This window comes from Phragmites australis, chromosome 5 (assembly GCF_958298935.1).
Source record: "Phragmites australis chromosome 5, lpPhrAust1.1, whole genome shotgun sequence".
Classification (NCBI taxonomy): domain Eukaryota; kingdom Viridiplantae; phylum Streptophyta; class Magnoliopsida; order Poales; family Poaceae; genus Phragmites; species Phragmites australis.
The window spans coordinates 12,336,313-12,391,591 of NC_084925.1; the positions used below are offsets into that span (position 1 = coordinate 12,336,313).

General features: G+C 45.9%; 2 protein-coding genes and 1 non-coding gene across 6 annotated transcripts; 1 reads left to right on the top strand and 2 right to left on the bottom strand.

The window, feature by feature from the left end:
* Positions 1-14,392: 14,392 nt before the first annotated feature.
* On the bottom strand, positions 14,393-14,531 carry LOC133920200 (small nucleolar RNA Z247). Its single transcript, XR_009910017.1, has one exon. It is a non-coding gene; the product is annotated as a small nucleolar RNA Z247 (small nucleolar RNA).
* Positions 14,532-17,403: 2,872 nt separating this feature from the next.
* On the top strand, positions 17,404-26,250 carry LOC133918784 (probable plastidic glucose transporter 2). Of its 3 annotated transcripts, XM_062362851.1 has the most exons (16): positions 17,404-17,634; positions 17,834-17,920; positions 18,020-18,119; positions 18,230-18,297; positions 18,384-18,516; positions 20,198-20,297; positions 20,393-20,505; positions 20,598-20,691; positions 22,996-23,149; positions 23,258-23,401; positions 23,487-23,560; positions 23,635-23,723; positions 24,340-24,454; positions 25,347-25,531; positions 25,614-25,649; positions 25,777-26,250. In XM_062362851.1, the coding sequence occupies exons 2-14, from the start codon at positions 17,839-17,841 to the stop codon at positions 25,527-25,529; spliced, it is 1,449 nt and encodes a 482-aa protein (XP_062218835.1). In that variant the 5' UTR covers positions 17,404-17,634; positions 17,834-17,838; the 3' UTR covers positions 25,530-25,531; positions 25,614-25,649; positions 25,777-26,250. The 3 variants fall into 3 exon arrangements, with proteins under 3 accessions (XP_062218835.1, XP_062218832.1, XP_062218834.1); XM_062362848.1 differs by lacking the exon at positions 25,614-25,649 and having other exon boundaries at positions 17,405-17,634; XM_062362850.1 differs by lacking the exons at positions 17,404-17,634; positions 25,614-25,649 and having other exon boundaries at positions 17,644-17,920.
* A 13,993-nt stretch (positions 26,251-40,243) lies between these two features.
* LOC133918785 (galactoside 2-alpha-L-fucosyltransferase-like) lies at positions 40,244-43,182 on the bottom strand. Of its 2 annotated transcripts, none has more exons than XM_062362853.1 (2): positions 42,728-43,182; positions 40,244-41,900 (listed from the first exon to the last, which is right to left on the bottom strand). In XM_062362853.1, exons 1-2 carry the CDS (start codon positions 42,876-42,878, stop codon positions 40,432-40,434), a joined length of 1,620 nt encoding a protein of 539 aa, XP_062218837.1. In that variant the 5' UTR covers positions 42,879-43,182; the 3' UTR covers positions 40,244-40,431. The 2 variants fall into 2 exon arrangements, with proteins under 2 accessions (XP_062218837.1, XP_062218836.1); XM_062362852.1 differs by having other exon boundaries at positions 40,244-41,909; positions 42,728-43,177.
* Positions 43,183-55,279: the final 12,097 nt, after the last annotated feature.

The window sequence follows — 55,279 nt, forward strand, 5'->3', positions numbered from 1 at the left end:
ATCCACAGTCTTCCCATCTTCATTAAGGTCGAGATGTCCATTTGCTTGCATTGGAGTCTTGATAGGCTTAGCATTCTCCATATCAAACTTCTTGAGCATATCTTTGATGTACTTTGTTTGACATATAAATGTGTCTTCCTTGAGTTGTTTGATTTGAAATCCTAGAAAGAACTTCAACTCTCCCATCATTGACATTTCAAATCTTTTGGTCATGATCCTACTAAATTCTTCATAAAACATGTTATTAGTATAACCAAATATAATGTCATCGATATATATTTGGCAAACAAATAAATCATTAGTGAAAAGAGTAGAAATGGCTTTGCCTATTTCAAATCCTTTCTTGATAAGAAAATCCTTAAGGCATTCATACCATGCTCTAAGTGCTTTCTTAAGCTCATATAGCGCCTTATGAAATTTGTAGACATGATGATGATACTTAGGGTCTTCATGCACCAATTCAAAAATTAGTCCATTTAGAAAAACGCTATTTACGTCTATTTGATATAGCATGAAATCATAGTGAGTAGCATAGATAAGTAATATATGAATTGACTCAAGCCTAGCTATGGGAGTATAAGTCTCACCAAAATTCAAACCTTCTATTTGCGTGAAGCCTTGAGCAACCAACCTTGTCTTCTTTCTCATCACGATCTTGTTCCCATCTTATTTGTTGCGGAAAACCCATTTGATTCCAATCATATTTTGATTGGGTCATTCCACTAAGGACCAGACTTCATTCCTCGTGAAGTTGTTCAATTCCTCTTGTATGGTCATTACCCAATCCGGATCTTTGAATGTGTCTTGTACCTTCAAAGGTTCCAAAGAAGAAATAAAAGAGTAATATTCAAAAAAATTTGCAACTCTTGAATGAGTAGTTACCCCCTTTTGTATGTCACCAAGGATATTGTCAACCGAGTGATCTCTTTGGATACTTTGGTGGACTCTTGGGTATGGCACTTGAGACTTAGCTTGAATGTCTCCTTCTTCATCATCAAAGAGATTATTTGAATGATTATGAGCTTGATCTTGACCGTGACCTTGTACATCTGCATTTTTCTTCCTGCTATTCAGGCAATGTGTGGACTCTCCGCATATTTCTGCGGAGTCTCTGCATATTTGTGCGGAGTCTTCGCACTTTGCCGCAGCTATGGATGTTTTACCTTTTTCTTCATCCTCCTTTTGATCTTGAGCTTCATTGGGCCTTACTTCACCAATAGCTAGCTTCTTGCTTCACATGGAGGTTCTTTGTTTCCTACAATATATAGATCAACTTGCTTCACTTGAGAGCTGTTAGATTCATCAAATGTTATGTCACGCGTGATTTCAACACAACCAGTGGTTATGTTGAAAACATAGTATGCGTAGGCATTTGATCCATAACCAAGCATAAAGCCTTCATCAACCTTAGTAGCAAATTTAGAACTTTTGGCCTTTTATTTAGAATAAAGTATTTACTACCAAAACTCTAAAGTAACACACGGTTAGCTTGTTACCGGTTAGAAGCTCATAGACGGCCTTCTTCAAGATCTTGTGGAGATATAATCGATTCGTGGCGTGGCATGCGGTATTGATAGCCTTCGCCCAAAATTGATCCGAGACCTTGTAGTCATCAAGCATGGTCCTTGCCGACTCTATGAGAGTCCTATTCTTTCTCTTAACCCCATTTTGTTGAGAAGAGTAGGGTGCCAAGAACTCATGCTTGATCCCTTCTTTATCAAGAAACTCTTCAACTTGTGTATTCTTGAATTTGCTTTCTTTATCACTTCTCACCCTTTTAATCTTCACAACAAATTCATTTTGAGCTCTTCTCATAAATTTCTTAACTATGGCTTGTGTTTCACATTTATCATGCAAAAAGAACACCCAAGTAAAATGAGAAAAATCATCAACAATAACCAAGCCATATTTGTTACCCTCAATGTTTATGTAGGTGATTGGTCCGAATAAATCCATGTGAAGAAGCTCCAAAAGGCCTTGTTGTAGTCATCACATTCTTGACGGGGTGAGGGGCTCCAACTTACTTGCCCGCTTGACATGCACTATAAATTCTATCTTTCTCAAAAGAAATATTTATTAATCCTATGATGTGCTCTCCCTTTAGAAGTTTAGATAACTTCTTTAGGCTAACATGGGCTAGTCGGCGATGCTATAGCCAACCCATGCTAGGCTTAGTAATCAAGCAAGTGTTAGGCCTTACTTCATTCGTTGAAAAATCAATAAGATAGATGTTGCACCTCAACCTACCGATGAAAGCTATTGAGGAGTCTTCCCTTCTAGAGACGATCATATCCTCATTAGTAAAAAGGCAATTGTAGCCTATTTCACAAAGTTGTGATGTGGACAATAAATTATAGCTAAGAGATTTTACCACAGAACATTTGAGATAGAATGATCATTAGATATAGCAATTTCACCTAAACCAATTACATCTACTTTCTCATCATCACCAAAAATAATATTATCATAAGATCTTCCATTTTCTTCAAATGGTGAGAACATACTCTTTTCTCCGGTCATATGATTTGTGCATCCGCTATCGATCACCTAACTTGATCCACCGGAGGAGTATGCCTACAAAACAAATTAAATTTTTGTTTTAGGTACCTAAATTTATTTGGGTCCTTTCATGTTAGTCACAAGCACTTTGGTACCCATACACTCCTTTTGACAACTTGATCCTTTGTGCGGGCACCAACATATAGAGTAACCACTGTAGCACAGTGGTTTCTCTTTAGCATATAAAAGGCATAAAAGATTGATTGAGGTGCATGACCTTTGAGTTGCATGGCTTGTGTTGTGTGAGCATGTGGTTTTCTACTCTCCTTGACAAATTTTAAGCACTCCTTGCCATTTACCACAACACGCTTACTCGGCTTGCTTGTATATATATCAAATCCAAGCCCTCTCTTTTACCTATTGTCCTTAGCCTCAACGATCTTGTATATTGCATCTTTGAATTTGTATATCTTAATGCATCCATACTTAACAATGGTGTTTAGCCTCTCATTTTCTTTTTGCAATGCTTGCAAAGACTGAATATTAGTAGCACAAGCATTTGTATCAATATTGTAACAACAAGAGCAACCATTACTAGTGGAAGCACTAGAGAGCAAGGTTGCATTATTAGAGATGGGAGTACTATTCTTAAGAGCATCAAATTACACTTCAAGAGTTTTATGAGATTCATCCATACATTTGAAATTCTCTTGAAGTGTAATATTTCTACTCTCAAGACTAGCAATCGATTCATTGGCTAAGCATAATTGCTTAGTCAACCCCTCAACCTTCTCCCTCTCTTTAGTAAGGAGCTTCTCAAGTTCAAAGTTTCTCTCATTTTCAAGGATGAGCAAGTCTTCTTACTTCTCAAAAATCTCCTCTTAACTCTCTATTATTTCCATTAGCTCTTGCATTTTAGACATGGCATTTTCACTAAGATTTTTAAGCATGCTTTTACAACCACTATCACTATCTAGGAGCTTAGGTTGTGATTTTACCTTGCATCTTTTTACCATAAGACACTTGTGAGTGTTGTCGTCGCTCAAGTCACCAAAAGTGACTTTGTTGGTGGAGAGGAGCAAATGCCGATGGTGGCAACCCCTTCATCATCGGAGTCAGAGTCGGAGTTAGAGTCCCACTCCTTGCCTATGTGAGCTTGACCCAAATATTTCTTCTTGTGGGTCTTGTACTTGTCATTCTTGAAAGGCTTGTTCTTCTTTTCTTCCTTATCCTTGCTCTTCTTGTTAGGATATTTGGCAATGAAGTGGCCAATTTTGTCACATTCATAGCAAGTTCTCTTGGATGTTCTTCATTTGGGTATGTCTCTCTTGTACTTGCTGTAGTTACCATTCTTCATGAATTTCTTGAACTTTCTTACAAAGAAAGCAATATCTTCATCATCATAGCTCTCATCTTCACTTGAGCTCAATTCTTCAACTTGTTTTCTCTTACTTGCCTTGAATGCTACTTCTTTATTCTTGGAGATAGAGCTTTGCTTGACAAGATTCTTGACTTCATTTTCTTCCTCCTCCATGAGCTTATGAGCAAGAATTCTTTCGAGCACATCACTTGGTGTGAGCCTCTTGTAGTCTCTTCTTTCTCGAGTGAGGGTGACCAAGGTGGGATTTCTTGGTGAAAATCTCTAAACAACCTTCATGTGCGACTTGTTGAACTCTTCATGTGCGACTTGGAGTGTGTATTGTCTTGGCCTCCTCAAGCCCGTCCACCTTGTTGAACTCTTCGGGGCTCAAGGCACCAACCAATACGCTTGCGGCTTGTGCATTGCGGTGGAGATTTTGCTCTTGTCCGGGAGTGAGCTCTTTGTCTTCATCCGGCAAATCACAACATGTGCAAATAATCTTCCAAATACTTGGATGAAGAGAAATTAAATGCAATTTTATTTTGTGTCTTTAAGCGGCATAATGTGTACCATCAAAATAAGGTGCATGCCCGGATGGCACAGATATATAAGAATTAGATGCATTTAATTTATCATAATTGAAGTCAAATACAGCTCCCTTGCCTTTACCGTTACACGATGTCGAAAGATCATCTTTCAGACTCTTTGGGCTTTTCTCTCCGGATGCCAACATCTTTAAATCCTCCAAACGGTGAAGCCTTGTAGAAGGTTAGGCTCTGATACCAATTGAAAAGAATCAGATGTCTCCTAGAGGGGGTGAATAGGCAGAACCTAAAAATTTTACAAACTAAAATGCAACGGATCAGCAAAATACAGAGTCTCCGCGAATTTTTGCCGACTCTCCACTAATGTGCGAAGTCTCCACAGTTTTTTGCGGACTCTCCGCAAATGTGCGGAGGTTCCACAGAAATATGCGGATACTCCGAATATTTCTAGGAAATTTGAAAATGCGCCTATGTAACAATAACTTGAATCAAGTACACGAGTTACCAAGCACCAAAGAATGTGTTCTAACATTTTTCTTTAGATACCTGCAACTCAAACCTTACAAAGAGAAATATCGGGTCAAAACTTTAGGGATCAATGGATACAAGATTATGAAGCGAATCAAAATAGAATGACAAATAAGACACAATAATTTGTTCACCGAAGTTCGGCCACTGCATAAAGAAGTGCCTACATCTCCGTTGAGGAGCTCACAAAGAGACGAGTCTTTTTCAACTCTTTCCTCACCCAAGTGATCACAAAGATCAAACTAGGGTTACTTACTCAATTTGTAGGACTAAAACAAACGTCTTGGGCTTACCATAAGATTGGAAGCTCGACGGGCAACACCTAGCCATCTAGGTTGATAAACCACAAATAGTAATATACACTAAACCACCGGCTTGACGAAGAAAACTAGTGCTCAAAGATTGGAGTTGTTCTCTCTAGCACTAACTCTCTCTTCCAAACCAACTCTCAAAACTTTGCAAATCCCAAGCTAAAGCAAGGTGGGAGAGAGTTATTTTGGCTCTAAAGTTGATCAGCTTTTCAAGTGAAGCAGTAGTAGCAAAAGGGGAAAGTGATGAGATATTTATACTCATTTTCCAAAAACTAGCCGTTATAACTGTCAGAATGTGGACTATTCGCAAAAATGCGGACCTTCCTGTAACATCCAAAATTCAAATTTTTGCAATAATTTAAAATTTTGCTAGAAATTTAATTAAGTGTTGCAAGTTAGTTCAATAGGAAATTAGTTTCTAAATTTAACCTGGCCTAAGAGAAATTGTTTGGTTGCATTCATGCCGTTATACATGCAATAAGGTTTTATTAGGTGGAAAAAGTTTGCAAAATTTCGCTAGGATTCACCGCTTTAAAACCTCTTTTGAAATTTGATAAAAATTCTAATGGAAAAAGTTTTGGAAATTAAGAAAATGCTCTCGGGCCGAAATCTCCTTTTCCCTCGGCCCAAACCCCCTCCTCCTCCCTTCCCCTCTCAGCTATTTAAGCCCTCCTTCGGCACCGTTGCTTCATTCCCCACCCGAACCGTCCTTTTTCCCTCGATTTGCGCTCGCGTTTAAGCCTTCCGCCGAGACCGAAGCACCGCCGGCCTCCCTCGCCGTCGCCAGCCGTCTCCGGTGCTCCTCTGCCGCTGTCGAACCCGTGGTGAGATTCCCTTTCTCCCCCTTTCTCTTTTGCGCCGCTCGCCGTTGAGCACCGTGGCCGGATGCGCCGTTTGGCGCATCGCCGGTGAGCTCACCGCTGCCGACCATCGCCCCCTCCATTGAAAGCTGTCAGCACCGCTCTTTTAAATCTCAGACATCGGATCTCCAACCAACGGCTTGGATTAGATCGGCCGGTAGCATACCCCTTTGGTCCACCATGGACCGGTGGACCGGTGTGTCCTCCGTGGTCCGCAAGCCCCGTGAACCTTTTCCACGCCTTTTCTTTTAAGAAATAAATCTGTTTCACTTTATAACATCATAAATCCAATTTTCCAATATAAAAACAATTCGGATTTTCTCTGATAATAAGGAAATTTTGCAGAAACACCCCTGGAACTTCAAACGCTCAGAACTTTTTGCTCGTAGCTCCGATTTAGGCGATCTTTACGCTCATATTATCGTAGCGACGTGTAGATTCTGTTTATAGGGTTTTTCCTAGTTTTAGTTTGTTTGGTATACTATTCTTATGTTAGATTATGTGCTCGTGTAGATAATTCAGTCCAGGAGTTCGGCAACTTTCAGGAGGAAGATTTTGAAGAACCTGTGCATCACTTCGACGAAGGCAAGTGTCTTGACCATGTTGCAAACCCAGTTTTTACATAAAGATGGTCTTTATCAAATATGCATGCTATTTTATAAAATGGGTAGCATAGCAGATTCTAGTATTAGATGTAGATGTTTCATCCTTACAATATCATCAAGTTTATGCTTAGCTATGCTTTAGATGAACATGTAGCGCGTAGGTGATGAATCATGAGTTATGAACTAAAAGTTGATATAGGAAGAATATCATAGAAAACTGATGTTGTTAAGGGAGTTAACAACAAAGATAATTGGGGTTTTGGGCAAGAAATGGCTACTTTTCTCAGCATGGTTGGTTGTTTGAAAATGTTTGGTAATATACCCTTATGGGGTTATTGGCGGTCTTGCCCAGACCATTTTAAGGATCGGTTCGTGGAGCGACCATCCATGACAAACAAAACAACCACGAGACCAATATGGTACGGCTTGGCCTATTAATTAGATGTTCTCCCAGTGTTGTATGAACCAATCGGATGTGTAGATAAGGAAGGGTTACTTCCCGATTCTACCCAGCACAAGAGGGGGCTTCTGGGTGGAGGGTTACTCCACTTATGTACGGCGGTGAAACCTCAGTGGGCAAGTGCATACTGGGAGACTCTTTCGCAAAGCCTCGTAGTGATCTCTTGGCGCACACCCCGGAAGTGTGTAAGGTACCATCAGGTGCCGGCAATAGAGAAGATCACGACTCGTGGGTAAAGTGTACAAACTCTGCAGAGTGTCAAACTGAATATTCAGCCATGCTCACGATTATGAGCAGTATGGACCCTCACATGATTAGTCGGGTGGTTGTTTTTCTTGGATTGGGAATTGGATTGAGTTCTCGGAGGTTAAAGAAAATCTTTGGTACATCTTTTCCCGTTTAAAATAAAATTTGTTTTCCATAGTTCAAGGCTAAAATCAGCTTTTATGCAAATGAAACCCTAGAGAATAGGAAGCCTTGATTCAAGCCACTATATCAAATTAAATTTTTCCCCACTTGTTGAGTATTGGAAATACTCACGCTTGATGTTTCAGAAGGTGAAACTTTTGAAGAATTTCTTGAGGACGACTTCCCTGAAGATGATGCCGAATTCTAGGCTTGTGGAACTCCCGGTCGGCTGCCTATTGGCTTGGAGCTGTGCCGTCCTTTGTCCGCTGTGGTGTTTCTTTTCTTTAGATCCGTGTGTGGTCATTTTGTAATAATTAGCGTTGTAATAAGGAGCACTGTGTCTGTTACACTAATGAAGTCGTCATATGTATGAATAAACTGATCCTAGCATACATATAGTTTACATCTGGTTTTGGTCTTAAAATCGGGTGTGACACTTCCGCATACCCCCCCCCCCAACTCCGCAAAAGTGCGACTGTCCACAAAAATGCGGACACTCCACATTTGCACATTTTTACAACATAATGACTAACATAGATGCAAAAACAATAGTGTTTGAGGTGTCTCTCATGGGTTGTTATATCTTTTAAGCACTGTTTCTACACAAAGTAGATTTTGTATCCTCCTTTATAGTATGGCATTATAAACTCAATTTCAAAAGATAAATGAGTTTAAAATTATACAATCCATGTACCGCTTTCCTTTTTTCCTTTTGGGGGGTCACCATTCATCAAATTCTCACTGAATTGAATTACACCTGTCCATACTTCATTTAAACTCATTAGTCCTTTAATTGTCTTGTCATTATCACCAAAACCCATTTAGGGGCCTAGATACACTTTCACATATGGACACAAAGCTTCGGTTTGTACAAACTTGTCCAACGCCAGACTATCCAGTGAGGTCATTTTCATTAGGTCTTCTCCAATTCAATCAAACTTTGTCCCGGGTACGGTGGCTTCTTCATGTATTGCATCCATGAAACCTACTAACATATATTCTTAACAAACATGTTTGTCCTAATGACTATATTGTCATTAATCACAACAATCACAATCATGGCCTAATAGGGTCATTTTCTCTACAATCTCCCCCTTTTTGGTGATTGATAGCAACACAACCAAAGCAAGCGACAAATAATACGAATTAAGAAAATACATGATTTCAAAAGTTCACAAGATCATATCTTTTTTGCTTGGATGCATGGTAAGAATAAATTATGATACTAATTATAAGGACAACCATGTTCTTACCAATATCATATCTCCTTTTTTGTTACAATTTCACCCAACACTATGTCTCCCTTTTAGTTACGGCTATCATGTATATAGTTCTTCCGTTTTCTCTATTGTTATTATCTCCCTTGATCGACCAATGCAAGAGTTTATTTACATTTGTGAACCCAAGATGCATCCCCCTTTGTCAACAATCTACTCGAGATAGTTCTTGCATCTCACTTGCTTCTCTTGTATCTTGCTTTAGTCTCAAAATTCTCCCCCTTTATCAATAATCTCAAAAAGACTACAAATACATATTGAACTCAAGGAAAAATATTAGAAAATTTAGGAGAGAGCTTCATAAAACATGATCCGTATGAATGATACCACTTATAAAGAATTATGAGGAATTGGTATCAATTGAAAAGATATATCAATTGTAAGAATATGAGGCATTGATGTCAATTAAAAAAGACAAACAAATATCATAATTCATTAAACTCATATGATATAATCTAAACTCCTCCTATATGTATGCATACATATAATGAGACTCACTTGTGAAGACTACTTGTAGGAATGTAGAATATATGCACAACTAGACAATAGAGGTATAAAGTTTAAACCATATCATGTATGAAGGTAGCTTAAATGAATAAATTGATTGACAACGATATCAATTGAAGACTTTAACCATTGCATACCTCTGGGGACTTGTTGATTACTCCATGAGACTACAAAAGATATTACTTAAAATGTATATTAGTCTCAAAATCACAACATATAAGATATACTCCCTCTAAATATGTGCATACAAGTGTAGAATACTTGTGAGAAATATGCTTTTGTTATTGATAACAATGAAGAGGGTATCCTATAGATTGGTTCATGGCATATAAAGAATACCAATTGTAAAACTAGTGTCATGTAAGGAACTTACAACTAATAAACCATATAGGTTGCTCATAAGAAAGAGAGAAACACAAACAACCTAGCATATGAAAAATCTACACTATAAATTGAATTGAGAGCATGCAATCCTAGACAAGGCAAAGGTACAAATTGAAAGGATTATGCATTTAGTACCTTTCAACTTTGGATGGGGATTTGAGTATATGATGACCATGATCTTCATTAATACGTCCAATCTTTTACACTTGGTTTTTTTGCTTGAATCTTCACTACATCATGTGAGCCAAGTCTTTAAATTTCCGAGTCCACCCATGGACTTCAAGTCTTTTTTGGAACACAAACCAATTGGGGCTGCTTTATATTGATCATGACTTCCTTAGGCACCAAAATAGGTTGGTTTCATCCCCGGTCTTTTCTCCCAATCATGTGTACAACTATTTTGTCATTGTTCTTCTTTTTGAGCTTGTAGTGGTTACTTTTGGTCTTGTTCTTGTAGTTGAACTTGGTGTAGATGTTGGAGGTCTTGTTGGAGAGGTTCATAATATTCTTCTTCTTCTTCGTCTCCTTCTTGAGTTGCTTGCATTAGAATGATTTGTGGACTTCTTGATGGCATTTGAAGAAGGTCATGGTGGACCCTTCCGCAAGCTTATTCACCATCCTATCACGATTATTTTGAGGAGGTTGAACATGTCATCTGCTCTTTAATCTTGCTAAGTCTTCCTTGAGCTTCTCCACTTCTTACTTGAGCTCATCATTCTCTTATGCAATGAGGTTGTTAGATGGTTCTACAAAAACATTCTCAATACAAATCTCATTACAAAAAGGTGAGCTAGATAAATCAATCAAATCATCACAAGAAGTGGAATCATCTACCTTAGGATAAAAATTAAATAGAGGGGTAGATAGCGTCAAAGGGACCTTAGTTTGAGATTCAATGCACTCAATTTTAACCTTAATCTCTTCATGCTCCTTGTTTAGCAAATTGAATTTGCTCAATAATTATTCATAATTAGAAACAAATGTAGCATGAATGTCATTAAGACAAGATCTCAAGCATGATGAGCCACCAAGACAAGATCTCACTACTAACCTCTCTTCCGGTTAGTTATACGCCGTCTTCACTTCGGAGCTTTAGTCAGAAAGACAAGGGCATCTGCGTCCATGCACAATTTTCTTACCGCCACTCCACACTAAGGCAAGATCTCACCACTAACCTCTCTTCCGGTCACTTGTATGATGTCTTCACTTCAGAGCTTTAGTCACAAAGACAATGGTCTTCGCATCCCCGCATAATCTTCTTGCTGCTACTCCACATCAAGTCAGAGGGTCAACAAATTACCAGCGAGTCACCAAAATTTCAAGGCACTGGTGTATCTCTCAGTACATGGTTGGATCAATTATTGATCCACTCTCTAGGTTGCATCACCTAGCAATACTTCTCTCTAGACCTATAAGCACTAATCACTCTCTAATGGTATGCTTAATCGCCTTGGATGAACACTTTTAGCACTTTAATGTCTTGGATATCTTCTCAAGTGTATATAGGCTTCTCTTGACTCCAACATCTTCAAATGACCGAGTAGTGAGTATTTATAGCCTCAAACCCGTCAACTAGTCGTTGCTCCAATGGCTCACAGAAACTGTGAACACCGGATGATCCGATGTTAACAGAAGTACTAACACTGAATTATCCGGTGAGTACAGCACTAACAACTAGCCGTTGGAACCCCACTCAAACATATTCTGAACACCAGATTGTCCGGTGTATCCTTCACTTCCATCACTGGACTATCCGGTGTGTTGACCTGAGCCTGACTGTGCCACTTCCTCTCTGTGCCAAAAGCTCCAATGTTCACAATCTCCATCACCAAAACTTCCAGTGTGTACAACATCATCTTTTTATGATTTTTTACACACTCTATTAAAAGTTATGGTGTAAGCCTCCGGTACACACATCATATATCACTGGACTATCGGGTGAGTTGTCTTGAGCCAACCGAGCCACTTGAAATCTCTCTGCACAAAATGTTCTAGTGTAAGCCTCCAGTGCACACAGCATTGATCACCGGAACATCTGGTGCCTTGATCTTCATTCTTCAAATCCAAAAATGCCTCTACAGGAAATACTCCGATGTAGGCCTCAGGTGTTCACACTTCTTCATATCGGACTATCTGGCGTATGGCTTCTTCTCTTCCTTCCTTTGGAAATACTCCGGTGTGTACTACACATTGAGCACCCATCCGGTGAGGTCAACTGCATAGGGACATAAAGCTCTGGCGTGTACAAACTTGTCCAACGCTGGACCATCCGGTGAGGCCATTTCCTCCAGGTCTTCTCCAATTCAATCAAATTTTATCCTGACTGTGGTGGATTCTTCATGTATTGTATCAATGAGACATACTAATATATATTCTTAACAAACATGTTAGTTTTAATGACTATATTATTATTAATCACAAAAATTACAATCATAGCCTAATAAAACCATTTTCGCTATAGGTAACTTGGGCGTCTAAAATCTTCATATCCTGGGGGTTATGTCATATATACATCTTCGTCAATTATGCCGTGAAGGAAAGCATTTTGAATATCAATTTGCTTGAGACTCCATCCCCGGGTCACCACCAATGACAACAAGAGTCGGATGGTCACGAGCTTCACAACAGGACTAAAAGTATCATCATAATCAATACCATAATGTTCTTTGAAACCTTTAGCGATTAACCTTGCTTTATAGCGATCAACTGAACCATCAGCTTTCCATTTGAGCTTAAAGACCCACTTTTTGAATCAATGATATTCACACCTTGCCGTGGAGGAATGAGATGCCACGTTCTATTCTTTTGAAGTGCGGCGAACTCCTCATCCATAGCTTGTTTCCATTTGCTGTCTTGCATGGCAATAACATGTGATGCCAATTCTTCTTGAACATGATGCACCGAGTAGGCCACTTTTCCATCGGTTCTCTTCTTAGGACAACGAATATTATCACGTAGATGTGTCCTCATTGCATGTGTTGGTGCAACTTGAACGGAAGGACCATATGTAGAAACATCATTAGGAAGAACCAGTTGCATTTCATGGGTTAGTTGGTCATTATTACTAGAAATAGTAGTACCATTGGAATTTTGTGGTGGTTCATCTTCAGAAACAGTAAGACCTGGTGTTGGAATAGGAAGAAGAATATGCTTGTCATAAGAATACACATTCTTTTGAGTGGAAAGAAAGCTTGCAATTGTTATAAGGTCTAAGGTGTGGCCAACAATCACAACCAAAAGCTTTCAGCATAGAATAATCAGGTTTAACACTAAACAACCATTCAAGAGGACAAGCATTTTCAATGACATGAGCAGGAAGCCTATTGTTCAAATATGTGACTATCAAGAAGGCTTCATCCCAGAATTTTAAAGGCATTCTAGAATGAGGAAGAAGCGAAAGGCCGATTTCAACAATATGCCAATGTTTTCTCTCAGTCGAGCCATTCTGTTGATGGGTATAAGGACAAGAGACTCTATGATCAATGCCAATTTTATTCGAAGAACTTATGAAGCCTTTGATATTCTCTTCCCCAATCGGATTGAACACATTTAATTTTCTTATCAAGAATATGTTCTACATGCTTTTGGAATTGCAGAAACACTGTCTCAACATCAGATTTTGCACGCAGCAAGTAGATCCATATAAATTTACTATAATCATCGATAAAATTGACATAATAATTATAGCCTCTAATAGATTGGATAGCTGGACTCCAAACATCAGAAAAGATAATATCTAAAGGAGCTGAAGACACATGGATCGACGAGGAGTAAGGTAACCGGTGACTCTTTGCTTGTTGACAAGCATTACATGTGGAAGAATGAGAGGAACTTTCAAAAGGCAACCTATTAAGATGTAAAATAGACTAAACTATCTGGGACGAAGGGTGACCAAGACGAGCATGCCATAGCTCTTTATTGACCTTCAGACTAAGCATGGCTGCTTTGATCGACCTTATGATGGCTATCTTGATTGGATAAAGGCCAGACTCACATCTGTCGTGGAGCAGGATTTTCTTCAATGTTTTGTCCTTAACAACAAAAAATTAGGATGAATTCAATGAAGACATCGTTATCTTTAGTAAGCTTATGAACGGATATAAGATGTATGGAAATTGCAGGAACATGAAGAACATCATTCAAGGTTAAAGGTTTGGTTGTAGTATTAATAGTACAATGACCAACATGTGAAATTTGCAAACCTGTTCCATTGCCGAATTGAACATGATCTCCTCCATGATATCTTTCCCGAACAGTGAGTTGATCAAGATCACTAGTTATGTGATCCATTGCTCTAGTATCCGCATACCAATTTGGATCAACTTGATATGAGGGTGTTGTGGCTACAACCTGTTCATGTCTCTCATTAACCTGGTAAGCATGATCAAAACGATGATAGCACCTTCCAATAGTGTGGTGTTTCTCCTGCAGATTTGACAGGCCAATTAATCATTGTTACCACCACCACGACTAGAAGAATTGTTGCTACCACTTCCATGGTTTTGGTTACCACTGCGACCACGGCCACACCCTCTTCCTCTTCCACCTCGGTTGTTGTAGTTTTCTCGATCTTGATTGTGAGCCGAGAAATTCACCAAAGAGCCAGAGTTGTTGAATTGCACATCCGTGTTGTTCTGCTCAGTCCTATGCTCAAAGATTAGTAGATGAGCATAGACATCGTCAAGGGTGAGCTCCTCGGATCTTGTGATGAGAGACGTGACCAAGGGTTCATAGTCTGAACTAAGACCCATAAGCACATAAGAGATAGTTTTGTCTTCATCTAACAACATATCTATGGCGAAGAGAGTATCAGCCATTGTCTTCATTTGCTAAAGTATTATGCTACCGAGATATCTCTTTTCTTCAAGTTGGCGAGCTGCATGCAAATTTGCATCACACGCGCTCGCGATCGAGAGGAGAACACCTTCTCCAGGACAACCCATGCTTGGCGTGATGTTGTTGCCGTCATCAGATGTGCTAGATAATCTTCAGAGACCAATGAAACAATGGCGCTCAGGACCAACTGATCTTGTTGATACCAGATCAGAAACTCCAGGTTGACGACTTGGGTTGTACCTTCTTGTGTTGTCGTCATGATCGTTTGTGGCGAGCACTCCTTGGTGTCATCCACATAACCTACGAGCTGGTAGCTCCGAAGGTATGGCATGATCTGCGTTTTTCATAACAGATAGTTGTCATGGCCAAGCTCGATGTTGATCGGATGGGCGGACGACATGAGAGGAAGGCTGGAGTTTAAGGAAGAACTGGAGCTAGATGAGTTTAGGGTGGCATAAGTGGTGGATTGGGTTGACATTGCGTCTTATGGCCCTGATACCATGTAAAACAAATGATTTCGCCATAAGCCTATTCACGAGGCCTCCATGTAACATATAGACAGATTATAGGGAGAGTTTGAATGATACAACTATATCTCTCAATTTTATCTATACAAGAGTTATGTTTGATTCGAGATAAGTTGTACTCTGTTAGCGATAAAGGAAACCAAATACAATTAAAACTCTTTAACAATGGGAGCATTTGTTTTCTTCAAAATACGGCAAGAGCCATTCATTAAAAAGAAGAAGAAAAAATAAAATAGGGAAGAAGAAAAAAGTTTTAAATAGGGAGCATAATGTTGTGAATAAATTCTTACGTCCAAGTTTGTTCCAGAAGATTTGGCACATGCACATTTGGTACCGTGCACGGAAAACAAAAGACGCAAGGACCGTCCGGTGATTTCTCACTCATGCTGTCCTCGCCTGGGCCCCACCGAAATGTCGAGATGCTTCCCACGCGTCCCAGGTATGCCACGTAAAAAATCATGTTGCTCATAGGACCACCTGTCTGTGGACCATATTTTCGGGGGGCGGGGGGGGGGGGGGTGGGGGGAAATGTCCTCGTGGTTAGGCGCACCTTCCTTCCGGTTCATTCCGCGCCCACCCACCGACGGTGTGCGCGGTGGACCCGGCTTACGGAGCGCGACGTCCATGTAGATTCGCGCGGCCACGCGTCACCGCGGCCTAACGTCCGCACGCTGGGATCTGGGATTTGGTTCGGGCTACTTTGCGAAGACACCCCGATGACACTGTGATATTGTTCCATATACTATGTTTAGGTTCATACTGTAGCATTATTAGGTCATTCTTAATGTCTTATTTTTAGTGATGTTTAAGAAGAGAGACTAAGAAATTATCATTAAGAAATAAGTTTTCAATGTATATATGTGTGCTGCTAATTTTTCAGGTTTTTTAAGACAATTAATTGTTCTATAATTATCTAGAATTGCTAAAAAGCTAATTTCTATTATAAGAAACAAGTTCTTTTCTCTCTCATCTTTAAATTGTTTGTCACATCAATTTTTGCCTAGCTGGACTCCTAATTAATATTTAAGAGACCAGCATGAGAAGATGCCTTAGTACTATAACCTGTCAACATCCTCTCCATTTTTTCGATGAATCACATTTTTTTAGTACAACACTACAAAAATAACTTCAATCAAAGTGCAAACACTAGTCTTCTCAAAGGTTTCCACTATGGCTAACGCAAACAACCGAGTTTTGTCAAGTCAACCGTGCCGTATGCATTTCACTTGGAAGAGAAAAACATATTGTAATTCTTATATACTACTGTTTTAAGCCTTCTCTGCAATAACATGGAGAGGTGGAGATGAGCTCAACCTTATCGGCACATGCGTACACCTGCTCTATTTTCTAATGAAAATTGTCATCATACCATTATGTTGGAGTCCAATTACCAAAAAGCCATCCAAAGATATGGCATTACCAAAATACCACTCATTTTCATCCCATTACTCCAAAATCACACTGCCACTAACTCTATCATAATTCCATTGGCCGTAATTTTTTTCACATGGGAAAAGGTGTGTTATACTTTGTAATGCCAAAATTGGCCCCAACCAAACAATACCAATCGATAATCTTCTTTCTTCTCGATTTAGATCACCCCGACCGAGCACCTTGACTCAGTAGCATTGCGCCACCCCTCCTGGCGACGCCAGCTAGCAACGCTGCCCTCCCTTCCCACAAATCCCCCCAACTCTCCCTTCCTCCAGTAACACCACCTCTCCCTCCTGTGCTTCTCCTTTGTCCATTCTCCATGGCACCAAACCCTAGCGCCAAAGAGATAGGACCAACAGGACGAAGAACCTAGTAGACGTCGGCATGTTAGCCTTAATCGATGGACACTTCGACGCGACAACGAGCAAGTCGACATCGGTGGCGGGCCAAGCTCTTTCCTAGCGTGAACTATCCCAGCCGACACTTTGACGCACATGCAAGCTTATGCTTTGCTCATCTTCTGATTCAAGGTCGGTGGCGGCGGGGGCTACCGAGGAGCACAAGAGTGATTTGGGGAAGGATCCCCTATGATGTACAGTGTCCAAATTTGTTTGGCAACAATGGACAAAAGTAAATATGTCTTTTCATTCTCCTGTTAGCTCCTAATGATAATATGGGTAACGGGAGCTCCAAAGAAGTGGTTATTTCGGCAATGCCGCATCTTCGATGGCATTTTGGCAAGTCAGCTCAAAACATAATGGTATGATCCGTCCTAAATTCCATTATTTACGAGGGGTGGCGTGCAAAATGACTTTCTCCGCCTCCACGAACCGATGCTGCCTTCTCCGAACACAAAAGCAACCAGAACCCAGAGATGACTGCCTACCGCGCAGCTCGGCGAGTGGCACTTGATCTCCGCCCCCTCTCCATCTGCGTGCTCCCGCACCAAACCCACCCAGAAACCCCGGATTAATCAATCAAATCGAGGCGCCGCCTCCGCCTCCGCCTCCGCCCGCCCTCCTTCCGCTGCACCTGCACCGTACGGCGGACACGCCTCCTCCCCCGATCTGATGCACGCGCACGCGGTAACCGGGTAAACAAGCCTCGTAGTCTGATTAATTTACTTAACCGCCGCTATTAATACACATGACCCCCCTCGTCGTCGCATCCTCTCCCGAGATCGGCCCAGATCTCTCTCGCTCTCTCTCTCCCTCTCCCTCGACCCCATTCCCTCCTTGCTGCTCTGGCTCTGTGGGCGAATTGCTTAATTGAGTATTGATTCTGTGGATCAGCGGCGATGCGGTGGAAGATTAACACCTCGGCGTACAAGCGCGTGCCGTCCAGGGACGCCGCCATGGATCCCGACGTCGAGACGCCAGGTTCGTACGCCGCTCTGATCGCAGCGTTTTCCCCGCCATTTTGTTTTTCAGTGGTGAATTTGGGTGGGATTGAGGGTTTTCTCCGATGCGTTTCCGCAGTGAAGATGACGGACGGCGCCACGGGGCCGTCGTGGCGCATGTCGCTGCCGCACGTATGCGTCGCCACGCTCACCTCCTTCCTCTTCGGATACCACACCGGGTGCGTGCCTTCACTTCCCCTCACGTTTGACCTCTCCTCTTTCCAGTTTCTATGTTTTCCTGCCATGAAACGCGTGCTCATTTGGTGCATTTTTCATGTGAACAATGCAGGGTGGTGAACGAGCCGTTGGAGAGCATCTCCACCGATCTCGGTTTCGCCGGAAACACGCTCGCCGAAGGTAGTATGGGCCATTGCAGCCGCAAATTTTGTGATATTTTGGTCAAATTTACCAGTTAACTTAAACCCGTGTTTCTGTGGGTGCAGGGCTTGTGGTGAGTATCTGCTTGGGAGGAGCTTTCGTTGGGTGCCTGTTCAGCGGCTCTATTGCTGACGGGATTGGGCGCCGCAGGGCGTTCCAGCTCAGTGCGATGCCCATGATCATTGGTGCTGCCATAAGGTGACATAAGATCATTAGTTGATTTACTTGCTATTTTCACTCAGTCCTTGTCTCCGACTCTCCGTAGTTTGGTCAGTTCAATGCTCTATTTAATTGCCACTTGCTAGTATTCCTTATTCTTTGTTGGAGACAGTATAAAAAGTTGATTGGTTTGATGCTAAAAAATTTAATGCTCCTTGGGTGGAATTAGTGGTGACTGACTGACTGGTGACCCGGTCTACTGGTTGTTCTGTAGAATTGCTGAAAAGTCGAGTTATGGAAACAGCAACTCTACTCTTATTTTGTAATGGAGCATACTGCTGGAATAACAAGTAGCAGCCCTGTGAGTGCTCTATAATGAATTCTGACTCTGTTAGGAGATGAATAATGAATGTGATGGTCCTGTAACAACTGTGCGGACTACTTTAATAGAGTTGCATGGAGTCTACGTGTCATTTTGTTATGTGGGCACTATGAAAACTCCTCACCCAGTCAAACAAATAATACAACTTCCCTAATGACATGGAGGAACTGGACAATGCTGTAAACTAAGTCAGTTAAAGTTAAATTCCCTCACAAAAGAGTCAATTAAATTTAATTGACTTTGACTAGCCAACTAGAAAGAGATTGCAGTGTTAATTACAAGACTTTCTGCAGGTTATCCTTGTTTTCCTTATTGCACTGCTGGTCTAGACCTGCGTTAAATTAACATTTCATTAATTTATTGCAAGAGTATTCCTTATTGTTGGTGGGGTCAGCATAACAGGTTCATAGCTAGGCCTAGAAAATAATATAAAGGTCATACTGTACTTCTGTAGGTTCTTAAGCTCTGTTTTCCTAACTGCATTTCTGGTGTGTTTAGATATCTGTGACAAAAGAGTACCAGACTTGCATTAATGTAACACCTGTTAATTGGTTACTGTTGTTAGGGTCAGCATAGCAGGTTCATTTCTTGGTCTAAATATAAGTTGGAATCCATCCTGTACATTCTGCTAGTTATTAGGAAGCTTTGTTTTCCAAGTTGCACTCCTGGAGCATTTAGATATTTGTTGCAAAATATGGTAGCTATTGTTGACAGCCTGAATGTTGGCACAATATATTGTCGATGCTGTAGAGTTGCTGAAAAATCGGGTGATTCGGACCACCGACTGTATGTGTGTTGTTGACCAACAAGTAGCATATCAGTGAATTCGTCATTGAATGGGCAATTCTTAGTTCTGACTTCCATAGGATGGGAACGCGATATTCTTATAAAATTTCTTGGGTTTGTAAGATCTGTGAGGTGTGTTAGGCTGTAGCATTTTGTGATCAGGTGCATTTTTATGTTCTCTGACCACATGAGCTTATACAGTACCACATGACATCTACACTTGAGGGCATAATGATACTGTACAAGACGTGAAATTTAAATTGATTTGCACTAGCCACATAGAAGAATAGACAAGATTTAAATACAAGCATTCTGCACCTTTAGCAAATTATTTAACAACGCTACTTCCTCAGTTACACTCTAGGATATTAAGAAGGTTATGATGCAAAAAATATCATATTTACATTACTGATGGGCTGATGGCTCCTTGTCTACAATTGGAATGAACCATGGCATAGTCTGAATTTGCTTATACTTTATACAAAAGAAGATACATATTATTGTTTTGTTTATGTTTCATTTAAACCATTCTGAAGAAGAAACAATTTGCAGTGCTCTCACCAATAGTCTGGAGGGTATGCTTCTAGGAAGATTCTTGGTTGGAACAGGGATGGGATTGGGTCCACCAGTAGCTTCACTTTATATAACAGAGGTGTGTAACTGGTATTTTTCTTCAAATGTCTGATTACCAATGGGAAATTTTGTTCTAGTTCATCTATGTTTACCTTTACCCCTGTTGGTATCCAGGTTTCTCCTCCTACGGTGAGGGGTACATATGGCAGCTTTGTTCAAATTGCAACCTGTCTTGGAATCATAGTATCTCTCCTAATTGGTACACCTGTCAAGGATATTGATAGATGGTCAGAAGCTTCCTGATTTAGTCTTTTACTTTTCTGTCACACTTAATATGTGTGAAATCTATCTGTGCTAATGTTATTCTTGCCATTTGCAGGTGGAGAGTGTGTTTCTGGATTGCGGCTGTCCCAGCAATTTTACAAGCTCTTGCTATGGAGTTCTGTGCCGAGAGCCCACAGTGGCTATATAAGGTGCCTTCACTTTGGGATACCGTTTGTTTTGTCATGTTTCTGATTTATCAAGTCAAACTTCAAAGATTTAACACTAAGTTGTATCGATCTCAAAAAAAATCACACTTAGTTGTCTCTGTACTTGCTAAGGCCTTGTTTGGAAGCAAGGAAGGGAGCCCCTAAGGGGATTTTGAGGTGCACATGGAATCCCCCTCAAAGCCCAGGGGAGACAATCCCTACTGGGAAACTTTCCCTGCTGCTGTTTGGAAAGGAGGGGGACAAAAATTTCTGTCTTTCAAAAATATTAAAAAGTTTCAGAAATATTCAGAGAGAGCTAGAAAATTCTAAAACAAGTGAATATAGCAGTCACTTGAGTTCTTTTATTGAATATAATCTCCATGATAATACACATAAGCATGCATCAACTCATTTAGCTACTTGGTAATGTAAGGACAACATGACACATTACATTTGTTCTACTAAACTAACAATCTCTCTTTCAAAAACATGAGCATCGGAATTTCAGAACAATAAGACACATGATTGAGATGAGGAGCAATAAAGAAGTGGACATAAATTGCTCCAGACAGGGCATAATAAAAAAGATCAGTGCAGCACGGTCAAATCATTCCAACAAATAGCTCTCCTATTTGATTTGACAGAAGTTGACACAAGGATATACAGAAGTTGTTGCACTATCCATGAGGCTAAAGCCCTTGGTGCAATCAATCAGTTCTGCGACCCACCTTAGCTTGTTTCAGCTCTTCTTTCCCAAAACTGAGAGTGTATTCTCGCACAGAATCCAATTAATCATGCAAGGCAAGCAGTGCTTGATTAAACAGGCTGAGATCCCTATAGCACAAGCCACCTTTGCACTTCAGCTTTGTCAGATGCTTCCAAGCTTTGCAGTATTTCTTCTTTCCATCTTCCGCACCTCACCAAAATGTTCTTATCATTTGCATAAGATCTTCGCAGATTGACACAGGGAGCTTGAAACTGCTCATGCAAAGAATAGGCCACCTATTTAAAAAGAACCTCCTTACCACCTGACAACAGAACTTTTTCATTCCAATCCACAAGATGTTTGCCGAGCCTTTCTTTCAGATTCTGAAATTTATCTTTCTCCGTGCACCCTTTTGGGTAGGAAGTCCCAAATACTTTGCTTCAAAGTCCACCTGTTGAACACCCAAAATATCCAGTATGTCTTATGCAATTAGGCATCATGATAGGGTGCGGGCGCTGTGCCTCCCTTGCTAATCTGCCTCCCAATCGCCCAAGAATCACCTTGGATTACACCAAGATCTAGGAGTATGTGGAACCCTAGTGAGGGGAAGTAGATAGGAAGACCTAGGGAGGGGAAGGAGAGGTAGAAGAAGAAGAGGCTTTGACCTCTAATGGAGGAAGAATGCGGCGGAGGGGGTCGCGGCAGAGGAAGATTGTGCTGTCGTGGACAGGAGGTCGCCATCGCTGTCGCGTTTGCGTCTCACAGGAGCGCGGACAGAGCGAGACGGGAGAACTTCCTTAGGAGGTGGGGCGCGTTTCCCTGTGGAAACAGCGCGGATCGGGCTGGAGATCCCCGTTGCGTGGGCTTCCAAACGCTCCCTAAGTGTGTTTCTGTAGTTTGTTCTTCTGTACTTTTGCTTGTCACTATATGGAGTGTTGATGCTTTGAGCACCATCTTTTGGGGTCAATTTACTAAGTAAAAATTTTGTATTCTAAGAAACAGCACTAGTTTCCTTAAATGTCTGCAAATACCATCTGGAAGTCTTCGAAGGTTACTCTTTTGACATGGTATGATTTGAATCAAATGATAAGTGACTACAATCTCTTTCCATTTCCCTGAAGCTTTTTATACCAACTAATTGTCAGTGTTACCCAACATGAAATTATGGCCTACTGTTACTTCAGTAGTAACATGAATGATTTGTGTGCTGGAATAAGAAAAAGAAATTGCCACCCATTGACAGATGTAGATTCATACATCGGACATTTTCACAATTTCAGATAGTTATTCCACAGGCATACTGGTTCTCTTATGTGTTAATGAGCAAAGCTATTATCCATAATATACAGGCGTGCCCCTTTTGTCACTCATATTAGTGGAGCTGTTAGTTTTTTTCAGTGTTAATATGTTAGATCGTAAAACATGTGCATTTTCTGAGCCATATTTCTCATGTTGCTTTAGTACATAATTCACTGTATGATTTGGGCTATTGATTGAGTTAGGCCACTAACTGTTTGTTTGAATTGATATTTAACAGTAACATGTGATTTTAGAAGATACTTCCAGAATGATTTTTTAGTCCTGTTCTTTCTTCTATGCAGTGTGGAAGAACAAGTGAAGCAGAGATGCAATTTGAAAAGCTGCTAGGTCCTCTCCACGTAAAATCTGCCATGGCAGAACTCACTAGATCTGAAAGAGGAGATGATGGAGAAAGTGTGAAGTACTCAGAGTTGTTTTATGGTCGCCACTTCAATGGTACAGGCTGTGTTCTATTATCCATTCTGTTGCGTCTATGGACTTCATATAACCTGATTTCTGTTTGACCGTGAAGTTTGTTCATTACAAGTCCCTTTTTTGCTACAGTTGTTTTTATTGGCACAACGCTCTTTGCTTTACAACAGTTATCCGGCATAAATTCTGTGTTCTATTTCTCATCAACTGTATTCAGAAGTGTGGGAGTGCCCTCTAACCTTGCCAACATATGCATGGGGATCTCAAATTTATCAGGTTAGTGCATCGAAATAGTTCTTATACTGCGCTGTTATGTTCACTTGAGATGTTATCTTACTTTTTGTTGTCTGTTACCTCCTAGGCTCAATTGTTGCAATGCTTCTAATGGACAAGCTAGGAAGAAAAGTGCTGCTTTCAGGGAGCTTTCTTGGGATGGTCAGCAATGAAAATTACATTTTTTTAAGAAAAATGTTATGTTCAACATTACTGACAGCACCTTACTGTTATAGGCTTTTGCAATGGGGCTTCAGGCTGTCGGAGCAAACCATCAGTATCTTGGTTCTACAAGTGTATATCTTTCAGTTGGTGGCATGCTGTTGTAAGTTACATAAGCTTTATGTCTTCTAATTGTCACTACTTGCAAGCCTATTGAACTTAGTTCTTTGCATCTTTCATGTTGAACTGGACTAAATTGAGGCATCTACATTTGTAACCTTAAGAAGCACTATTTATATAGTTAAATTAATTTATCCTGGATGATTATGTTCCGTCCTGCTTTTTGAAACTTTGAAACTTAGTAATAAGTGAAAGTCACTATACCTTATGACGGGCAATGACATGTTTTACTGATTTTTAGTTTGCATTCTGTTGCGTGACCAGTGCCATATCTGCTCCTCTGACTTAAGATTGTAAGCAGTCAGCAGATAAGAGCTTGAATTACTTATTGAACTTGTTTAATAGAATAAAAAGATTGCACCGTACTATACTTGTTTCATCTTCCTGTAGTAGTTTTTCCTAATGATTTGTGTCACCTATGTTGTGCAATGTGTCCCGTACAGAATATTCCAACTTGGTTGAATTGTATGCCAGTGGCTATAAGTTTGTAACATTTGCCTATATATGCTCATAGCATGCTTGTCATTTGCCCTTTTTTATAAGTACAATAATTATGATACTTTGTCCTTAGTTACTAAGAGTTAATTTTCATTTTGCAGGTTTGTCTTGTCATTTTCGTTAGGAGCGGGGCCTGTTCCAGGACTTCTTTTGCCTGAGATTTTCCCCAATAAAATACGAGCCAAGGCTATGGCTCTGTGCATGTCTGTGCACTGGGTAAGAGTTCTTTGAGCATGAGACCAGGCATGCTGCATGCATGTTAAATTGCTAGATCAAAGAAATAAACTTGTTAGTATGTAACAGTTATATGCTATCTGTCTCTACACTGGTGGCTTAGTCTTCTTTTTTTTGTGGGGGTGGGGGGGGGGGTTCAATTGGGAACAATTGCATAAACTGACACAGAAATGGAAAAGCCTAATCGGTTTCCAAATGTTTTCAATTGGGGTGAGTGGAGTCAAGGCTTGCATGTCATAGGATGCAGATCATCTTAGTATTTGGGCAATGGTAAAGAACCCAGGTGCTAATAAGGCTTGATAAATTCAGATGGTTAATTATCAACCTGGATGTGGAGATGATTGGAGATAGGTATACAGTATACCACTTAACGAACATTTTCTGCTCTGTATATGCTGTGATGAGGAGAAACATAAATTGCTATTAACACTATTTGTTAGTAACAAGTACAAATGAAATTTCTGCTGCAATCCTGTCTTCATAATGCTACTAGGCTTGTATGTGAAAAGTATTCCTACAAATTTTGATATTGTTGCTAAATATTCAACTCACAATTTAATATACGTGAAAAGTATTCTATGAAGCATAGTAGCTTTTGCCTTTATTTTTTTAGAAAATTGATTTGTTTTTTAACTTTTCATTTCTTGTGTAAATGAGTATAACTAGAAAAAAATCAAGTTATTACTTTCCTGAAGGGGTTAAAATGACTGGTTTTTTTCTAGAGTTTTTGTTTATAGTTGGAAACCCAATTGACGTGAGTGCACTAGAATACTAGATTCGTGCCTGTTGGTTATAGACAGTTCTACTCTATGGGTTCCTTCATTAAAATCATATCCACTTGTTGACATTCTATCCTTGAACAAAAAATCTGCAGGCCGTGAACTTCTTTGTTAGCTTGTTGTTCCTGCGGCTGCTGGAGCAACTTGGTCCACAACTTCTGTACACAATATTTTCTTCATTCTGTGTGATAGCGGCCATATTTGTGCGGCGCAATGTGGTTGAAACAAAGGGAAAGACTTTGCAAGAGATAGAAGTTTCACTCCTACAAACACAATAAAGGTACAACCTTTGGTCCAACATAATCACTTTTTGCATCTGTCTATCTACTTGTATTCATGATTGGTGGTGGCGATATTTTAAGGTGGCCGTGATATGTATCCTGAGACGCACACGAGAGGTGAACTGACTCAACAGAGGATTCTTAATATGATACTCGATGAGGCCATGTGGATCAGAAGCTTGTCCTTGAGCGCTTTACCGCATGATAAATTGGATTCTCAGGCAGCCTGCTCTTGTCATTGCAGGTTCTACCCGGGTGGTATCGAATTGACATGATTGGAATCTGACGCTACACTTTTTGCTGAACACCAGCCAGCTGGGCGAGTGTCCGGCAGAAGTTGACTCCTGAATCAAGTCATCTCTTGAGAACGGGATGCCCTACTCTGGTCTCAGGGAAGTTCCAGACATGCGCCTGCGACCCGTAGGGCAGCCTTGTTCCTGCATACATCATGTACTGAGGTTGTGTCTCTATAGGCCGTCCTAAATACCATACCTGTGTTGTTTTCTGTGTTTTATTTATACCACAACTATATCAGTAAGAAGTGTCTGATGTTTGTCCTGTGATGAGCCCAGTTTGAAACTAGGAACATCGTTTCGCATGGCATGTAAACATGTTTGGAGTAACAACACTGGCATTGCATGCCTTGTTGGATGCTTGTGTAGCTTACCTCGTATGGCCTTATGCCCGGCTGTATGAAAATAAGCAGCGTTCTTCTCGACCTTGTTTCCGTTGATGTCTTGGGGTCAAGTACGGAAGTGCTCCGTTTCGGTTCAGTGTAGGGAAACGAGAGTGATCGTTGCTTGCGCTTCGGATGTCCTGATTTTTCTGTTGCGATACCCTTAGCGTGTTGGAGCTATGTGAAAAATTCCTTTCCTCGCGCGACTCACGACTGCTCCCGCCATTGCGATGGAGCCTAGGCGGGAGTTTTTTTATATTTTCTAATATAAATATTTATTTAAATATATTTTAGATGAAAAAATTTATGAAAATAGACGTCTACTGCTATTTTATGAGATGATTAGATCCTTACCGCTTTTGAAAATATGGTAAGCACCTGAAGCTCTAGATCTGAGCGGCGATATGTTTGGCTCACGAGCCTAACAAGCTGGCTTGCGAGCTTAACAAACCGAGCTGAGCTAGGCTTCTGGCACGTTAACATAACAAGCCGAGCCGAGCCAACTCGTTGTGAGCCGAGCCGACTCTGTATCCAGACCTAGGTGTGATGACATTTGTTTTGGACAATTTGGTTGAAAGTTCGCGTATTAAAGCTACCAGATGTTAACTCTTGAGTGCTTCTTTTGATTACTTTGCCATCTTTCACCTATTTGGTTATACCACCTAAGCACATAACTACCTGAAATGCATGGGTACTGGAAAAAACAAATTAAGTAATAATGGTAAATTAACAGCATCACTATTTGCAGTTTAAATAACTGAATTTTTTCTGTCAAATAGTAACAACATTTCTATGACATTTGCAGCTCATTTGTGATGAAATTAAAAAAAGGAAAGAGTGATAAAGAGATCTTAAAAACAACTAGAAGGTGACTTTGGAGAGACGGTTCTTTATGCACCTAAATTTGACCTTCAGACTATTGGGATGTGGCTTTCACCTGTAAGCCCTAACGAGGATACATTTCATTCATTGTTGGGGCTCATTGTTAAGGATTCTGACGGCCCCTTGATTTCGCTGGCCCATGCCCATAGGCTCACACCTCCTGAAAGCTGCTTTCTGACTTTCAGACTTCGGAGTAACTACCTCCCGAGGCCTTCATCTCCCGGAGCCATGCCTCCCGAAGCTTCCATCTCCCGAAGCCATGCCTCCCAAGGCCTCCGTCTCCTGGAGCCATGCCTCCCCCTCAGAGCCCCCATCTCCGGGGCTCGGACAGGCTTCCCAAAGGTTACGGGGTAGGCTATCGGGCCTCAAGAAAGATCTACCAGGAGAGGAACACCCGTCATCATTTGCTTGCAAGGAAGTGGCTAGTATTAATTACCTAGGCTAGTGGGCGCCATCTTGACACCCCGGTACAATAGAGGTTATCCTGACACCCATGACATCACGGCGTCGGGTCGCAATTGGCGACCAGCTCACCCCTCTAGGTACAGGTACCCCAATAGTTACCATGGTAGATATTTATCTTCTATATAGGGTAAAAAATAGTTAACTAGGATATGACCATGTAACTCGGCTAGATCCTGGATATTTTGTACATAGCGGTAACTTGTACACTAAGCTACACCCAACCCTATGAATAAGGGGCTATGGTCATCTGAGAAGGAGGGCACACTTAACACAACACGGAGGAGCACAATCACAAGTCTTCTTGTGATACTCCCCTTAGTCCGGTCCATATTTTTACTATCAATACATCTGTGGTGTTTCTTCCTCTTGAACTATGTCTCCAAGGTTGAGTCTCCTCCTTAGAAAAAACTCTCATCATACTTGCTGGGGCAAGACGATCTCTTATTCCAACAGTGACGCCGTCCGTGGGGACTCGAACACAGAAGTACTAAGAGAGGTAGGATGCCACCCAAGAAGAAGACCACCAAGGCCGCGGCGACGGCAACCGACCCCCCGGTCACACATGTCCGACAGTCCAGGTGACCAGGCGTAGGCTGCGCCGACGACGACCCCCCAACCGGGGGAACGAGGGCTTACAACCACCGCCGACCCAGCCATGACCACAACTGCGGCTGGCACCAAGGGGCTCCCTACCCCGAAGACCCAGCAACAATAGCAGTAGTAGGGCGCGATCCCCGCTGCACCCCTAGGGGCCGCGGCCAACATCACCGCCGAAAACACCATTCCATCCGAGCGTCAATCACGCCTGGCGGCACTCTTGACCTGTATGGAGGAACTACAAACGGCCCTACGGGTTGAGCAGTAGGCTACCCGCACGACTGTCGCCGCCCCCGTGACAAATGGCGCTGTTCCGATCCAAACTCTACGGGCTGATGAACCCTTCGACGCTAGGGCCCCGCACGTTCGGCCTCCGGAGCCCTGAAGCCGACGTCGCTAGGATCCCCTGCAAGACTACGACTGTTGGTGATCTGGGAACCAGGGGTTCCCGAGTTCCGAGGCCAGGACAACACAATGCCACGTGGTGCCATCCCCCGGGGACCATCTCTCCGAGGACCCGAGAAGAGCCAATTCCGGGAGGGGTGCTCGGGGCCATGAACAGTTGGCCTCCGAGTACCCGGAGTTCCCCGAGGACCCGAGAAGAGACAGTTCCGGGAGGGGTGCTCGGGGCCATAAACAGTTGGCCCCCGAGTACCCGGAGTTCCCCAAGGACCCGAGAAGAGCCAGTTCTGGGAGGGATGCTCGCGGCCATGAACAGTTGGTCCTCGAGTATCCAGAGTTCCCCGAGGACCTGAGAAGCCCCTTGCTGATGGACCCCACGAGGGCTCCACGGTGAGGTGTCAATCGGTGGGAGGCCCGATGTTGCATTTAAGAGGGAGCGTGGCCTGTCACTTCCAACCACTCCTCCCACGCCTATCGTACTGAGTACGTCAGTCCCTGCCATCGCCTAGCAGGAAGGCGTGCGGACATTTAATGTGACAGGTCCCATCGCACGTCACCCTGCGGGGCCCATAAAGGAAACAACTTGGAGATATCGTCGCTGGGCTCGAGGTGTATCGCCTGCTACCCTACCGCGTCAGACCGTGTCAGGTCTGCTTTGACCGAACGGGCGTGCAGGGATGTTCAGCGGCTAGTTGGTGGCCCCCCTGCACCTGCTAAAGTTGGACGTAATGGGCGACGGGACCGACCGAAGGGCACATTTTCAACCCCTGTAACATCAAATTATAGCCCCATAATGGTTGCTTTCCATTTATGGCTTACGGGAACTCGTGCCCGCATTCTGGGCACGTCGAGCCTCCCCCCGGTAGGATAAAGGGGGTGGGGAGCACTTTGAAGAGAGACAGGTGAAGAAGCTTTGAACAGGCTAAGGTTGAGGCGAATAGAAGCAAGAAGCAAGACCGGAGCTCGAGACTTAGACAAAAAACCTTGTAACACAGAGATCCAGAGAAAGACATTCCAAGAGCATTAATAGCACATCATACACACAGGAGTAGGGTATTACGCTCCGTGCGACCCGAACCTATCTAAAATCCCTTGTGCATTTACTCCTACTAGCCGACGATCATCCGTCCCGCCTAGATCTCACACATTCGCATTAAATCCACGTATGAGGTAGATCCAGAATCAGCCCCCCGGCTGAATCTCAAAGGGGGTCCCTCAGGATCCCCGCTTGCGGTGTTCATCCACCAACAACGACTCTCCCCTGTAGGCCAACCTACAGATGACACCCTTCCTGGAGGGCTTTCGGACCCCAAAGCTACCTAAGTTTAGGGGCGATTCAGACCCTGATGAGTTCATCCGGTCCTATGTCCTCGCCATAGAAGCTAACAGGGGTGGACCGGCCACCATGGCTAAAACCTTTCCTCTCGCCTTAGAAGGGGTGGCCATACACTGGTTCTAGGCATTGGACCCTGGCGCTATTCACGCCTGGTCCCAACTCCGAGATCTATTCCGCAGCAACTTCCAGGGCACCTTCGTTGAACCAGTAACCTCCGGAAGCTTGTTCACTATTAGACAAGAGCCGTACGAAACCCTCCGAGAGTACTTCTGAATGTTCTCCCAAACCAAGGTCCAGATTAGAGGCATATCGGACTCTTCGGTCATCGATGCCGTGACCCAAGGCCTGGCCAAAGGCTCCCTATACGATTGGCTGAAAACACGTCCCATACGCACGGTGGAAGTCCTCATGATCAAGTTCAAGGTATATGCGCGCGCAGAGGAGGAAAAACTCCGCCATAGGTGCTCATGAGCTACCGAGACTTCCTGTGTCAACCCCGAGAAGTCACCCTCGGAGGCCAGACCATCACACGCTCCCTCTCCCCCAGCAAAGAGGGGCTTCGAGGAGGCTCATACCTCCGGGTCCCAAAGGGGGTGGTAGCGGCAACGCCGAAACATCAACAATATCAGCCCCAGCCGTAGGGCGAAAAACCAAAACCACCCTAGGAGACACAGCCGAGGACGACCTGAAGGCATCCCAGAGCGAGGCTGCGCTCTGAACCGGTGCTCCGAGGAGGAATCCTGGTGCACTCTACACGGCGTGGGACGGGACACAACACCGACAACTGCCAAACCCTCACTACCTTCTGAGAAGAATACATCGGGAGGCAGGTAGCCTTCACCTCAACTGAGGGGGCCACCAAGGAGGGGTCCGAAGACCGCAGGATACCAGCCAGCCAGCGGGTTGATCATCTGGCCTTGCAGAACCCTCTGCAGTTGGCCCTACCTTCTCCGCCCCGGTCATCCGCAAAGCGATACAACAACAAGGGGGCACAGGGCAAACAGATCGTCCTCACTATAACTGGTGGAGGGAGCTCCAGCTGCACTTCAAAATAGCAGTGGCAAGACTACGCACGCGGGGTGTACCACAACGGAGCAACCAGCATCTATCGACAGGCCCCTGAATGGACCGACGGCCCCGTGACATTCACCATCGACGACTCTGAGGGGTGAAATTTCCCCACTCCGATGCCCTGGTCATCTCAGACAACATCGCCGAAGTCGAGGTCCGGAGAATACTGGTCGATGGAGGCAGCTCGGTGGACCTCCTATTCATACATGCCTTCGACCAGCTCTGAATCCCGCGGAGCCGGCTCTCGCCGGGCCACAGACCCCTCCGAGGGCTCAATGGGGCCCCCCTCGACGCCCTAGGTTTGATAGAACTCCCAATCATCTTCGGCAAATGCTCTGCAGCACGGACAAAAGTAATCACCTTCGACGTTGTGGACGTACCTTACGCCTACAATGCCATTCTGGGACTAGGAACCTTGAACAAATTCGGAGCCGTACCCCATCATAATTACCTCTGCTTGAAAATGCCTGGACCCCAGGGACTGATAGCTATCCACGGCGACCAAGACCTGGCTAGGCGCATCGAGTATGGGCACCCTGCTCCACTCCTCGATCACCACATCCATGCAGTAACCCAGGAAGGCTCCAAGGACCCTCCGTCGGCATATCCCGGACACCACGGCCCTCCGAGGCCACAACCAGAGGGAGACATAAAGCATGTCCCCATACACCTAGACCAGCCCGACTGGGCCTTCCAAATAGGGGCAGACCCCACCTCCGAGCAGGAAGCCCAGCTTCTGGCCGTCCTACAGGGTAACCTCAAAACATTCACATGGTCACCGTAGGACCTCCCGGGAGTCGACTGCTGCATTATCAAACACTCTCTCCAGGTTGACCCGAAGGCCCATCTCGTACACCAGGGGCTTTGCAAACTCTCCCTAGAGCGGGCAGAGGCCACAAAAGAGGAGGTCTAGAAGCTACTGAAGGCTGGTGTTATCCGAGAAGTAATCCACTTCGATTGGCTCTCCAACACTATCCTGATCAAGAAACACAGCGAAAAGTGGCGTATGTGCATCGATTTCACATCGCTAAACAAAGTGTGCCATCGGGACCCATACCCCCTTCCTCGCATCGATCAGCTAGTAGATTCCACCGCCGGCTGCGAACTGCTATGCTTCCTAGACGCCTACTCGGGGTACCACCAGGTGTAGATGGCGATAAAGGATGAGAGCAATACCAGCTTCATTACCCCCTTCGAGGTATACTGCTACGTCTGGATGCCTTTCGGCCTTCAAAATGCTGGGGCCACCTTCTCTCGCCTAGTGCATAAGGTACTGCAACAGGAACTAGGCCATAATATCGAAGCCTACATAGACGATATAGTGGTAAAAAGCCGACTAGAAAACAACCACGTCGCTGACCTGCAAGAAACATTTGATAGCCTTCGGGCTACACGCATACGGCTGAACCCAGAGAAATGCGTATTCGGCGCCAAGGCAGGAAAGATGCTAGGATATCTTATCTCCCGAAGAGGCATCGAGGCAAACCCCAGCAAGATTCATGCCATCGCAGAGTTGTCACCTCCCACCAATCTAAAAGAAGTGCAGCGCTTGGTCGGCTGCCTCGCATCCCTCAGCCGTTTCCTCACCAAATCCGTCGAGCATAGCCTCCCCTTCTTCAAAACGCTGAGGGGCACCGAACCATTCAGTTGGACTCCGGAGTGCCAGATGGCATTCGAGGCCCTCAAGACCCACCTTTCCTGCCTCGAAATACTCGCAATGGCCCTCCCCGGTGAAGGGCTGCTCCTATACATGTTCGTCCCTGCCTCTACAATCAGCGCTGTATGGGAGGAGATGGGTGACAATCACTCTGCTCAAAAGGCCGTATACTATGTCTCGAAGGCCTTAGCTGGGGCCAAGATGCGCTACATTGACCTCAAAAAAATAGCATACGCTCTGCTGATGGCCTCACGCAAACTCTGGCACTACTTCCTCGCCTACGATTCACTGTCCCAACCTCGTACCCACTTGGCAACATGTTTCACAACCAGGAGGCGACGAGACGCATCGGCAAATGGGCGGTAGAGCTAGCCCCCTTCATGGTAAGGTTTGTGGCCCGCATCGCTATCAAATCCCAAATCTTGGTAGACTTCATTGCCGAATGGAATCTGGCGCCTACCGAACCCACCACTACCCCTCCCCAAGACATCTGGACTATCTACACCGACGGAGCATATGGCTCCATGGGTGCCGGAGCCGGCGCGGTCCTCATCTCCCCCATAGTCCAACAGGTCCAATTTGCTGCTCGTCTGGATTTCAAGACAACTAACAACATAGCTGAGTACGAAGCCGTCCTCTTAGGCCTTCGAAAGGCCTAAGCATTGGGTGCAGCCAGAGTCATCATCCGGACCGACTCTCAGATCGTCGCCGTCCACGTCAACAAAAGCTTTCAGGTTCGACATCCGGACGTGGCACGATACCTCTAAGCCATTTGCAAAGCCGAAGCACAATATTGCAGAATGTCAATATGCAACATACCACGAATGGAAAATGGCCAGGCAGACACCCTTGCAAAAGCTACCGCCACAGGCAAAGACCCACCGTTGGGTACCTTCCTCGAGACTCTACACCAACCGGCTGCTAAAACTCTTAACGAGATGGCCACCACCATCCTCCCCATCGAAACCACTAACTGGAGAACTCCCCTCTTATCCTTCCTTAGTGGAACAGAAGAGCCGGATGACCCAATTGCACTCTGTCGCATTTAGTATCGCGCTAAGGGCTATCGTCTCATAGAAGGCACCCTTTACAAAACAGGTGTCTGTGCTCCCCTTTTTCGCTGCATCACCAGACAAGAAGGGGACAACCTCATCCGAGAGATACATGAGTGCCTTTGCGGCAACCATTTGGTGCCTCGCGCCCTAGCAGGCAAGGCCCTCCACCAGGGGCTCCATTGGCCTACAATCATGTCCGATGCAGAAGACCTCGTCCGCACCTACCAAGGATGCTAATGGATGGGATGACGAAGCCACTGGCCCTTAGCTCCCCTACAGCCAATCGCTCCCGTCTGGCCCCTGACTCGTTGGGACATGGATCTAATCGGTCCATTCCCCCATGCCAAAGGCAACCTTCAGTACACAATGGTAGCATTGGAGTACTTCTCCAAATGTATCGAGGTCGAACCCCTCACGATGATCACATCGAAGAATGTTCAGAAATTCTTCTAGAAAAATATACGTCCCACGACACCTCACGGTCGACAACTGCACACAATTTGACTTCGGGCCTTTCAGACAATTTTGTGATGACCTCGGTATCGAATTATGCTTCACTGTAGTTCGACATCCTTAGTCCAACGGGGCCGTCGAACGGACCAATGGCAACATTCTCTCTGGCTTAAACCACCAACTCGTCGACCTAGCTTGAGGCATGTGGGTCAAGGAACTTCCCAAGGTTTTATGGTTCCTCCGCACCACTGTCACGCGAGCCATAGGGTTCACCCCTTTCTGCCTCCTATATGGCGACGAAGCCATAACCCCCACTGAGGTCAAGGGATGCTCGCTCCGGGTACAGCTCCCACAAACTAGTGGCGAAAGAGAACTCTCCCTCGATCTCACCGAAGGAACGGGGCTTCATGCCGTCCAGAACCTCGATCACTACATCACGAAAACCAAGGCTTGGTATGATCCTAAGGTTGCGCTACGAAACTTCGAACCCAGGGACCTAGTACTTTGATGTGCCCTGGCTCCAGAAAAACTGCACAACAAATGGGAAGGCTCATACCTGGTTCTCAGGTGTAACAGACCCGGCTCCTACCACCTAGCCGACACAGAAGGAACCCCCTACCACACAGTTGGAACGCAGAGACCCTCTGCAAATACTATGTGTAGGGCCCCCCAGACTCCGCCCTCTCCGAAGGTCCAAAAAAAACTATAGATTACTCACCCACAAATAACCACCTTACCTAGAGGTATCACCTCCGAGAAAACACCTACCCCACAAAAACAAACTCACACAGAGCCTACGAAGACCCTTCGACATCTTGAAGACACTGCCTCCATGCCAAGAGAACAAAATTCCTCTGGCATCTTGAAGGCAATGCCTCTGTGCTGGAGAAGTATATCCCTCCGCCATCATTAAGGCCTGGCTAACCTACGTGGCGGAGAGGCAACGACCGCTCCAGCATCTTGAAGGCTTAAGCCTCCGTGCTAGACAGGCATATATCCCTCTGCCATCTTTAAGGTCTAGCTAACCTACATGGCGGAGAGGCAAAGACAGCTCCGGCATCTTGAAGGCATTGCCTCTGTGCCGGACAGGTATAAGACCCTCCATCATCTTTAAGGCCGGGTTGACCTACGTGGCAAAGGGATAACCTCCCCGGCATCTTGAAGGCCTAGCCTCCATGCCAAAAAGGATTCATAGAAAGTATTGATCCTCTGACACATTGAAGACTAAAAGTCTCCGTGCCAAAATCATCTCACCCCTACGGTATCTTCCCTGGTCACACCTAATGTTACGATGTACCCCTCAGATCTCACACCCCGTGACCACTAACAAGCCGCAAAATGTGAAGGGGCTGGGATAGGGGGCATAGGCGAAACGTCGATATGATAACAAAGCATTGATGCGATAAATTATAAACAAAGCTAACACAATGCAAGTTTATTCATACACAGCATAGAAAGAGTATGCACTTAGCGAACCACTGTACATCGAATCTATGCCTAGCAAACTTGCTAACCTATTATGCCTCCCCGAACACTACAGGAGGACGAGGGCGCTCGACCGCCACTCCTCCTAGAAACACCATGGGACCTGGAGGATTGAGCCCAGTAACTGCGCATAGGGGGTCAACGCAAATCCCTTCCATGTAGGGAACCACTGCCTAAAGCAGAGCCCCTTCGGTCTCGGGAAGACGAAGGGCCCACTAGGAAGGGATACGAGTTGAAGGCTGAGAAATCTAGCTCATCCTCCTCCTGCTCTTCCGACGGGGACTCCGCAGCCTGCACCTCGTCCACCTTCACCTCGGCCAGGATAGGCTCAAGAATTTCCAAAGGCACCCTTCCATCAGAATCCTGAGGGATGACAAGGCGTTGGAAGAAGCGTGAATCGGCAACCTCCCGCTACCAGACATGCCTCCACTTCTTCCAAAGGGTGTTGCGCCAATGATCGCTCGGCCTCTCCACTTCGGAGAAGAGAGGAAACCATGATGAAGGCCCTTGACACCTTCGGGCACAGCGCGAAGTTATCCAAAGTCAATACCCCAAGGCCGGGGCCCCCCTCGACCGTCACGGAGGGAGCCCAGGCGGAGGGCAAAGTGCCCCCGGCACCGGCCTCCCGGACCAAGTCACCAACTAGCTCGGGGCTCCGCGGAGACGAGGCCACGTCCCCCAAGGCAGACTTCGGGGACACCTCCGTAGAAGTCCTCGACCCCTGCCAGAGCTCCCCAGCCTCCAAGGGGGGAGTCGAAGACACATACACCTCAGCGGTCGCTGTGAAATACCATGAAACACGAGGTCAAGATCCCGGTGCATGACCCAAACAGGATATATTTAACAAAGCAACGATGTCTCACCAAGTCCCCCAAACCCTCTCATAGAAGGGCCCGTAACGTCATCGATATCCGAACCGGCGAACCCAAAATCGTATTCCACGGAGCCCACGCCTCCTCTCCAGCTCTGGCCATGGCCGACAATGTCCGGAGAGGCCAGGCCCTTCCCTTCGTCACCACCGCCGAGCTGACCCTCACCTCCGGGCAAGTCGCTCGTACTCTCGGCCCACAACCATTGAGCCACTATGCGAACCAGTGGCACCTCGGACGACTCAACCATCGAGCCAGTATGCGAACCTCCAGAGACAGAAGGTCGTCGGGCCTGGGGCGACTTTGCACAGATCGTGGGAGCGGCACACGCTCATTTCCCATCAGCCTTAGGCTCTGGTGGATCCCGCCACGCCGGAGCACCCACTCTGAGATAAAAGTAGACGTGGTTGTACCGCTCCCAACTCCATGTTAGAGCCACCCGCCGCTCCTGCTCTGTGTGAGTAGGTGGGCCCAGGATCACCTCGGTGATCTCCGCCGCGCACTCCAGTTGAAGACAGCTCTCTGAAAGAAAAAGGCAACTTACATCTGCAAATGAAAAACTAGACAACAAAGAGGACTCACCAGAGCTGACCCGGGGGGAGGGGGGAGTACACCCTCGGCCATTCTTCCGCACCTTTCTCGAAGGTGTAGTCCGAGCCCAATTGAAGGGACCGAATGCACAACATTGTGAACTCCTCCACGAGATCACGCATGCTCATCCTTTCAGCCACCCTCCGGAGAAGGGCCAATCGCGAAGCAAACTGGTTATTCGTGATCCCCGTCTTCGGCTCCAGGACATACGCGATATCTCGGTTTGTGGAGCGAAGGGGGGATGCGAGGCCAACATTGTAGTAGAACCACCGCTGCAACCAGCCGGTATACCACCGACCGTTAATAGCCTTCGCTGGGAAGGTATCGCGGTACTGCAGTCGTATCTAGAAATTAACGCTGCCGAAGCTGAGGGGCCTCTTCGTCTCCTCACCCTTGATCAAATTCGGCTGACAGCTAGGGAAGTGGAGGGCCGTAAAGAAGTCCGCCCTCCCTTCGCACCCCTCCGCCCGCATGGCCCACTTGAAGGTGGCCAAGCAGGCGATGGTGTTGGCATGGAGCTGCGGAAGCTCCACATAGTAGTGGCGGAGCACCTCCTCGAGTAGCGGCACCAATGGAAAGCCCAGGTCCGCTTCAAAGAAAGCATCAAATACCATGACTTCATGGGCTAGAGGCTCCAGGACCTCCTCATCCAGCGAAGGCTGAACGACGTCTCTGGAGGGATTCTTCCCCTCCCTAACCATCCGGTCAAGCTCCTCATCATCGATGGCAAACATCACCAGCATGGTGGTTTGCTGGGGATGACTCCTGCTGGCGTGGCGGAGCTCCACCCCAGGTGGCAGCCTAATCAACAACGGGTGAACCGGCGCCACCTGAGGGCCCCCCGCCACAGCCGCACCGGCGTTTTCGGTCGCCACCTGAGTTCTTGCTCCACCCAAGGCACTCGAGCCAGCCATACAGATCACCGAACGACGGCAAAAGGTGCTGGACGGTGGAGAAGAAAGTAGAGCAGCAATCGACAGACACACACGCAAAGCAAGGACAACTAGAGGCAAAGGGCAGACGAGAACAAGGCGCGAGCGAAAAGGCCGCTTAGGGTAATCCCTCCCCTTATAAAGGTAAGGGAGAGATTACCCCCCTCCTCACCTAGAAAAACAAGCGTATGCCCTATCCCTTCGTCTGCCAGGCTAGGATCATGGGGAAGGCGTAGACACGCCCTTCTCACAGGGCGGATTCAATGCCCATTGTCACCAGCGTCATCGAACAGACCATTCAGATCAAGTGGGTCGAATCTTCCCAAGCAAGCCAAGCGATATTAGGGATCATGAGCCATCAACAGCAAGCTAGGGACCACCAGAGGCCCTACTCCAAAAGAACCACGGGCCCGACTGCTCCGCTGGCCGCCCTCGCGAGGGGCTACTATTGGGGGTCGTTGTTAAGGACCCCGACGGCCCCTTGGCTTCGGTGTCCCATGCCCATGGGCCCACGCCTCCCGAAGGCCACTTTCTGACTTCCAGGCTTTGTTTGGCAAAAGTTGCTCGAAAAGAAATATTTAGTAATAAAGCACTGACACAGGTGGAAGGAAAAATCAGGAAATTCCCATTTCTGGATTGGCTTCGTGAAATTTAAGAGTGAATTTCTCAAATGGGATTCTTTTTAAATGCATGATGTAACCCATATTAGATTTTGGATTGACAAAATCGTTAGGGAATATGCCCCTTAGTGAGCAATACCCTCAACTGTATTATGTTGCTAGGAGGCATCAAGCCACAATTATGGAAGTAATAAGAACAATACTCTTAAATATCTCCTTTTGCCGACCGATTATTGGAGACAAACTAATTGACTGGTAGAATCTAGTATCAAAGATATTGCATATTAACCTCTCTGATGAACGTGACACATTTAGATGGGGACTAAATGTGATTGAGAATTTTTTAGTCCATTACATGTATAAACAGATGATTAATAGGCCCATTATGTTCCCAAATAAATGGTTGTGAAAAACTTAAGGTCCCACTCAAAATAAAGATCTTGTGGTATTTAGGGTTTGTTTGTTTTAACTGTGAATTGTGAAAAGCAGCTTGTAGATTATGGATTGTGAAAGCTGGATTGTACAATTTGCAGAATCTGGTGAAAAGCAGACTGCTAGATTGTTACAATCTGAGGGCTAGATTGTACAATCTAGATTTTACAATACAGCCTGTTTATTTCAGCTTGCAAATTGTGATCACAATCTATAATCTGTAAGCTGAAACAAACATACCCTTAGAAAGAGGAGTAATTTTGCCTAAAGAAAACTTGGTCAAAAGAAACTAGAATGGTAGCCTCAAATGTTATTTTTGCAACTACAATGAAAATATTCAACGTTTGTTTTTTTAGTGTCACTTTGATAATTCATTACGGCGGATAGTCATAATAGCTCTAGGCATTAATAAACCTAGAGATATACTCCAAATAATGGGGGTTAGCTAAGTGACTTAGGAGCAAGTAAAGAGTAAATAATTTTGGTTGGGGTGACTATGGTTTTTTAGATAATTTAGCTATGCCATAATGATATTGTCTTTGATAAAGAAAAATAACATTTTTTATACAGTCACTTTTCAGGTTACTTACTAGTTGAGATTCTGGGGATTGATGTAGCAGGAAAGCTTGAGAAAAAACATGTGCCAGTTTTTCGAGACGGTAGCCATGAAATTCTTCGCCAAGAATAAGCAGTGGTTTAGTACTAGATTATATGATCAATGATTTACATCCATATGGTTTTTTATGTTTTTATTTTCTTTCAACACTCAGTTATGAGCTAGGATGAGTTAATAATGAATAATGACTGTATGCATCACATGATGTAAAAAGGTTGAAACTTTTTTCCATTGTCTAAAAAAAAAGTACTCTATTTCGAAGGTAGCAGCATAGAAATATCATGATGGCTATTTTGTGGTACCATGTTTCGATGTATATTGCATATATATATGTGAACTTCGGATCGCGAATTTGGTTTAACCTAACATCTGCAATGTCTTTGTACTGCATGGAACTAAAAGTATATGCTGCATTACTGAAGGCATTTCTGGTAGATAAGGAGATATGAATTATCTGACGTTGCTTTTGGTGTGATTGCTTTGCAACTATGGAGATCTCATTTGTCAGCAACCCTTACGTGTGGTGAACTGCTGATGAGGTAACAAGCAGGCGATGTCACTGCTGATCAGGATACAGAGCAGAACTTGTTCCAAAGTAAATTAAAACACCAAGATTATCACTTTTCCCTTACTTCTACATTAGTTTCTCTATGGTGTATATATGCATGTACAGTATTCCCTTATCTACTGAATTTATGTGGCTGTCTTCTACCCTGTGAGTTTACTGGTACTCCCATGTCCCATGCCTAACAGACAAATGTTACCACTGGCTGCTGCTTTCATTGACAAGCTTTATGCCACAGCTGACGTCCACGCAGCGCCTGATGTACGGCGTCACCTTGTCCAGGTCCACGTCCCTCCCCGTCGCGCAGTTGTAGGCCGACGGCGAGTGGAAGCACGGCTCGATGGAGGCCGCCCGCTGGCATGGCAGAGCCTGCGGGTCTAGCCCCTCCGTCCAGTCGTCGGCCCACATGGGTGGCCTGGCCATGACCCAAGGGCGTAGCCCGGCGAGCACCTGCGCGACGTACCCGAACGTGGAGTAGCCGCTGGTAACGAGCACGTCGCACATGCTCAGCAGGTACATCTCGCTCAGCGCCCGCATGTTGTGCGCCGTGTCCTCCCACCGCTGCCGTCCCTCGTGGCTCGGCTGGTGCACCCCACCGGCGACCCTGCCGCCGTACTCGCCCTTGATCCTCTCGTAGTACCACGAGCTCAGCGAGGTGACCATGATGGCATGAGACAACGTGTCGTTGCCTGCGATGGTCTCCGGTATGAGCTTCTCGTCGCGGACGCACGAGAGGAGCTGGTCCAGGACGCGCTGTGGCGGCTGCTTCTTATGGAACACCCTGATCTGTATGCCGACGCGGCGGTCAGCGGCAGCGAGGGTGGAGCGGTAGTAGCTCGTGACGGCGTGCCAAACGGCGTTGGTCGGGTGGAAGAGGTACCGGCCGAGGTGGTAGAATGCGGCGTCCTTCTCCGGGAACATGGCCTCGAGCTCGCCGCGGAACGGCGACATGAGGAAGAGCCCCGGTACGATGTAGTTATCCGTCCTCATGAGCAGCCATGGCACGCCGCGGAGGAGCCTCTGGTGTGCCCCGCAGAAAAAGAGCTTGTCGTGGAAGCCGTAGCCGCCGGCAAGGTGGAGGTACACGTACGGCGGCGGCTGCGGCGACGACCACGACGCGTTCCCGTCGGCGGACACGACGACGGCGCCGCTCTGCAGCATGTTCCCGAGGCTCTCCTTCGAGCCGCCGTCGTAGCCCACGAGGCGCCTGAGCGGGGAGCGCCAGCCGGCACGCGGCAGCAGCCATGTCGTGCCCGGGAAGGGCTCGCAGAAGAGATCGGCGACTTCCTTGCCCCCGTCGACGAGGAGGACGCGCTCGGTGAGCACGGCGTAGAGGAAGGCAGACGCGATGGCGAGCATCCGGTTGCCGAGGCCGCGGTAGTTGATGTAGACGAGGTAGCGGCAATCGGCGTCATCATGTGCGACTCCTTCGCCGGAGTCGAGCTGCCGGAGCGCCTTCTTGTGCGCAGCCGTGCCGGGGCCACATCGCTTTTGGAGCGCTTCTTGATTCCGCAGCTTGGCGAGGAGGTATGGTGACGGCTTGTGCAACGATTTCTTGTGGTAGCCGGCGAACTCGTACCGGCTACGGCACGACCGGTAGCTGAATTCGGTGGTGAGAAGGCCGTCGAGGAGATGGTCGGCGGTGAGATTCGATGCCGGTATGTCTTCCAAGCCTGAATGATCACACGTACGTATAGAAAAAAAAATTATAATGTATTTATCCAGGGCTTAACTACCTAGAAATCTCGCAGCTATGCCCACACCCTCTCTGGCCTCGTCTCTAGCGAGCTCTCTCCCCCGCAGGCTTGTTAGCTGCGTGGGTGGCTGCAATCTCGTAAAATTTTATCTTTCGTCAGCTTAAATTCTGACATCGCATGGAAATTAAACCACATCATTTAAAACCTTTGATTGACGCAGCCTTGGATGAAAGTTGAAAACTGATTTCGAAAGTAGATTGTGTAAAATAACCTTTTGAAGCAGAGGTCCAAATTAGACCAACTACAAATAGCAGGGCCAAATATAGATGTAATTCCTTTTTCCAAATAATGATCTACACAAGTTCGGACTTGAATATGGGTGTACAGTTAGCCTGATAACGAGGAATGGGCACCAATTGAATTGTGGTCATAAAAAGAGAGAGAGAAAAAATAGTAGGAATAGGAATAGTATCCCCGACGCCGACCGGGCGAGCTTATCAAGTACGTACGGCACCGCTCGACGGACCCAGCTTCTTTCTAGGGTAATATGTCGTCTACCTTGTAGACTTGTATGGCCCCCCTGAAAAGGAACCCCATCCGCCCATCTTACTACGCCCATAGCGACGTACATGCATGTTTTTACCACAAATTCATATGTATATACAAAATGCACGCACGGAACGTTTCGAAAGAAAGAGGAAAAAGATAAGGCATACGTGACGTACGTATTTTCAAGGCCCCAAATTATTATTGGTCGGCAGCACTACGCTGTTTTGTGACGTACGTATACGTACCTGCTTGGGCATCATCGTCGAAGAACAGGGAGGCCGGCATCCCGTTGGGCGAGCCCCCGGCGGCGTAGAGCACGACGACGGCCGCGGCCAACGCCGCGGCCAGCAGGGCCCTCCTCGTTGCGCACCCCCACGACGGCCGCCGCCGCCACATCGACCTGACGGCCGGCCGCCTCCAGCTGCTTGGCGGCCGGTGAGAACACCGTCGGCGACGACGAGCGCTTATGCTTGGTGCCGACCGCCTGCACGTCTATGCATGCATGCTCGCTCGCTTTGGGTTTCTTTGCTCTCAACAATTAATTTGGGAAGAGAGAGCGCGTGCACATCCATGTATGTCTGCATATATACATACGCGCGTAGATAGGTAGGGCGCTACGGGCCTTGCTTTATTTGGGAAGCATGTATACCCGGCCGGCCGGGCACTTGCGGCGAAGGTGCCATGGAGGGACCAACTGCTTCGAACTATACATGGCCGGCGACGCTATACAAGTGCGATTGTTTGTGGAAGAAAAAAAAAGGACAGGTTATCAAGGAAAGAAGTTTTATAAAATCTAATTGGGAAAGATCTCTGTGAGTACCGTCTTTTTTTATTCAACGGCTATAATAAGAAAAAAAAAAGATGACATATATCACGTTAAAAGAAAATGTATTTCTCAAAATCGAATCTTATAAAATTTCTTTCGGATCATAAACGACCAAGGTCGAGGCTTTCTTGGTGCCATCACAGTACGCTCGGCACGATGATGGGCGGTGGAGATGGATTGCCCATGGGCCATTTCGATCGGCTGTCGCGTGCCGTGCGTTGTAGCAGGTACATATACGTAGTACTGGGCACGGAGTGCTTGTCGCTCGTCACCTTATTTGACCACAGGGAAACGTAGGCACCACAGCTTCAGAAGACTGCATGTGGTGAACCCACAGCAGCAGTGTTTTAGCGGCGATGTGAGCCCAGCAGCAGTTGCCAAGTCGACTGGACGGCGGCCCTGGCACACCCCCGCTGCGTCCGCCGCAACATCTATTACAATTGGTTAAAAGTAACGCTCCATCAATACCGATTAAATAGTAATCGATACTGAAGATGTATTAGTGTCAGTTTTTAATCTCCCGTGCGTGAAAAATGAATGAGCCACTACGAACCGGCACTAATAGTGAGCAACAGTGCCGGTTCCATCCACATCTGACACTCAAGTGAAGACGGACCTAAAATTTACATTCACTTCATTTTATGGTTCATGGCTCACATACGGTCACAACGAAAATATCTAAGCCCTCACCTCATTTTGCTCCTCTCTCTCTCAACCACCTCACCCCTGCCACCCCTCTCCAGGACCAGGCATGGCCGCCGTATCACTTCATCTCTCCATCACCACTACCTAGGAGAGTGCATCGCTCCATGCCTCCATCTCTCTTTTTCCCTTCGGTTGCTTTGCTTAGGGAGAGCGCATCACTCCATCACCCCTGCCTGGGAGAGCGCATCGCTCCATCTCCTTTCTCCCTTCGGTTGCTTTGGGTGGATTTGGATTTAGATTCAGATTTGGCTCTCCCTTTGGTTGCTTTGCTTAGGGTGGATTCGGCTCTAATCCCATCCGATAAGATGTGAGTACCCAATCGCTCTCCCTGTCATCTCCCATCTGATTGGATTTGTTGCTGCTAGTAATAGTATGCCTTGATTTGATCCCATCCCATCCCATCCCATCCTCTTCGATGTACTGTGCAGCGGAGGGAGCTCGGTCCGGCGTGGCAAGCCTGGGGTTGGCGGGGGCTCAGGCGGAGGGAGCTCGATCCGGCGTGTGCGACCCAGGCTTAGCTTGCTGCGGGATCCTGGGCGCGGCGGATCTGTGGCGGCAGCCTTCGTGCCACCGCATTTTTCTGCAGGGAGCACGTGGCGGAGCGACCACGGTGACAAGCGGGTGTGGTGCCGCCGCACCTGTGGGTCGTCTTTTTCTTCTTCTTTTTTGTTTTTTGAAAATACCATCAGTGCCGGTATGAGCCTCGAACCAGTAATGATACTGAGTATCTGTGCCGAGTCTGAAACCGGCACTGATAGTCACCGACTATCAGTGCCGATTGAAAATCTAGCAGTGAAGTCATTTTTCAACCGGTACTGATATGCCTTTTTTAGGAGTGCCACCGCCACTGTGGACCACTACTGCCACTGCACCCCTGCCCTGCCAGATGCCCACTGCTATGCATGGACAAATTTTAGAACAAGTTTAGTCTATGTTACAGGTTTTATGTATTGTAATTCATATGCCTTTCAAATTTAGATATCATGATTATTTGTGACGTTCTCTCTTGTGTTTTTAATATTTTTCATTTTCGGTGTTTGAATTCAAAGGAGGGAAATTTTAGGATCAAAACAAGTAAGATGCATTTCAATTGGTATCAAGAGCACTTGCACGAGGGACCGAAGGAAGAAAAGAGGTCAATGGATTAAGGGGGAGACATTCATCATGACCATGAAAGGGGATGAAATTTGAGAAGTCAAGGAAGAATAAGGTAAGCAAAAAGCATTTGCATAAGCTCAAATTTTTATTTTCAATTGGTGTATTTTTATTTTTGCTCTTATCATACATCCATGCATGTACTTAGTATATTTTCAATTGGTATATTTTTATCTCTTGCTTTAATTGGTTTGGTAGTCTATCAGTCACAAAAAATGAGAGATTGACTAATGAACCTTACATTGGGTTAATATGATTTTGGTGATTAATGTCAACATAGTCAATATGACTAATATAGTTTGTTAGTATGCAAGGTTTGGTCTCATGAATCCTATATGATGAACTTGGGGTTCTGGACACCTTAAAGAGATGAACATCAAGGTCGAAGAATAGTTTATGAAGATATAATGACATGTTGTTTAGATAAGTGATCATTGTATTTAGAGCATTACTTGTGTAGATATGTTTGTTTTCTTAGACATACTATGAAGAGGAGTTTGAATTTAGTAGTTTGATCTATTGTCTTTATGTTAGTTAACTAGTAGGTGATGCACACTAGGTTTGACTAGCTTAAATAGATCAGAGAAAAACCCAAGACATCAAGGAACAAAAGCCATGAAGACTCGAACTTGAGTTGGATTGAATTGGAAAAAATAGGTCACTGTAGAATATGATTAGGTTAATGTACAATACGATCAAGGAGAAGAGAAGACTACAGAGTTTTCCAGAGTCACTATATAATATGGTGGAGGTTACCGTACAATATGGTGAGGCGCCATATAATTATACAGGGATAGAGCATGCCAAATGGTGTTTGAGGAGATCAGCCACCGTACAATACAGTAAGTACGAGAATGCTCCAATGGTCAAATTTGTGATGGTTAGAAAGAGGGTTATGGTGGTAATTACCGTACAATATGGTGAGGTCACCATACAAATTGACCATGCCAACTGAGGTCATCTACAACCGGACCATACAATTTGAAGCCACTGTACAATCTAACCATACAATCTGACCATACAAATTGAGGTCACTGTATAATATGACCGTACAATGCTATGACTAGAATTTCTAGGCATGTTCTTCAAATGGCTAGTTTTTGAGGTGAGACTATAAATACCCCTTTGACTGGTTATCTGAGGTGGTTCAATCCCACCACAAGGCATATACACATATTAAAGAGGGTTTGAGTCACCTTGAAATTAACATTGAATATCAAGATAATCAGTAGAAGACTAATGACTTTATTAGTATTAGTTTAGACCTAAAGTGCATCTAGTTAGATAATTAGCCTAGAGTTGAATCAAATGAGTGATCCACACTTGTTACTCTTGGTGTTTGCCTACACCTAGATTGTTTGGTAGTGCGGTGAGTCTTGCGAGGCCCTCTAACTGAGTTTGTGGAGTGACCGCAGGCGTTATGAGTGAGAGGAATATCCTATGCTGGAGTGATGAAGCACTAGCTTAGTGAAGACAGTGGTGAGCATCTGGGTACACCTAATAGGAGACCCGCCGGTGTGTGAGGAGCTCTAACAGCTAGAGCCATGGAGTTATCCGAATGGAGAGCTTAGCCCTTGCAAGGGTTTCAACGTGGACTAGTGGTGAGAGGCAATTCATCAATAACATAGAAAAAGTCATCATGTCGAGTTTGTTCTTTCTAACTTATTTATATTTCCCACATATTTGTTGCATCATTTAATTTTCGCATTATCTTTCCTAGGATTGCATGTATAGGTGCTAGGATTAGAATCTATGATACAGAACTTCATTGCATTAGAGTAGCCACACTATATAATTAAGAGCATATTTAGATAGAAATAGATATATTTTTTTCTTGTTAAATTGAGCTGAATAATTTTTTAAAAACTCTGATTCATACTCCCTCTTAGGGTGTCATTGGTACTTATAGGTTATTGTAATGTTATTCGCCACAATAATTATTGTATGGTTATTCATCATAATATTTATTGTAAGTTTAATGAGATGTCTTAATTTTGACGAATACCTATACTTTTCCAGGAACAAGATAAAATCTTACATTCCAAACATGTTATTGCAAGGTTATTCGTCGTAATATTTATTTTGTAATCACCTTTTGAGCTATGCTTTGTGTACTTCATCAATTTAGGGATTTGGTGTACTCCCTAGGGTTAAGTTGCCCTCCCAAAGACGACTCATCTCTTCCGTGTTCTCTAGAGCATCTGGTCACATCCAAGACAACGATGGTCGTTCTTGACCCCTATGGACATGGAGCAATATATTTACAGCTTTTGTCGAAATTAAGACATCATTTCTGAACTCCGTACAGAAAATCACATGCATGGTACGATCTTCCTCTTTGCTATGGCAAGTGTTGTCCTTAGCACCATCTTTGGTGCAACATCGTCGTATTGGGTGATTCACTTAGGATGTGTTTGGTTGTCTATATTAAGAGTATCTTGCTTCTATTTGTGCGTATATTTTTGCGAAGAATGTCATTTGATTATCTTCATGCATTATTCCTGCTTGCATCTGTGGATGTAATTATACATTTAGAGTATGGCCCAGTGGATACGCTCGAATTAAGCTTCTCTCTGGAGCCTGGCTCGGTAGATGTATTGCATCTGCTACAGTGCTGCACCGGGTCTACTCATTAGTCTCAGATGAAGAGTCATTACATCTGCTCATGCAAACAAACGAACAGATTCACATGTTCAAGGCATCCACAGATGCAGAGTCATTATATCCATCCATGCAGATAACCAAACACTCTTCTTTTCAGAGTCACTACATTCACTCAGTTTGCTTCTATTCATCCAGAATATACACTATAGCTCTATGAAAACCCATGCAGAAAACCAAACACACCCTTACACCCTTAGGAAGGGTGTTGTCGGTGCATCAGGAACCAGGGGTCCCCGAATCCCGAGGCCAGGCCAGCCATCCGCCACATGGCGCCATCCTGCTAGGTCTCTCTTGTGGGATGAGGAAAGGCCAAGTCCCGGGAGAAGGTGCTCGGGGCCACGGTTGGTGGCCCCCGAGTACCCCAGTACCCCGACGATGATCCACGGAATCCGAGTATCGGGAAGAAAGTGCTCGGGGAGGTGCTCGGTCACCCCCGAGCACTCTAGTCCCCCGACGATCAGAAGAGCTAAGTTCCGGGAGAGAATGCTCGGGGCTGCGTGCGGCAGCTCCCGAGTGCTCGGTTCCCCGAAGATCCGTACAAGAGTGCTCGGGAGAGAGTGCTCGGGGCTGCACGTGGCAGCCCCCGAAAACTTGGTTTCCCGAGGGTTCGTGCAAGAGTGTTCGGGAGAGAGTGCTCGGGGAGGTGAACAGTACCTCCGAGCACCCGGTACCCCGAGGATAAGGATGGGCATTCTCGGGAGAGAGTGCTCGGGGATGCGAACAGTACCCCCGAGCACTCGGTACCCCGACGACCCAGAAAGGCCCCCGAGGGGCCTGCTGATGAAGTGTCAACCAGCCAAAGGTCTGAGGTCACATTTAATGAGCGTGCGTGGCTTGACACCTCCAACTGCTCCCGCCACGCTCAGCGTCAGTTCCTGCCACGTTTTGGCAGAGAGGCGTGGGGTCATTAATTGCACAGGTCCCGTCCCGTGCCATCTGGCTTGTCTCGGGATAACGTCGTGAGGATCAAGGCGTTCCGTCTGCCGCACTGCTCTGGCAGGGGAACAAGACAGGGCGAGCACGTCGAGTTGCTCTGCGACTGCTCGGTGGGCCCTCTGCACGGCGCCCGTTGCCAGGGCATTTATGGTGACGGGCGACCGGGCGTGCGACGTATTTTCCACCCCCGGTCATTTCACCCAGAAGAAATGATGACACCCTTTCCATTTATGGCGTCTCGAAACTCGAGCCCCCTCCTTTCCGTTCGGGGCTTGTCGTTGCCGGCGAGTACTTAAAATAGCCGGCAACACAGAAGGAAGACCGACAACGAGAGACACACCAACAACGGCGAAAAAGCCCCAACCCCAAGACGAACCAGACCCACAACGAGAGTTCGGGAGTAGACACGAAGAACACAGCGCAAGAGAGACACTGTGAGCAAGGCTGAGCACAGTTCCAGCCGAAGAAGAAGGAGCCTCAAGCTTATAGTTAGACCAACATCCTTGTAACCAGCAACATCCTTGAGGGACTTCCTCAGGACAGTTATAGCATCCATACAAGAGTAGGGTATTACGCCCCCGTGCGGTCCGAACCTGTCTAAATTCCAGTGCATTTACTTCTTCTTGCACTAGGTCGTCACCCCCACCACCGGCCGTCGCATTCATTCCCATTTATTTCTCCGACGAACTTATTCAGGATCATCCCCCCGGCTGAATCTCTAAAAAGGGGTCTCTCGGGATCCCTGCGACAGGAGTTAATCCTCCGACATGTGATTAGTTGCTCGCATGGGAGCAACCTGGCCCGGAGGATCCGTATAATCTCATAGAGAAGCGTGTTTGGTTGTCCACATACACTGCTCTGGCCTGGCCCGGCGGATGCAAATGTATGCCCACAGGCTGGCGTGACAGATGCATGTTCATGCATCCGTTTATGTAGGCGTACCCACTTGTCAATGTCACAAAATTATTTCCATGCGATCAACCAATCACAGTCTCAACTCTTACATCTGCTCATGTAGTCTCAGATTTGGTTAACCAAACAGAATCTCAACTCAGCCTGTCTAGACAGATACAACCAACTAAACACTATTCTTTTCAACAAATATGATTTCGCTCAGTCTAGGGTAACCAATCACGCCCTTAGGGTGTGTTTGGTTGCTCGAATCTCTCCCAGAATGGCGGTGGATACGTATAATGTCAGAGATAATAGTGTTTAATTACCCATATTCACTGTTCCAGTCTAGTCCAAGAGATGCAAATATATGGCCTCATTCTAACTCGGGAGCAAAGCTCGATTTGAGCTTCACTCCATAGCCTAGCCTGACGAATGCAAACTCTGCATCCGCTCATATAGGCAGATTCACTTGTCAGTGTTATAAAATCATCTTCATGCTAGTAACCATTGCATTCACTCATGCAGCCTAAGATTCAGTCAACTAAATAGAAAATTAGTTCAGACTATCCAGACAAATACAACTAACCAAACACTCTTCTTTTCAACAAATATAAAACTATACGAAACCTCAACTAGAGAACCAAACACACCCTTAGGGTATGGTTGGTTGATCATATGGGGTTTTACCCGTATGGACCGTATATGCATGCCAAAGGGAAACATGTTGGGTGGAGTCATATTTGATGAAAAAAAAATTTGATTGATTGTATCTGTCTAGACAGGTTGAGCAAGGTTTCTGTTTGGTTAGTCGAATCAAAGGCTGTATGAAAGGATGGATGGGTTGAGATTATAATTAGTTGCATGCATGAGGCTGTATAATTGGCAGCCGAATATGTTTTACTTATGGGCTCGCCTGCACACGCAAATGTGATGCAATTGCATCCGCTGAGCCTGGATCAGGAGTGAAGGAGCTCGCAGGATTCTTTTCTGAGACACGCCAATGGGTATTTTTGCATGCAGTGAGACAAGCCACTCAAGTTCATGCAGACAACCAATCACCCTTATCTTCAAAATTATACATACAAGTTGAGCCTGGTTGAGGCAGATGCGGGCAACCAATAGCACTCTTATCACCGTATTCTAATTTCCACCAACCTATGTCTACCGCTAGCTAGAATTGTAGAGTTGGAGCCCTAGTACCCACAGTGGATCCTCGCGGAAGCATGGCGATGAGGTTGCAAGTGTGTAGCCCACCGACACGACAGCATGGATGTACCACAGCGGAGCTAGCTAGGGTTCTGACCAGTGGTGGTGAACACCTGCAGGGGTCGTGGTGCACCAATGGATCTAGCCGTTCCCGCCTTCATCGTTTGGCATCACTTTAGGGCATGTGTGGTACTAATCTTAATGCTCGAAGAACGGTGGGGATGTTGGGTACAACAATTGCTAGGAACAAAAAATGATTTTCCCCATCACACTCCCATAACCATATGTTTTATCGTGGGAAAAAGTCTAAATTACTCCCCTAAACTATTTCTAGTGTCCGAATAACCGACAAACTTTAAAACCGTTTATTTAACCCCCCCCCCCCAACTTTAAATACCGGATCACATAACTCCCTAGAGTGATTTTATCGGTGGTTTTGCTGGCGTGGGTCTATGGTCTATGGTAGACCGAGCTCATGGAGGGGAGAGGGAGAATAGAAATGGGCTCGACAGGAGGAAGAAGATGAACAGGGCAAAAGAATGGACGACTGACGACGCTCATTCTTGGCCGCGCAAAAGAATGGACGACTGACGACGTTCATCCGAGGTTTGGTAGGGAGATAGAAGAGGAAGAGAGGAGGAAGGTGATCAGCTTGGATCAGGGAATGAGAGCATGATTCATAGTGAGTGGCGGTGGCACGGCCCTCAGTCGCCGAAGAGGGGAGAGAAGGTCGAGGCCCCTCGGGACAATTGGCTTTGGCTAGAGCATTTCCAAGCTAAGGTGGGGCTATGCTGAGGGATGGATTGGAGTGAGGACTGGGCTACTGGGCTGGCGACGATGCGCGGCGGCCAGGGCAGAGGCGGTACAGCATGGGCGATCCTCGGTGCACAAGAACTCAAACTAGGGCTACAAGAGGCGAGCTAGGAGCTATGCGATGGTGAGGGAGAGGGGAATTGGAACGAGGTCTCACCAGCAAGGAGGAATTGGCGGAGGTGGCCTAGATTGGGTGTTTCTACCTCGATCGGAATTGAGCCCGATCCAGGGAGCACGTTAGTGTGCTTGGTTTGGGTAATGGGGTACCAGAGAGGTGGGGAGGCGGTTGCCGATGTCGGAGAAGAAAGGAATGGGTTGCAGCGGTTTCTATGTTCTTCTCCTCTCCGACGAGTTCATCTCCCTGTGTAGACCCCTAGGCCAGAGCGTGCCTGTCGGAGGATTAACTCCTGTCGCAGGGATCCCGAGAGACCCCTTTTTAGAGATTCGGCCGGGGGGATGATCCTGAATAAGTTTGTCGGAGAAATAAATGGAAGTGAAAATAAATGCAACAGCCGGTGGTGGGGGATGATCGATCTAGTGCAAAGGGAAGTAAATGAACCGGAGTTTAGACAGGTTCGGGCCACACGGGGGCGTAATACCCTACTCCTGTATGGATGCAATAACTTTCCCTAAGGGGGATCCCTCAGGGATATGTCTGGTTACAAGAATATGTTGTCTAACTAAGAGCTTGAGGCTCCTTGTTCTAGCTCTGCTCAGGCTTGCTTGCGATGTTTTCATCTGAGTGTGGCACGGCCGACTGCTTGGGCTTGTCTTTTTTTCAATTGTTTTCTCCTCCGATCTTTCAATGTTTCGATCGTGTCTCGATTGTCTTCTTCTCTCTGTATGCCCATCCTTTTATGCGCTCGCCGGCCACGATATACCCCGAACGGGAAGGAAGGGGCACAAGTTCCAAGACGCCACGACTGAGAAAGGCGTCATCATTTCCTCTGGGCGAAGTGACAGGGGCGGTGGAAAAACGCGGCGCGCGTCCGGTCACTCGTCACTGTGGACGCCCTGGCGACGGGCGCCGTTGAGAGGGCCCACCAAGCAGCCACAGAGGCACCCGGCGTGCCCGCCCTGTCTTGTTCCTCTGCCACGGCAGGGCGGCAGGCGGAATGCCTTGATCCTAGCAACGCTATCTCAAGATACACCGGATGATACGGGACGGGACCCGTGCAATTAATGGCCCCACGCCTCTCTGCCAAAGCATGGCAGGGACTGACACTGCGACGGGAGCAGTTGGAAATGTCAGGCCGTGCACGCCCATTAAATGCGGCCTCGGACCTCTGACTGGTTGACACCTCATCGGCGGGCCCCTCGGGGGCCCTTCTGGGTCGTCAGGGCACCGAGTGCTCGGGGGTACTGTTCACCTCCCCGAGCACTCTCGCACGAACCTTCGGGGAACCGAGTGCTCGGGGGCTGCCACGTCCAACCCCGAGCACTTTCTTCCAAGCACTTTTGCACTGACCCTCGGGGAACCGGGCGCTCAGGGGCTGCCGCACGCAGCCCCCCGAGCGCTCTCTCCCGGAACTTAACTCTTCTGATCATCGGGGGACTAGGGTGCTCGGGGGCGACCGGGCACCTCCCCGAGCACTTTTTTCCCGGTACTTGGACTCTGCGGGTCATCGGGGAACTGGAGTGCTCGGGGACCAGAGGCTGTGGCCCCGAGCACCTTCTCCCGGAACTTAGATTCTGCGGGTCATCGGGGAACTGGGGTGCTCGGGGACCAGAGGCTGTGACCCCGAGCACCTTCTCCCGGAACTTAGATTTTCTTCATCTCGCAGGAGGGACCTCGCGGGATGGTAACACGTGGCGGACGGCTGGCCTGGCCTCGGGACTCAGGGATCCCCGATTCCTGATACACCGACAGTGCCCGTCACCAACACTAGGAGGTTGATTCCTGCGAGGTCGTGCGCGTCGAGGAGCGGCATGGTGGAGGCCGCCAAGCGGCAAGCGGCGAGAGAGATGGCGTGATAGCCACATGGCAAAAACATATGATGTGGCAGCCATGTCATCAAAACCGATGTTGCAAATCACTCCAAGGGTTTATTATATGATTCGGTATTTAAAATTTAGAAGGTTAAATAAATAGTTTTAAAGTCAAGTGGTTATCCAGACACTAAAAAAATATAAAAAGGTATACATGGAAAATATATCGTAATTTTTAAGTATTTGGTTGGCACGTAAATGCTGTCTCGTTTTTGGAATTTCGAAACATTAGCTAGCCTAGACTCCAGATAGTTATCAACGACGACGAAGCGCGTTATGTGGATGGCTTGTACCGTGCGTACCTTGTGCGTCGACGAAGAATAAAGAGGCCGGCATCTCGTTTGGTGAGCCCCAGCCAGCGGAGAGCACGATGATGATGGCGGCGGCCACGGACGTTGCCACGCAGAAGGCCGGCAGGGCCCTCCTCGTCGCGGGGTTGCGCGACGCACTGCTATAAAAAGTTTAACAGTGCCGATTAAAAATCAGTTTTACTGTTAATTTATCAACCGGCACAGAACACTTGGTATTGATAATTGGTAACTATCAGTATCGGTTGTCCATCTAATAATATTGGTATTTTCAGATAATAAAAAAGAGAAAATTAACGGCGACAGAAGTGGCATCCGAGTCCCGTCGGCACTGCTGGGGCACACATGAAAATGTGGCAGCTCGAAGGCCGCCGCCAGAAAAAACCCACATCAACCATTTCAAGTCCCAATTCGATGAAAAAAAAATCTCTCCAGACCATCATCTTCAACATCCATTCCATTGCATCGTCGAGCCTAAAACACATCATCACACAAGTACAGATTACAGAACCGACAGCTGATTTGCCCACGCCTTGGCCAGATCTTCTCGGGGTCCTCCGTAGCCACCAGCTTCACCTCGCCCTTTCTCTCCAACGCCGAATGTGCCATTGCCTCAACGCCTAAACTCACATCACGAGCCAACAACTTCATTAAGCATCACAGCTAGCATGGACTTACGATGGATACATAGCTCAAGAACCAGGAAGAGCTTCGTAATCGCGTACTAGGAAGGAGGGTGATGTCCTTATGGCGGCGCGGATCTTGCCGATGCATCCGTTGCAATGGCAGTGCATGGCCACCTTGAGCAGGAAGGCCCTCGCCTTGCGCTCTCCTCGCCCTTCTTCTCCACGCTGTGGCCGCTCTTCTTCCCCATCGTATCGCCGGTCGGTGTCCTGTCACACTAGCTAAGATAGTTGTAGCACAACGAGCAGATCAGCTCAGCTCGTGTGAGCTGTAGGGCAAGCAAGGGGGAGTACAGACTGGTGACTGAGAGTGGAGTGGTGAGAAGGAGAAGGAGATGGGGAGGGGAGGCCGGCGGTGGAAGGGAGAAGGAGATGGGGAGGGGAGGAGCGAGAGAGAGAATGGGGAGAGAGCCGAACGCGACGTTAAGAGATAAGGATGGATAGAGCTGCGGACGGTGGATGCGATGAGCCAAAATCCGATTGAAATAATTTTTCAGGTCCAGACATGGTATCAATGTTGGTTAGTATTAAAAACCGGCACTAATATTATCAGTGCCGATTTTATCTGAACGGACGTGCGTGGACGTCTGATTTTGGTAAGAATCGGTATTGATATCC

Excerpts from the sequence above, each read along its gene's own strand:
- LOC133918784 (XM_062362851.1), top strand. The coding sequence starts at position 17,839 with ATGCGGTGGAAGATTAACACCTCGGCGTACAAGCGCGTGCCGTCCAGG. Across the intron at positions 23,561-23,634 it reads CAGGGAGCTTTCTTGGGATG|GCTTTTGCAATGGGGCTTCA; the intron begins GTCAGCAATGAA and ends TTACTGTTATAG. Across the intron at positions 23,724-24,339 it reads TCAGTTGGTGGCATGCTGTT|GTTTGTCTTGTCATTTTCGT; the intron begins GTAAGTTACATA and ends TTCATTTTGCAG.
- LOC133918785 (XM_062362852.1), bottom strand. The coding sequence starts at position 42,878 with ATGTGGCGGCGGCGGCCGTCGTGGGGGTGCGCAACGAGGAGGGCCCTG. Across the intron at positions 41,910-42,727 it reads CGACGATGATGCCCAAGCAG|GCTTGGAAGACATACCGGCA; the intron begins GTACGTATACGT and ends GTGATCATTCAG.